General features: G+C 39.4%; 2 protein-coding genes across 3 annotated transcripts; both read left to right on the forward strand.

The window, feature by feature from the left end:
• Window positions 1–21,646: 21,646 nt before the first annotated feature.
• On the forward strand, window positions 21,647–44,532 carry LOC145786744 (MRG/MORF4L-binding protein-like). Its single transcript, XM_082598472.1, has 4 exons — window positions 21,647–21,805; window positions 36,691–36,812; window positions 41,033–41,147; window positions 43,261–44,532. The coding sequence occupies exons 1-4, from the start codon at window positions 21,715–21,717 to the stop codon at window positions 43,347–43,349; spliced, it is 417 nt and encodes a 138-aa protein (XP_082454598.1). The 5' UTR covers window positions 21,647–21,714; the 3' UTR covers window positions 43,350–44,532.
• Window positions 44,533–49,242: 4,710 nt separating this feature from the next.
• Window positions 49,243–50,912, forward strand: LOC145786961 (uncharacterized). 2 transcript variants are annotated; one of them, XM_082598711.1, is made up of 4 exons: window positions 49,243–49,402; window positions 49,992–50,175; window positions 50,408–50,526; window positions 50,802–50,912. In XM_082598711.1, the coding sequence occupies exons 1-3, from the start codon at window positions 49,373–49,375 to the stop codon at window positions 50,518–50,520; spliced, it is 327 nt and encodes a 108-aa protein (XP_082454837.1). In that variant the 5' UTR covers window positions 49,243–49,372; the 3' UTR covers window positions 50,521–50,526; window positions 50,802–50,912. The 2 variants fall into 2 exon arrangements, with proteins under 2 accessions (XP_082454837.1, XP_082454836.1); XM_082598710.1 differs by lacking the exon at window positions 49,243–49,402 and having other exon boundaries at window positions 49,747–50,175.
• The last annotated feature ends 21,177 nt before the right edge of the window (window positions 50,913–72,089 follow it).

Genomic DNA, 72,089 nt, shown 5'->3' on the forward strand with positions numbered 1-72,089 from the left:
AGCATTTTCAGGGGTTGTCAAGCATTGTAGAGTAGCTACTTTCAAGCATTGTTGATAATTTCCAGGCATTGTCTAGGATTTCCAGGCATTGTCGATCAATATCAGTGGTTGACAGGTTTGGTAGTCATTATGGAACATTTTCAGGCATTGTCGAACATTTTCAGGGATTGTTGAGCATTTTCAAGGGTTGTCAGGCATTGTCGATAATTTCCAGGCATTGTCTAGGATTTCCAGACATTGTCGATCATTATCAGTGGTTGACAGGCTTATTAGGCATTATAGAACATTTTCAGGCATTGTCGAACATTTTCAAGGGTTGTCAGGCATTGTAGAGTAGCTACTTTCAGGCATTGTTGGGCATTTCCATGCATTGTCTAGAATTTCCAGGCATTGTTGATCATTATTAGTAGTTGAGGGGTTTGTCAGGCATTGTCGAACATTTTCAGGGGTTGTCGAGCATTTTCAGGGGTAGTCAGGCATTCTAACAAACCTATCAACCACTGAATATGTTCGACAATGCCTGGAAATCCTAAACAATGCCTGAAGATGTCCGACAATGCCTGCCAGAAAGAATCTAAAGTATTTTACAATGCCTGACAACCCCTGACACCTGAAAACGCTCGACCACCCCTGAATATGTTCGACAATGCCTGACAAACCCCTCAACCACTAATAATGATCAACAATGCCTGGAAATCCTAGACAATGCATGGAAATGCCCAACAATGCCTGAAAGTATAGCTACTCTACAATGCCTGACAACCCCTGAAAATGCTCGACAACCCCTGAATATGTTCGACAATGCTTGAAAATTTCCGACAATGCCTAACAAGCCTGCCAACCATTGATAATGATCAACAATGCCTGGAAATCCTAGACAATGCCTTGAAATTATAGACAATGCCTGAAAGTAGCTACCCAGTAAACATTTTTCCTTGGCCCAACGTTGGCTGACGGTTGTTCGGGTTGGCTGAGGGTAATGTAGTTTTGCCAACTTTTGAAATATTTTAATTGAAGATACCTTCGAAGAATTGTTTAAGTTTGCTTCATGGTATTCCCTTTACAATTGTAATGGGACCATAAAAATGCAAAAAAACTTAGAATTAGGAAGTCGTTCTTTCCAATGTTGGTGTGCAGTTGTACAAAACGTTGGACCAACGTCATTATTTGCGGGCGAACTACGGTAACCCCTCAATTTTTTTACGTTATTGCCATAAGTAAAACAAAAAAATTTGAAATGTTTTTATAAATCATGCATCATTATGAGGATCACTAATTCTGAAAAAAAACACTTATTCGCAAATTTAGCTGCAGTTTTTCAAGTTTGTTAGCAGCAGCTAGTTTTTTTAGTGTTCTACTATGGCTCTATATAACTATACTCTGCCTTCTTAAAATTGATCAGGGCTGTAGTTTCATCTCGCAATTTTTACGTGCTCCGTTCATTTAATACTCTACAATGCCTGACAAACCCTGAAAATGCTCGACAACCCCTGAAAATTTTCGACAATGCTTGAAAATGTTCTTTAATGCCTAACAAACCCGTCAACCACTGATCATGATCGACAACGCCTGGAAATCGTAGACAATGCTTGGAAATTCTAGACAATGCCTGAAAGTAGCTACTCTGCAATGCCTGGCAACCCCTGAAAATGCTCGACAACCCCTAGAAATGCTCCACAACCCCTAGAAATGCTCCACAACCCCCCAAAAAACCGACAATGCCTGACATTGCCCGACAGTGCCTGACAATGCCTGACAATGCCCGACAATGCCTACAATGCCTGACAATGGGTATTTAGAGGTACCGCCTGAGATGGTGGGCCCGGGGGCCAGGCTCCCCTTAACACAGCACTGTATGGCATCATAGTTAGTGCATTGCCATTTGTTGCCTTTAAGAGGCAGCATGGATGCAACAGATATTACGTCACATGCTGGGAAAATAGAGATGTCCGGATTTAAATCATCCGGGACATTTTGTATATTTCAAACATGTGCTATGTTCCTGTTACTGACAAATAAACCATTGATGGATTAACATTTGTAAATTTGCCTCCGGTTCTGAACACCCCCACACTAGCCTGTATAATATACATGTTTAAATAAGTTTCCACATTCTCTAATGCATATGATATATCTGAATTATATCTGCATCCTAGGCAAAGGCTAATTCTTCATTACACTTCCTTACCTTTTCCATGACTAGATCAAAACGGATATAATAAAAGCATGCCCGCTCTTGCGCAATGGTAAAATTGCTCAAATGCGCGATATTTACTATCGCCGTATAGTGGTTGCTGTTTTGAACTTTTATTTGCCACATGGCGCTAGAGTATTATTTTCCGATTTTATTGATGTTTCAATCAGGGTTGCCAGATGGCCTTTTTTTAGGCCAAATTCCAGAAAACTGGCCTTTTTAAATTGCAGTTGGCCTAAAAAAATTGATGCACATAAGGCCAGAAAATCTGGCCTTATTTGGCCTTTTATGGCTGCAAATTTTGACCGATTTAGAAAGTATTATTTTAAGGAAATTCAATTTCAATTGTAATATAAAAGTATCACTTATCATCACTTGGAGCCTGACCTATTGTTTGTTTGTTTGGTTTATCTTTATCCTGCATTGCGGGAAAGCGGACTTGAGCGCTATGCATCGGTGTACGCCTTCCGACGTACACCTGACCCACGCTGCAGCCGACGGCAATGTCTGTTTCCGGTTGTCTACTCTACTTATGACTTAAATTTGGTACTACCCATTACTCGAAATCGAGTAATGGGTAGTATATTCGTTTTAATTTTAATTAGTGAGTAGAGACATAGGTAGAGAGTAGAGAATGTGTTAGCGGTGGACAGGGCGGTTCTATTAAGTTGCACCTGCCGTAAACCGTAAAAGTATACACTTGCCTTGTTTGTTAATGTGATGTGTTTGCATTCCATTTGTGCAATCTTTTGCTGCTAAATAATTTCAAAACCGAGTATTAGTTTTAGTTCTTATGACATCTTAAACGTAATGATTTCGTACTGGGTTGGTCTGTGAATAAGTTTATTATAACGACAACACATTTCACTGATTGTTGAACACTCCACGTTTACTTATGATTCGGTTTGCAATACGCAAAATGCTACAAAACGACAGGGAATCTTTGCATTTGTTTATTTTTGATTTTTTAGATTTGTGGTTTTAAACTTCTATACATCAAATAAGTTTTCATGTGAGTGTAGGCTATATTTTATATTGTTATTGCGAAATTGAATTTTATACATTCTTTAGTTGATACAAACAGTGTTTTATTTTAATAAATCTTCTGTTGTCATGTATAGCACTGAAAAGAGTTTCCAATCCTGTAGTTGTAGACATCCCTAGTAAATATACTCAATAAGACAAATTCATGCTGATTGCTTAGTTAGATGTTCCGAATAGCACTGTTCATGAATTGAAGTAATAATGGTTTCTAGTTTATCTGCTACTACAGTAATTTTTCATTAATCAAATTATGCAAACAAACCGGTCATTATGCTCTGACAGTGCTAAATTATTATCTGTAATATTTGATCGTAAAATGGCATTTTTCAAAAAATTATTTCAACTAAGTTGTTAGCGTTTATTTAGCCTTGGATGTAAATAAAAAATTTGGCCTTTTTTGGCCTTATTTTATAATGGATTTGGCCTTACTATAGCTTGAGTATCTGGCAACCCTGGTTTCAATGGCAATTCTAGGTTCACCCACAGACATCTTATTATAATAAGATGTCTATGGGTTCACCAGAAGAGATTTAACAGCAAAGTTAGTGCAGACGGTCAGAAAGTTTTCAATTTCATTAGGGACAGAGTGTTGGGCCTAGGTGAAATATTTGCTGATTGCTGAAATCTGAAAAGCGGTTTTGGTCTAATTTTTAGTGCAGAAATAGGATAGCAATCTTCTTACCTACGTGCCATTTCAGTTTTTGAGTTTAAACAAACATTAGCCTGTTTTATTTGAAATTTGTGTTTCGGGTTATTTTTAAGGATGTGCCGATTAGTCGGAATCGGCAATTTTTGGAGAATCGGCATCGGAAAAAATTGCCGATTCTTTATCAAAGTTTCCTAATCAAAAGTAGCGCGAGCGCGTGGAAATACCGATCAAAGTATGGCTTCTTTGAACAACCGCATCAACTAGCATTCGGAGAGCGGTAGTCTAAATTATGACGATTGTCCGCCATTTTGTAAACTCTTGTTTAGTAGGCACGAGATCAAAATACTTTCTTTCTTTGAAATGACGAAAAACGTTCAAAGAGAAAATCAGACCAGAATCAGATATAAAAGTTGAATGATTACACAACGGTTAGAAGTTAAAGAAGAAATGGATTATTACGTAAGTTATTAGCTTGCAGTATGCGAGGCGCTAAAAGCAAGAAGAGAAAAAGCGAGGGAGTATAAACTGCAAAGAAAATGAGAGCAACTGTCTGAAAGATTCAAAACGCTTTTAGAAAAAAACAAAGGGCATCAATGGAAAACAACGTGTGAAGTTGCAAGTTATGTCTTTTCAGACGCTGAATTGCAGTGAATTAATCTTGTCACTTAGTAAACACGTGAAAAAAGATTACCTCGTTTGCGCAATAATTACTCGATTGTTTGTTCAACCCATGAAGCGGACTATGTTACAGCCAAATGCTGTCCCAGCTCTAGTCGGCAAAATTAGGGAGTTTTCTTTGATCCGTAGAATATACCTTAATGCAGACATTTTTAGTTGATGTTATTGCATTTTAATTTACGTGCCTTAAATTTTGAATATTAAAAAGCGGAAATGTTCTTTGTAATTATTGTTTAATGCTTTTGGAATAACGAGTCGGCGGAATTTTTTTATTTTTTATTCTGAATATATCACTCATAATGCTGCTTCATTCAATGTATTTGTTATGTCCACTGAGAATTGCATTTTGCAAGAATAATTACGAAACAAAATTACTATGCTCACACTAATTCTTTATTTTTCAAAATGAACATCTTGAAACTAAAAGACATACATAACATTGAAGTAAAAAAACATATGTACAAAGTTCATATGAATCAGTATCCGTCTACGTATTGTGATTTATTTACAAATGCTTCATCCATTCATCAGCATAACACAAGATATCAAACAAGCAACAACTATTTTATAAATAGATCAAACACAGAATTTGGCAAAAAGTCGTGCAGGTATTGGGACCAATGGTCTGGTCAGAGGTTCCAAGTAGGCTAAAAAACTTATCATTTCATTGTTTCAAAAAAGAGATCAAAACGTTAATTTTACAAAGCTACAGTGCATCGTAAGTGATATGTTATGGAAGCCAACTTGTCAGTTTCATTATTATGCAATACAATGTTCAGTCGGAAACTTGATTAATCTCTGCTTGCTTCTTGGAATTTTTTGTTTAGGCCTACGTTATCTTAAATATGTTTATTTTTTTTTTGGTGCGTATGTTGAAGCGCGGGAACGTTTTATTTTTCTCTTGTAAGCTTAGTTTAAATGGCAAAATCGTCATTTCCGTAGGGTGGCAATTGACTTGTAGACCGTATGGTTGTTTCGTTGTCTCCCTGTCGCTATGGGAACTTGTGTAACTTTGCATTGTGTACATTAATTGCATATTTCAAACATGTACCTATGTTCCTGTTACTGACAAATAAAACATTGATTGATTGATTTATAATGGCACGCAATTATATTGTTTAGGCTATGTCGAAAATTCGAAATTTTTTTTTTTTTTTCAAAAACTGAATCACTTTATTGTTACACTACCGTATGTAAATCAAATCTTTTTTTTTTTATATTGGTAAGTATGAAGTGTGAGTATATTTAATAAATCGTTCAGGTTGATTAGTTTTTTAAATATTTCTAATTTTGTCACGAAAATCGGGATGGGGTAAAGTGTGCAATGCTAGTTGAAGTATCTTAGAGCAGTTGCTCAACTTACCCAAAAGAAATAGCCTTAGCTTATTTAATGTTTGAACTGTTGAATTTGTGTCTTTTTTGGTCGAATTGGATAAAAAAAATCAGTGTTGTGTTGTAAAGCATAATGCCACGCAATTATACAAACCAACTTACAGGGGAATGCTTCAACTTATTATAATCGAATTGCTCAACTTACCCCAGGTCATTGCTCAATTTATCCCATACAATTTATGCCAGGGTAAGTTGAGCAACACGCAAATAAGTATCAATATAAAAAAAATATATAAATCGCAAGGTACCGTAATAAAACTCAATCTAAAATGTAGCTGATTCACTAGTGCTTTAAGTTCACCCTATTAAAATATTCCAAAACAAACCGTTCTTTTGCAAAAGCGACTTAAGCAAAAAGGTACCCCACCCTCCCCTATATCGCGTTCTGGCCTTCAATTCAACAGACAGTAACGGTATAATTTTTGGTGCAGATGAGCTGTTATTTTGGTACGATTGGAAGACCATACTTGGTCTTGTACTCTGCGAAAGACTGGCAATCATTACAAACGACGTTGAGCCAAGACATGACGACCATATCTGGATACCTTCATCAATGGAAACTGAAGCTCAGCGAAAGTAAAACTATGACGGCAGCCTTCCATCTCAACAACAGGGAGGCAAAACGTGACCTGAAAGTAACCGTTAAGGCAAAATTCTGCCGCCCTGCCCAGAACCAACATACCTTGGGGTTACACTTGACAGGTCACTCACATACCGTCACCATTTACAGTCACTACACAAAAAAGCTGACATCTCGCGTCGCCCTTGTCATATTCTGTCTGTTTACTGGTGTATTATATACAGAAATAACATGCACTTCTACTTTGATTAATTACTGACAACCGAATGTCCTTCCGGGATACTTGCCAGGGTTGCCAAAAGATAATCTGGTAACCGGTCATAAGCATAACATAATAATCACATTTCAATACACTACATCCCTTCCTTCTCGGTTTAAAACGTAGTTTTCAAAGGCATTACTTCTTTCGATAAAAACCTATTTTACATTAAATGATCATAACAGGTGATGAAAACCATGAGCACTTGAACCAAACGACGCATCATCATTAGATTTCGTTTACGTAAGCATCATTCATGCAATCTATGGTATACACAGATTAACTTTAAGTACGGTACCAACATTTACTGTCAAAAGCAATATAGCCATACTCCAAAGATCATGATTAGCCTAATACGTTTGCTTCTACTTTTCACACTTTGATCTTGAAATTGTAGTGGCGAACAATTAAATAGATTACCACTCAATTGACATGACGTTTAAACAAATAGACATGCGTTCCAGAGCTAGTCTTTATAACGAAAGAACAAAAGGAATCATAGGCATACAAGTCTGCATTCTAGTCACTTCAAGTTACATAATCGTTAAAGCGAGCAGGTTTACTGACATTACGTGTCGGACGAGTACGTACACTCGTACAGGTATTGAGGACTCATTCAAATCAGCGTTCACGGTCATGTCAGCAGGAGGTGAGTTTACATTTTCATCACTGGTGTTCAATTTCTTAAAAAACGACGAATTTTGTGTCAATTGAACCCCTTCATTGTTTTGTACTGTCACTTCCCCCCTTTCCTTCCTAACTACCTGTTGGGTAGCGCTATCAAAATTTGCAGAAAGTTTATTTGATTTTTGACTTTTAACCAAAACTTCATCTCCAACCCGAATATCTGAGTCGACAGCACGTCGCTTAAAGTCAGTATATAGTTTACCGTCTATTTTACCCTTCCAGTCTCTGTCTCGAATCCCTTCATCAAAGATCTGAGGTTCTCGGCACAGTTCAGGTAATTTAGACTTCATTTCTCTGCGAAACATCATATAATAAGGAGTAGAACCTGTAGAAACTTGCGGAGTTGAACGATATGCCATTAGAAATTTGTTGATCTCATACCGCCAATCTTTCTTTTCAACTTGAGCAACTTTGATTGCCTTCAACAATGTTCGATTTTGTCGTTCCACCTCACCGTTTGCTTGAGGCCATAATGGTGTTGTTTTGCGGTGTATTACTCCATATTCTTCAAGAAAATTCTCAAAATCATTCGATACAAATTGTGGACCATTATCAGTTCGCAATGAGTATTGAGTAAGGTACTCCAAACCTTGAAAACATGGGCAGAATCGCTTGAATCAATTTTTCGCTTGTGATTGATTTCACGATTGCAATTTCGTAAAAACGACTAAAGTAATCTACCACTACTAAAATGTTCTCACCACTTGGTAATGGACCAAGAATATCTGCCGCACAATCTTGCCAAGGCCCACTTGGTGGCAATACCCGAGCAATTGGTTCTGGTCTGCAAAAGTCGCTGGTGACTTGACATCCGTGACAAAGTTTACACATTTTTTCTGCATCAGCATCGATCTTTGGCCACCACACCTTTGTGCGTAATCGATTCTTTGTCTTGACAATGCCTTGGTGACCCTCGTGTGCCAAATTGAGCACCTTTTCACGCAACGTAGCAGGTATAACGAGTCTTGTCCCTCTGAGCAACAAGTTTCCATATGTACACAGTTCATTTTTTACATGCAAAAAGCTTGTGTCTGTACACTTGGACCAATTTCCTGAATGAATATAGTCCCTAATTTCTGACAACTGTGGATCAGCAGCTGATTCTTGTTCAAGTTCTTTTGTAGATAAAGCGACTGGCATACTTTGCAGAACAATAGATCTCACATAATCATAAGGTTCTGTCAAATCTTTGCTTTCTTCATAGGGCTCTTTATTTAGCCTTGACAATGCATCAGCAATGTTAGTTTTCCCTGGACGATAGATAACACTAAAATCAAACGATTGTAAACGCAATACCCAGCGTTCTATTCTTGCTGATGGTCTTGATTTCTTCGTGTAAATGTATTGCAGGGGCTTATGATCTGTTTCAAGTTCAAAATGTCTTCCAAATACATACAAATTGAATCTTTCACAAGAAGCTTAGAGCTTCTTTTTCCGTTTGGCTGTACTTCTTTTCCACATCTGACAAACTTCGAGATGCATAAGAAATGACTCTCCACACTCCATCTTGTAACTGTGTCAACACAGCACCTAGACCAACTGGAGATGCATCTGTCACAATTCTTGTCTTACAGTCATTCCGATAATATGCCAATGTATCAGCCTTTGTGATCGCTGCTTTTAATTTCAAAAATGCATCTTGGTGTGCTTTATGCCATTCAAACTTTGCAGTCTTTTTGGTCAAGTCTAGTATAGGCCTTGCAATGGTTGCTAAATTTGGGATAAACTTAGCTGAAAACTGAACAAGACCCATGAATGATCTGACTTCACTAGCTGAAGTTGGAGGTTGTGCTTTTTGAATAGCTGCAATTTTCTCTGCACTGGGACTTACCCCTTGTTGGTGCAAGTCATGTCCAAAAAATGTAAGCTTTGACATTCTAAACTGACATTTTGTTTTATTCAAAGTCAATCCAGATTTAACAACTTTTCCAGTACCACACGTAATCGACTGTCATGTTCTGTCCTGTCTTTTCCATAAATGACAATGTCATCTGCAATGTTAGCAACACCATTGCAGTTCTTCAATAAATCCCAAATAATTTTCTGATATTTTTCAGGAGCAGAACTCAGTCCAAACATTAGCCTTTTATATCTGTATAGACCTCGATGTGTAACAAATGTTGTAATATGGCGGCTCGTTTCATCCAACATTATCTGATGAAAGCCCCATTTTAAATCCAACTTACTGAAAACAGTACTACCATTGAGTTGATACAACAGTTCTTCAACAGTGGGAATTGGATGTCTCTCTCTAACTATAGCCTGATTGGCTTGTCGCATATCAACACAAATGCGAATGTCACCATCACTCTTAGGCATGACTACCAATGGAGAGATCCAACTTGATGGTCCTTCTGGGACTTCTTCTATAATATCAGCATCAAGCAGTTCATTTAACTTTACATCTACCTTTTCTCTCATCGGAAATGGTATTCTTCGAACAGGTTGAGCTACTGGCTTAAGAGAATCATCAATATGCAATTTTAACTCATAATCTTTTAACAAGCCAACACCAGTAAATAAACCATCATATTTAGACACAATGTCATTATCAACTTGAGGTTCAAGATTATTAGCACCAGATTTAACACCATTTACATGTATTGGACCAACATGCAACAAACCTAAAGTCTCTGCACTGTCTTTGCCCAATAGTCTGTGTCCATCGGTATCTGCTACAACAAAGTCAGCAACACATACTTTTTGTGTAACTTTTGATTCAACTTTTGCCGTAAATGTTCCTAATGTTGGAATTGGCTTCTTACTTCCATACGCGTACAATGTTTTAGCAGATTTCCTTGTTGTTGCATTAATATTACATGTCTTCAGCCATTCCCAAGTTTGCTTGTTCACAATGTTGCATGATGCACTGGAATCAACTAACATGTCTCCCACAGACACACCACCAATGTTTAAACTTACACTGCACAGCCCATGTGTTGAACTTTTCATTGAAAAGACATTAGTTGATGCTCCAAATTCATTTTCACCCAATCCTGAATTATCTATTTGATTGGCATTAGATTTTAAAAAGGTTTTAGATTTTGCATTTCTTTGTTGATAAAACTGTGTTGTATTCCTTACTTTTGATCTGCATTTCTTTTGAAAATGTCCCAGATTTCCACATTTGTGGCACTTCTTCCCTCTTGCAGGGCACTGCCTGTCAAGTTTGAAATGACCAAATAATCCACATGCAAAACACTCTTGTGTGTCTTTTCCCTGTTTTGACTTAATGTTACTCTTTCTTTGTATAGGAACTGAATTTACTTCATGCTGCATGCTTGGTTCTAATGATTTTCTTTCCATCATCTTAACCTGTGAATTAACTGCTTCATGTGCTCTAGCAATAGCTAATATATCATTTAACTGCACATCTCCTTTTTCCAAAAACTTTCGTCGTAATTGATTGGAATGACATTTATCAATTACTTGATCACGAAGTTGGGTATCCAATGAATCACCAAATTCACACATAGCTGCCTGTTGTCGCAGTCTGCAAACAAATTTGTTCACCGGCTCATCATGTTTTTGCATCAATTGCCTAAAAACATGGCGTTCAAAAGGTACATTAGCCTTAGGAAGAAAATGATCATCCAACAATGTTAAAGTCTCTTGAAGAGTTTTACCTTCATTGTCTGGAACCAAAGAAAAATAAATTTCTTGCACATCTAAACCAGCAGTATGCAGAAGCAGAGCCTGTTTTTGTTCATCACTGGTGACACCTTTTCCAGTGATATACAATGAAAATGCCCGTTTCCATCGCTTCCAACGTTGTCCCTGGCTTTGTGCATCACCACTGACATCAAAGGGTAATACAGCTGACACCTCACAGGTAACTGCAGCTCCATTCATGATGCTCACTAGTAGTTTGGACAACACGATAAGAACAATTCACTGTCTGCTTGGACCTCTTGAACTAATAGGCTACAGATTTAAATATTTTCCTCGTCGCCAAATGTCATATTCTGTCTGTTTACTGGTGTATTATATACAGAAATAACATGCACTTCTACTTTGATTAATTACTGACAACCGAATGTCCTTCCGGGATACTTGCCAGGGTTGCCAAAAGATAATCTGGTAACCGTCATAAGCATAACATAATAATCACATTTCAATACACTACAGCCCTGCTGAGACGTCTGGCAGGCACAACTTGGGGTGCAGGTGCTGACACCTTGCGCACTGCAACCCTGGCTCTGGTTCACTCCACTGCTGAATACTGCGCCCCTGCCTGCTGCCGCAGTGCCCACACCCACCTCATCTACAGCCCAATCAACGACGCATTGCGAACTGTGACTGGATGCCTGCGCCCAACTCCAACAGAGTATTTACCAATCCTTGCAGGCATCCAACCTGCTGAGCTCCGCCGAAAGGAAGCCATGATACACCTGGCTCGCTGGGCGGGGGATCCTAACCACTTGCTTCATTCAAAACTCAACATCCCACCTCAGGAACCCCCCCGGTAACTAAAGTCGAGACACCCCTTTGTGCCAGCTGCTGTTGAATTACTACATCCATTCAGCAATCATGCCATCAGCGCAGCACACTTCATGGAAGATTCTTGGAATGCAGCGTGGTGCGCCACCGACACCAAACTACATGGTTTTATACCCCACCCGGTGGCGCGCCCCCCTGGTATGGACCTGCCTCGGCCGACTTGGGTCAAGCTCAACAGAATCCGAACCGGAGTCGGTCGCTTCCATTCCAACATGCACAAGTGGGGTCTGGCTCCCTCATCGGCCTGCGAATGCGGCGCGGAGGAACAAACTGCTGACCATGTCGTTCTCGAATGTCCCAACTACAAGGCACCAAATGGAACGCATGGTATAGCAACGCTGGACGAAGCTACACTCACCTGGCTCTCCACCACCTGCCCTGAAATTTGATCTAGTCTCAAACGAAAGAAGAAGAAGAATATGATCAAAATCATCATTATTAATATCGATAAACTTGAGCAGTGCTGTTCACATATTGGTGATACAATCTATGATCGAAACCAAGTCAATAGGTATTTTTTCAAACATTTTGAAACAATTTCAAACAAACCTTGGTTGACAAAACACAAAAATAAGTTCATAAAAATGTTTCTTCTGTTTTGGAAGATTGTCAATGTGAAAGGGTTAGGAGCTAATTTGCGCTTTAAGGATCCAGTCAGAGATGTTGTAAGATCTGACAATGACATTCAGCTGAAGATTTTAACACACTTGGCTAATTCAGTTGAATGTATGGGTAGAGTTCAAAGAAAACAAATACAACAGTTGTCCAGTTTAACATTAAACAAGCTCAGCTTTTCATCATACCTGCTTAGGTCTAGTTGATCTTGTTCGAAGCCTTTTATCAGCAGATCATGAGTTTGTTATGTTCATTAAGTTTTCAACAGATCCTCTTGAGAAGTTATTTGGCAAGGTTGTGGGTGAAGATATTTTATAAATGTTCAGCAGGTCTCCGAAAAACTGTCAATAAGCAAGACCAAGCTTGCTTTGCATCAGGGAATTGACATTTCTTCTGTATGTGCACCAGCAGGGCATGTTTGCAATCTATGCTCATACAGAATGGTTTTATCAGAAGTGGAAGTGTTTAAGGGATTGCCAAGTATAGAAAAGAATTTATCATTTGATGAATTGCAAGCCATTGTTTACTTAGTTGGATAATGGATATGTTACAATGAAAGAGGAAATTTGTAGTGACGACACTTTCTTTTACTATGAAAAATTTGGCTCTTATACCCAGTACTTGAATCGGGGAGGATTAAATGTATCAAACGATGCAACATGTCAGATTATCAGTAGTGTGATTTTTGCTATAGCTTATTTTTGGTTGTAAAATTAAATGTTTGCCAAAAGTCACTTAGCACAATTTTTCAGTATATATGTAAGTGATTTTTATGAATATGACTTCATTACATTGTACTACTTTGTGCAATATTTTGCTCAATAAGTTATGCAAAGCAATGACTCCATTGTCATGCAAAGAACCATCTCAGAAACTGTTAAAGTTACAGTAGCCTAATCATAATTTACAGTACGCTACTAACAAACTGTTCATTCTGAAAACTTGTGATTCTAAAAACACATAACTTCTAATTAGGGGTGTTCAATTTCGATTATTTGAATATTCGAAATTCAATTTATTTTCGATTTCCGAATTTCGATTTCGAATATCACAACTATTCACCAAACTGCAAAATGTGATTTTATTGAAAGAAACCACATGAAAATTCGCTAGAAAACACAAAAAAAAGCCATGAAAATTTGCGAAAAAAGAACACAAAATAACGTCTACAGCTCCAGGCCCATGTTGGTGTTTATGAACACAAGCTGATCGACATGGTCACTAGGGATGGGCAATTCAGAATAATTCACTATTCCAGAATTATTCCGGAATACTAAATCGAATCCAGAATCGAATCCAGTGTAGCGATCCATTATTTCATCGTATAAGTTTTCCTGCCTTTTACTAAAGTTTCTGTAATTTTCAATGTAAACTGCTCCCGAAGTAAGTAGAAAAAAGGGAACAGAAAATAAAAGGGTTTGTTCGCCCTTTGACGAGGGCTCACACGAAACCAGCTCACATCAAACCAGCTCAGTTAGACCAGTTCAGCTCTCAGAAAAACATTAAATTGATTGTTTAATTAAAATGTAATAACTCGTGATAATGTTTCACTATCCTGTAATTTCATTATTCTGTACTGTTTAAATTCAAATTGTGTTATAGACCTACAACATTATACGAACACCTTCTGATAACTTAAAATTATAATTCGAATAACAATTGTGTGGAAATTATTTCATGGAGTCAGATAGCCAAACTAGATAAATTAGATAGATAGAAATTTCATCAAGCAGTTAGACAGCCTTCATCTTAATTCAACTTATAAACAAACCATTCTCATACTTAAACTCATACTTAAATAACCTAAATAAAATGTTACCACACCAGAATACCGAATCCTATTAACTTCTAAGCTCCAGCAACGCAAAAAATAAAAAATTTCATGCAATGTTTATTTGCAAATTTAGACACAAAAGCAACACAATCAAAGTAGATGTTTATTGTAGTGCAACACATCAAGGGCTATGGTATGGCATTCCAAATGACTGCCAGACAAACGAGAGCCGTGTTGCCATATGCTGGAAGCTGCTTGACACCAAAAAGTAACTAAAATTTTACCAGCTATTTAAAACACCCTAAATAAATCGATTTCACCTAAAATACACATAGTCTTTAAGACATAAGACACTGCCACCACGCATACGCAAACCTCTTGCAAAACGTTTTCTATACGAGCAGGGATTATTCGTTAAAAAGTTAAAAAAATTGAAACAATTTTTTTGCAAAAATTGAGTGGGGAAAATTTCACCAAAAAGTTGTCTGGTTCCAAGGTCAATAAGCTTGGCACCAAAGACCTCTAAATTTCACCAAAATTTTTTAATTTGGTATCCTACTTTCCCATCTGGCAACGCTGAACGGGAGCGCAGCTTAGTTGCCGTCAAGCCCGCACTGGAAAAAGCATCGCTCGGAAGAAGCTGATTGGCAAGTATGCTGAGATATTTTGGAGCCACCTCTTTTAGCAGGGACATCTGCTCAATGTTGTTACGCCAACAGTCAAACTATCGCAGAGTCACATATGCACGTGAATTGAGAAAAAGCATTGCACAATTGTGCATGTGTACAAAGCGTGAAGAAAATTGCGCGCTTAGTTTCTTTGATTGCTCATGCGGGCGAGTGACGTAGGGATGCATGCGCCGTGCGCGCACAACCACGTGAAAAACGTTTTTGAAAGTGCGAATGGTGTCAGTGCAAAGAAAAAAGAGAGTAAACCACACTTTTTTCAGTTCACTGTCTCAAGCTGACAGCTTGCACAAGACTTATGCATATCTTTAAAACCGAATCTTATTACCCGGTTTTATTGCCATTTTGGATTCGGATAGTTTAGGATCCGAATCCTTCTGGATTCGGTATTCTGAATTGCCCATCCCTAATGGTCACCCGTCAGTCTGGATCTCAGCTTTGTGACGGTCAGGCCTGCTTTTGAAAACGATCGCTTCGCTGGAGCCGAGGTCGCTGGGATCCCAAACACTTCAAGTTCATTTTCACAGCGAGCGATTCACTGCCGCGACATTTCACTGCAGAGTGCAGAGGTTTCGACTCGAAAGCGACATCGAGTATGTTTGCAAGCGCATAAAGCTAAACGCACGCTCCGTCTACGTAAGCAAATTATGTTGTTTTTGGGTGCATTCAACATCTGATGACATTGAATCGACACAAAATGGTAAATTTTTGCTATGTCCCAGGAAGCAAAATTAGTTATTTTTACATTGATTCAACGTTTGCAGACATTAAATTAATGTAAAAATGACAGATTTTGTTGTCTGGTGTTGGATTGTAGCATCGCAAGTCGCAACTTGTTCTAGTGATTATTTATCGCGAAGCTGTTGCGGTTTGCATTCAAAAAGTGTTTTCCTGCTGCCGATCGCTAGTTCATCTATTGTTTCATGTATCAATACAGCATAAAAAGTTGCGCCCACACAGAAATATGCGCAGGCCCGTAGTCAACCGGTGGCCAGGGGGGCCTCGCCCCCCTGAAAAAAATTTCCCCCCACCTTGGCAAAATCTCAACATTCTCGGGCAACAGCTACAATTATAATGATTTTGCCCATTTAAATTTTTTTGGCCCCCCTAAAAAAAGTTGCCCCCCTTGCTCTGCGGTCTGGCTACGGCCCTGCCCCCACGGCTTAGGCGCCTATGGATTCAGTAAAAAATGGGTAAAACTGCTACAAAGCTCAGCCTACACTTTCTGCTATTGCACAACCTAGCTATCTTCATTTGTGAGAGAAATTTGTGAAATTTGGCATTAAAAATGCCAACCTGGCATCCTTGGTGCAGGACTGGCTGTTGGACCCGCGAGAGTGTGTGATAGTCATGTGATCGACGATGCGCAATGGTCGAAGTCTTTTTTCGCTTGCAAAATGCGACAAAACAGATTTCGCGCCACTCGTGTTACTTTCAACCGCGTTCAGCCGAAAGGGCGGCTATAATTTCGAATTTAGTCAAGTGGGGTAAAAAAAAATAGTGGGGTTATTAGGGTAAAAAAAAACACTTACCATCTCACATCTAAAATGAGTAGATATTCACTCAACTTTTTTAGTGTCTGTTTAAGTGGTCTTTGGAGATTACTTTGAGGGGTAGAGGAAAAAGATTGGATTTGACAAAGAAGAGCTATGTTAAATAGAGTAAATATGGCCAGCGAAGGGTGCAAAAAAAGGTTCGGAGAAGTTTATTAAAGGTTTTTGCTAAATTTTAGTGATAGGTAGTATGAATGTTTTAATGTTATATTGTGAGTACTATGTTGTGAGGCTACTAGATGCAACAAAGACTGGGGCCTCCAAATGTTTGTGTAAATTATTATTGAGGTGTTTTTTTTACCCCAATAAAATTCGTTGATTTGGGGTAAAAAAAAACAGTGCATTTTATGGAATGTTTTGGCTTTGTATTGGTGTTATGTCAACTGCCAAGCAGTATATCACCAAAAAATACAAAAACAAACTTCTGGATGCATCAGTGCCAATGTATGCATGTGTTATGCACAATCAATTGATGTTTTCTGGAGTTGGGGGTCCAAGCTTAAGGTTAGTGTTGCGGGTTAGTCGATCAATAGCGCAGATTGAGAGTACAGAGTGATCCATTGATTGATAGTGCACAACACATACAATCATACATACACAAACTGTTGTTTTATTTCCTGTCTGTTGTTTTTTAGTTGTATGTTCATTCACAAACTGCTGGTTGATTTTTTAGGATTCACGATCCGCGAAATTTAATCGCCCACTTGCATGTTCAAACCAGAGCTGCAGATAAAATTCAGGATGGCGTGCATAAGTATACTAGACACAATTTTTTGTCTTGCTGCTGTTTTTATTACAGTAATGAGACTTTGCGATTTCACAATGTGTATTTTAATAAAAAGTGCATACAAAAATTGTGGGCAAAATTGTTTACATCATCATCATGACCCATCCGGTCAGTTTCGAGTATGGGTTCAGCATCTCTCACAGTCCTTGATATATGAGTTACACAAAGCTTCTTTCCTCTGGTGAAGAATCATTTACATTACATATGAAATCAATAGCAAAACATATGAAGTCAATATTATAATAATAAAGAAGAAGAAGCTGCTATACTAACAGGTGTTTTTTTTACCCCATGAAAATTTTTTTTTACCCCAAAGCTGGGGTAAAAAAAAATTCAGGTATTTTGGGCATAATTTCCAAACCAGTTAATGGATTTAAAAAATTTCATTGGGGGATGATAGGCATACATGGTCTGCATATTGTGACCAACTTTAGTGGTCATACTTGATAAGCTAAAAAATCTAGGACAACCTTTCTGAAAAAAAATTTTTTTTACCCCACTTGACTATATCGTTGACGTAAAACCAAATGGTGTTATGTCCAAAATCATCAAACTGAGATAAACGCAAAAAACCATTTATTTTTTTGAATATTTTTGATATCTCAAATGGATCAAACACCAGTGCCACATACTTACAACCATACCATGCTCTCCGTGGTTTGCACACAACTAGAGGTTTTTCAAAATTGTGTGCCACCCCCCATTTTTTACACCCCTTTTTTGGACATAGCCCAGTGAGGTTCTCAAAGTAACAACCGGTTTGTAAAACAAAAACTGGACATAGCCCATTACACTGCCAGGATTGGATTTGATGTGGTGCTTTTGAAAGAGCATGGCATTGTTTGCAATCATGTAGTCATCTGCAAATAGAGTTTTGTAGCCTATTTCAACAATTTGTGTTTGTGGTGAAGAGCTGGTGCCTTCAAACACAAATTGTTGTATGGTAGCATATCACTTCGTAAGTGTAATCCTCGGCAGATTGCAATAATTATGCTTTGTTTTGCATTGGATAAATGATATAGTGATATTACTTTTACAGTGTTTAAATTACACTGACCAACAAAATTTTTTTTTGTCAAGTGCCGAAGATATTTTAACGGTTTCTGGGCAATTTTTGCCTCTGAATTTAAAATTAACATCTGTTTCTTTCAATTGGCTCCAGTTTTTGAGATAACAATATTTTCAAATTTTGGCTAGAGAAAATTAGCTAAGTTTAACGTTTGCTAAGTTTTAAAGTTAAACTTGGTGACCAAGATAGGCCGTGGGCACCTCATATTGTCTGCAAAGCATGTGTAGAAAGCCTGAGGAAGTGGACTAAAGGTACACTTAAAAATTTTAATTTTGGTGTATGAATACCAATGGTTCGGAGAGAACCAAAAAGCCATTTCAATGACTGCTATGGTACTTCTGTTTGGTAGACATACAGGGGTTTAATCGTCACAAGAAAAGCAGTTCGAATGACCTAGATTTAGAATCTGCTCAATGACCTGTTCCTCACTGTGAGGAAGTGCATGGCCATGGAGTATCATGAGTTTCATGAGGAGGTAGAAAGTTCTGCAAGTAACAGCGGTGGAAGTGTGTTTGAAAGTAGTTCAGCTATTCCAGAGACATTCAGACAGGGAGGAGCTGAGTGATCTCATCAGGGATCTTAGCCTATCCAAAGAAGCAGCAGAAATGTCGGCATGTCGACTTAAAGACAAAAACTGTCTTGGAATCGGAGCTTCCATAACATTTTACCACGCTAGAGAAAAAGAATTGCTTCCATATTTTTGCCAACAAGATGAATTTGTTTACTGCAAAGACATCAAAGGGCTTCTGCTGAAAATGGAAGTACCACAATATAGAGCTCAAGAGTGGCGCTTGTTCATAGACAGTAAGACACTTCGAAAAAAAGTGTCAACTGCTAGCTTCTACTGTAGCTAGCTTCTGTAGGCCTACTAGCTTCTTATCAAGGAGAAACGCAGCTTCTATCAATACCTAAATTGCCATCTGGGACAAGTGAAGTTTTTAGTGTCAATACCATTTCACAATTAACAAAGAAAAAACTGTTTGATAAGTTATATTAAATGTCGCTTTGTATCAGCTAAGGTCTTAATGTAGCAATAGGTTTTCTGTCACTCTACCACAAGTGTGACTTGAGCAAGAAGCGAACCATGAGCGCAGGAATATCAGTATAGTGACTGTCAACCAGACTGGTCATTAACCACCTGATCAGAAAAGGAAGGATTAACAATAACATGAATGCACGATGATACACCAGTTATCCTACCATATTAATTCAGGTGCACTGCACAAGTTATTTTCACACGAATGTTGTTTGGCAATTCAAATATGTTACAATTCTATAGAAAGGACTGAATCTTTTGCATTTATTTTTTAATTTGCATCATGACCTGAATGGAAAATTGAATATAGATCCTTGGCACGATTCCATAATAAGGGGGTTATGTCCATAATTTATGGTAGCATTAGGCATAGACCTATTTATACTATCAAGCTAGAAAAGGGCTATGTCCACAGAATTGCACATAGCCCAGTTTTGCTTTCAAAGTATGCGAGATATTTGGGAGTATGTCCATAGCTTCACCTTGAATTTGATTACATACAAGGCTGAAACCCGGAGTGCTGGAAAGAGCTATGTTCAAAAACCGAGAAACTACAATAAAACAAAAAAACCTAAAAGTGGACATAACCCGGTTTGGTTTTACGTCAACGATATGTTCGATACGAAAAACGAATTTCGAATATCACCTTAATCGAAATTGAACACCCCTACTTCTAATGTTGACCTCATATTTTGTAACACAGCAACCCCCTAATATGTGTGGACCCAATTGAATGCATATCATAAGTCGTTGCTCAATCACACCCAACAAGGCCAACATGTATAAACATTAAACAATATTGTCACAACTTAACTGTATTTAAGTGATTCCCTTGAGAATTGTATGTCAAATGTACAAGTTTGGTCTAAAAAGGCAGAAGCTGCATATCAAGTATGTATGTGTCAATAAGCATTAAGCATTGTTATATGTGGGTGTTTGAGGTACGAAGTTTGTTGCATTAATTAATAGGTGCTTGTGTATTGAAAAATTTGGTTGTTCCTGTTCTATGTGGAATGCAATAAGCTGAGTTACAGTAGTTTCAAGGTTTTGTGTTATTCAAGACAAATGTAATTAACATTTGTCTTGAATTTATAATTATTTGGCAGTGCATCCTATGGATCCGTAATTGGGCCTCTCTCTTGCATCAGCTTGCTGGGCGTGCAGTTGTTCTCTTGCGTTATATTGCCTTTTTCATTATTTTTGCATTTTGTGTTATTCTCTGTTTTTCTTGTGCTGCCAACAAGCAAGGCAGCTCATTTACAAGGTATATATTATATAAATGCATCAATTTTAAAAACAAAATGTTATAATCTTCTATGATGTCATAAACAACCTGCATCACCCCCAAATAGTTGCTATTGACCCATGGTAAGCAGAAAATATCTTGACTTCAAAAATATGTAGTTTTATTGAGGAAATGTGTATTTATACCATCCGGCATCCGCCTCCAGTTTTTGACTGGGGGCGCGTGGTGTCCAGGCCTGTTATAGAGATCGTCTTGCATTTTGACTTTTGAGCTGATTTTTTTCAACACCATCATTTACTGTTTGCCTACGTTAGCTGATTTTGTTCCTATGCTCCTGTTGGTTGTTAAGGCATAAAGCAAGATAACTGACAACAGCAAATATAGCCTACATGTCAAAACATAACAAATGTTTGCTTATGCCATCAAAACATTTAAAACTAGTATGTTCAATATGTTGGGTCGATAAACAAAATGCAACCGATCTTAGATTACAGTAGGCTATGTCGTATATAGGCTACCTACTATAGTAAAAGCTCAGGTGAAGATGCTGATAAAGCTTTTGTTAAGGTACATTAAGTTTGTGTAGGTATGCAATTTTGCATGCAACTTTTTACCGCAACTTTCCTTAAAATATTAATAAATGCATTGTTTTTTACATTTTCCTTTAACATAAACTTGTTCTATTTATGATGCAGAGGAATACTTGCTTCTTACTAACTGTTCTTTATGCAATAGATTAAGTTTGTTTTGCCTGGTGCATGTGAAGATGTTCTGATTTACGTCCTGTTTTGTCCATCTTTTTTCCCTCATTTCGGGGTAAGATCAAGTCTGGCAATGCACATCCCCAGCTGTTTTTATGAATTATTTTTAGAAGCATCGTATTGTTTCTACAGATGTCAATCCGTTAAAATTTAAACAATAGTTAAAGTGTGAAAAATAGGACCAGACATTGTTTTTAGTTTGCAATGGAGGCCATCTGTGAATCGTCTATGATCAACTGGACACCAGAAACAGAAGTTGGCTTGTTTTATGCCATGAGAGGACAAAAACCAACTGGTATGTGGATGTTGGTGGTTACTGGTTAATGTTTTCTACTTTATGGTAATAATGTAATAATAAGATCATAGCTGTCACCCCCTTTTGTATCCTTGCAATTTCAAAAATTAAATTGAAAGATGAATAACATCAACACATGAGGCACTAGTGTTTTTGCGCTCAATCAAGGCACAAATCAACACCAATAGTTTGTGGTAAAAGAATTAAGAACTAAATCTGCAATGCAAGAAAATATGAACCCATAAAATACAAAACTAAAATATGTGAATTACAATACATAATTGCCGTTGTCCGCTAGGGTGCACACAATGCCGTCATATCAATCGATTTTTATGTAGATTGGTGAAAATGTTCTATTTGATGGGAAAACAGCTTCTGTGAAGTTTGGTGATGATCGGACTACGTCTATGTGGGCAACCGATGACATGGAAATTAGGTCGATATTGCCATGACACCATGTTGAATTTAGGGTTGCCATTTGCAATAAGTGAAAAAAAGTCTCGACTTGACAGTAGCTCCAGTGAGGACAATCAGTCGTTAGCCTCATATATACCAGACTCTAAGCCAAATAAAAGATCTCATAAAAGAGTGGTGAAGTCCGGAACAGAAGCCTTCATTCCTCATGATATACTACTTACTTCCTCGAGACTGGTGTCATTAGCTACACGACTGAAAATGACACCTGCACAGCAAGCCGCCTTTAGTGAGGCATTTGTAGAGGAAGCTGGGGGGGATGCTTCAAAAGTCTCTACATCATATTCACAATCGGCTAAGGTCAGATGTGTAGTGAACAAAAAAATAGCTGGTAAAATTAAGAAATCCTGGATCCCACCGACCTTTGCCTCTATTCACTGGGATGGGAAGAGCTTACCCACTCTTCAAAACAAATACGAAAAAGAAGAGAAATTGGCCATCGCCATTGGCAAGTTCTCTGATGAACTGAAGTTACTGCGAACACCTGCTTATCAATCTGGTATGGAAGAGCAAGCTGGCGAAATCATATCAAGACTGACCTTAGAGTTACTCCAAGAATGGCAATGCTCTGAAAAAGTTGTGAGTATGGTATTTGACACAACCTCATCGAACACTGGACACTTGACTGCTATCCAAATTCAGGCACGTCTTGAACGTGCACTATTCTGGGCAGGTTGTTCTCATCATGTCGGTGAGTTGATAGTGGGACATGTATTTGAGGACTTGAAGATAGATGTCAGCAAGTCACCAGAAGTAACTTTATTTACTAGAATTCGTAAAAAATGGAATTATATTTCACATGACATCAATCAACCACTCAACTACTTTGACATTTCCAAGCTCCCAAAAGAAGCACACAAGTATGTTTTGAAATGGAAAGATAAACTGATTTGTTTATCAGAGCAGAAAGCCAAGTTCTTGAGGGATGACTATAAAGAGATGATGAATTTGTGTGTGTCATACTTAACTCCAGCCACACAGGTAAAATTCCTATGTCCTGGAGCTGTGCATAAGGCCAGGTGGATGGCCAAGTTGATTTATGCATTAAAACTTGTTCTACTGGAGGATCAAATTGCAGCTCTGCCGAAGGGAACTGTCATGACAACTTCTCAGGCCACCAAGATTAGAGCTTTTGTGAACCTTGTCTCACTTGTGTACTGTACCTGGTGGTTTAGATGCAGTGTAGCCACTGATGCACCTTTGAATAGCTTACAGTTATATATAGACATTCTGAAGTACAAAGCCATCAACAGCATCATATCAGACAGTGCTGCACGATGTCTCAAACGACATTTGTGGTACTTGTCCAGTGAATTTGTTCCTATATCTTCATTCAGTTCTAAAGTGAGCAATGCAGATAAGCGTCAAATAGCTGACAGACTTCTCAATTTAAAACCGACAGAACTACTTGCTGCTCCAACTAGACGTTTCGGCACCAGGTACGGAAAACCTACATTTCCGGACTCCATTAAGCTAGACTCCAAACTTTCAGACTTTGTTGATGTGGACTCATGGTTTTTTTCTCATTAAGAATTAAAGATGGATTCCTTGTTTTACCAGTCAAAGATTGGGAGTTGTGCAAGGCCTATCAAGAAGCTAAATGCAATGTTAGAGCTATAAATGTTAAGTTACCTATGATATTGCTGAGAGAGGCGTGAAACTCACTACTGATTTTTTAAATAGTGCAAGAATTGAAGAAAATTACCAAAACACACTCCAAGTAGTGGAGAATGCGAGAAAAATGACACCTAATTTGTGAGAGATAAAAAAGAACTTTTCAAACAATGAAAATGTATCATTGTGTATCAATTATTGTGTACTGTACCTTAATGTGTATTTTTCTTGTATCTATAGTTATGTGTACCGTAAAACAGCACAAGTTTGCCCAAAATTTGTGAGTTAAAGTTTGAGCACAAGATGGTCTTAATATTTTATTGGATTTGTCTAATGGATAATATTTAACAGTATTATTCATTAGACAAATCCTATAAAACATGAAGACCATATTGTAGTCACACTTTAACTCACAAATTTTGGGTAAAGTTGTGCTATTTTACGGTATCTATAAGAATGCTCAATACTAAGAGCAATATCAATACATTTCATTAGAAACATAAAGTCCTCTTTGTAGATATAGATACATAATAGGGTGTATCAGAATGTGTATATATCTTAACTTTAGTAACTTGTCCAAAATATTAGAAATAGTCAAAATAATTACATGAATACACACTGGCGCCGACTTACGGGGTGGCCACGCCACCCCGTATCCGCTGTGGCGGGGTGGCAGCCACCCTGTTTAGGTTACATTACTTACTGCAAATAAATGTAATTTGAACGGACGTTTAAATATTTTTTTGATCATTGGTTTTCGCTTCAAGTCAACGTAAAGCAAGAGGTGGACCAATACAGGATTGCGAAGAAAATGATTGTTTTTGTCACAAGCATGATACTCGCATAACATCAAGCAAGCTACGTGAAGATTACACAACACGTGGCTACGAGTGTTTTCCTTGTTGTTGCGATCGTTTTATTTGTTACTTGTCATAAGTCATTGTTACATTTGTTAGGTTTACAATGGGATTTAATAATCAATAAAATACGATCTTTCCATTGCCTCCCTCAAAAATCTTTTTTGAAAATTTTTAAACTGCTTGTAATATCGCTATAAACTATGACAGCTATAAAATTATCTCGATGATTGATAGCTCCACCTCCTAAATGAATATCTATTTTCAAATTTCAATGATGATTAAAAAATTGCAATTTTTGACACTTTTTGAGTTTTATTTAAAAAGTGCACTTAGTAAAGTAGCAGTTTTAACGTTCTGCAAATTTACATGATTCTATTCAAGGAAAGCTACACCCCTGCCAATCCCAATAATAAAAGCAACCTTTTTCAATTACTCAAGATTTTGCACTTTGAATTATTTTCCGATTTCACTTGGAGTGTACTGTCATCTACTTCATGCTTTAATTTCTACTTTGTTATCTACAGTACTTCATGCAGTAATATTGCGTGTCAATGCGTGACAAACTGTGAGGCAGGAATTTATTGGTCTGACATAGGAGTTGCTTGTTACATCATAGAAAAAATTACGAAAAGTTGTCCAGTAAAAGTTTTTCGCCGACATTCCAGTTTTATTCAGCTTAAAGATGCCACCGAAAAAGCGTTCAAAATTGCAGCCTTCCATTGAGTCATTTTTTGTTGCGTCTAATCCGGATTCAGCCAGCATGAAAGTTACCAAACGCCTGAACGAAACAAAAGTGTACCACTGCCAAAAGGCATTAGCACGATCAGGGAGGTGGAAGAACCGAGCACGAGCAGGATAGTCGCTGTTGAAGAGAGAAGCGATCAAAAATTGTGGGAGAGCGAATTCCCGTGGCTAGAATAAGATAGATGCAAAGATAAAGCATTCTGTCCAATTTGCAAACGGGCAATTTCGCACAACAAAATAAATGTGGCGTCGTTAACTCCATTAAGTCAGAACTCTGTAAAAGTTTGGACAGAAACCGGGTATGGCAACTGGAAGAAAGGAAAACAAGGTATCAAAAAACATAGGGATAGTGGTATTCACAAGTGGTATTCAAAAATACTTTTGCCAAATGTTAAGTGTCAGAGCAGCAACGTAACAATAAAATTCACGACATGCCTCCTGTGCTTTGTTTAAAGTTGCTTTGTAAATTATCAAGCTACAAATCAGGTGTGAAAAGACAATTGCATCTACGAAACACGCTTAGTAAAAATCAAACAAAAACATGCAGTTTGAAAGTTTTTAGGTTGCCATATTGTGCTTTCCGCCACCCTGTGCAAAAATAAAAGTCGGCGCCTATGTGAATACATGTATTTTGTATGAGGTTATATACAGTAATTGTACAATTTTTGTTACTTTTTCGGAAATTATGAGATTTTTTGATAGTGGTGTTGCCCACATAGAAATTCACCAATCTCACTAATATTTGGCCCAGCATAGTTACTCATCTAATCGAACAAACAGGGGAATCTACAAATGAATCGGGTGAAAAAATTCAAAAAAGTCGGCATTGTGTGCACCCTATTGTCCGCCTTAAGAAGGCAAGTGGTTAAGTGTGTAAATACGTGAACAAAGCTATATAACATAGCCTAATTAATAAACTATGGTTTCACTGGGTGTACATTTGGGCATCACACTTCAATCATGGCTTTTCATTTAGCGGAACCTAGTGAATGTAATATTACAAGCAGTAACGTTTCAACAAATAGAAAAATTTTACTTTAATAACAATTCCAGTTGGTAGTAGCAACAGCAGGTAAGGTATTGTGGTGTTTGGTTTGGTTTTGAATCTTTATCCTTGGACTGACAAAGCCTTGATTATTGATAGGTTATTCCTGGTAGTTTCGCATAGGCTACTTGTAAAGGCTTTTTACGCAGGGATGCTTATCAAGATTGATAGAGTGAAGTTTTTTGATCATTGAAGTGTTGTTGCCGGGGAATTACAGGCCTTAAAACTCGTGTTTTTTTCCGGCAGCCATCGTGGCCTACCGAGAGCTCCTTCTCGGCGGCCAAATCTGCGTGCTTGGAGGCCAAAATACAATAATGATAGCACAAGTAAATAGCATTAAACTTGCAACAATGTTAAAATGATCACTTAGCGTTGTTGAAGTCTGGGTGACGTCCTGCAATAGAATTGTTGTACCACGCATTAAATGCTTTATCGGGATTGTAATCCGGTATTGCGGGACCATCTAACGACCCTAAATTGTTTTAACTGCTCGCAGCTCAGTAAATTGTTTCAACCATAGGCGCCGACTTTTATTTTTGCACGGGATGGCGGATAGCACAATATGGCAACCTAAAAACTTCCAAACTGCATGTTTTTGTTTGATTTTTACTAAGCGTGTTTCGTAGATGCTATTGTCTTTTCACACCTGATTTGTAGCTCGATAATTTACAAAGCAACTTTCAAACAAAGCACAGGAAGTATGTCGTGAATTTTATTGTTACGTTGCTGCTCTGACACTTAATATTTGGCAAAAGTATTTTTGCGAACAGCAGCTCTGTCAATCCAACTGTTAATAAACTGGTCAAGTTGTAACCGTGAAGCTTCAGCTTGATAAACATTTAAACTTAGGACGTGGTTCAATCGCTGTTGCGTCATGGTAGATCGCAAGTAGGTTTTTATGCGCCTGAGTGCACTAAACGATCGCTCTACCTCGCAGGTGATGGAAGGCAACGATAAGTATATTTTCACAATGCAGACCACGTTTGGAAGCATTAATGAAAAATTTGTTTCATTGCTTGCAAATAGATCAAGCAGTTGTGACATAATTGAAACAAAAATCTGTTTTTGCTGTTGAAAACTTTCCAGCTGTTGCAATTCCAGACACAGAAGTGTTGGGTTTATGTCATCTTTATATGTGGCAGCGACATTTTCAAAAGCAGCTCTGTTCTCTTCCGATGCTTGATCCTTGGAAAGCAGAACTGTTTCCATGTCATTATCGTTTTCATGTCCTGCTGTGAATAATGTGACAAAAGTGAAGAAGAACACTGTTTAAATACGTCTGAATAAATGCTTTGGGAGTAAGCATCTACGGTAGAAAAAAAAAACGGTTGCTGTTGCTGGCTGGGTTTTTTTTTTCGCTGATACTTTTCGGTCATTTGTCCGAAATGACTTGAAAAAATTCGGTCATTTTTTATTTATTTCGGTCATTTTTTCTGAGGAAAATATTTCCTTTCAAGTAGTTGATACAAACCAAAATTTGCACTTCCGGACTAGCCACAACATAGGCGCCAACTTTTTATGCTGTATTGATACATAAAACAATAGATGAACTAGCGATCGGCAGCAGGACAACATTTTTTGAATGCAAACCGCAACAGCTTCGCGATAAATGATCACTAGAACGAGTAGGATACTACAATTTCACACCAGACAAAATCTGTAATTTTTACATTGATTTAACGTCTGCAAACGTTGAATCAATGTAAAAATGACTGATTTTGCTGCCTGCGACATAGCAAAAATCTACCATTTTGTATCGATTCAATGTCATAGATGTTGAATGCACTCAAAAACAACATAATTTGCTACGTAGACGGAGCGTGCGTTTAGCTTTATGCGCTTGCAAACAGACTCGATGTTGCTTTCGAAAGTCGAAACCTCTGCAGTGAATTGTCGCGGCAGCGAACCGCTCGCTGTGAAAATGAACTTGAAGTCTTGGCACGACGTAAACACCAACCAACGCAACAAGGGCTGGTACAAACCGCATTGCGCACATGCGGAATAATCAACGCAACAACGGACTAGCGCAAACTGCATGGCGCACACACGACCGTTGCCATAGAAACCTGATCAAAGGCGGGAATATGCGCATCTTTTGTTTCATCTGCAACACGAAACAGGTCAGTCATAAAGTTGAAAGCAGGTCAGTCATAAGTTGCGATATTGTAGTGAAAAGGGAGCTATAATCAAACGTCTCTCCGTAACTATTTTTCAAGAGTTGTTTACGGATGTCAGCAACTTCTAAATTTATTCAAGGTGACGTGCTGTTGAATTGATGTAAACGTGAATGATTTTACTTTCAACAGGTACATTTTCAAGCGTATAATCAAGTTAGTATTTGCATTCCATTTTCAAGACATTGTCATTCCATTTACAGTATACCTTTTACTTTTTAGTAAACCTTTTCGTCTCTTGTTTCATGGTAATAAATCTAATTCGTTGCTAAACTTTATGTTGTGCTTAGCTTAAAGAGTCACAGTCCGTCAACCGCTAGTTTACGCAGACGCATGGCATGTGTTTGCTTAACCGAAGTGGTCGAGTTTTATTATAATAATTAACGGTAGGTCGAACGTAGCGATAACTCCGAGTGTGGCAATAAAAGCAATCCTAGTGTGACGACATAATTATGTCATCCATCTGCGTGACATTTTGCTGAGTTTACGTTGCTGCTAATGAAACACGCTTTCGCCCCCACGGCCAAAAAAATAGTTAGGCGCCTATGAGCTACAACATTAAGTTTCGCTGAGAAACGTTGTCGTGTTTTATCTGAGAAAACTTTCTTCAACGTTCATCAGCGAAACTCAACCTTGCAACACCCGAATTGACTATATATTTTTCGGACATTTTGACCGAATTGACTATATTTTTTTCGGACATTTTGCTAAAAAATTGGTCAATGACCGATAAATGACCGAAAAAAAAAAACCCAGGTTGCTGGTCATCGAAAGATCTTGCAGTACGGTACGTCTACCATGGCCACGCGGCAAAGATGGCAACTGCAAACCCATATCAACAGCTGATTTTTTACATGCTTCGAACAACGCACATGCCTCACTTTATGTTGCTGCATTCCAAGAAACCGTTGATGATACTGCTTCCAGTATTTCACGTACCTTTCCGACAGTGATCCCACGTTTCTGAATAGCGATATGTACAGGGCTTAAAATAAGCAAAAGCTTTTGCAGGACACGCAAGGAAAAGTAAACGTCGAAATTCTCCATGGATAAAACATGGCTAGTGGCATTGTTTCGAGTGACAGCATCCATGCCATCTTCTTTCGATGCCGTGTCAAGCCAATCTAGTATGACCTCATACTGGTCAAGAAAAGCATTTACGCTGGGAGCTGCTTTTCAAAAATTTTCGAAAATTGCATTTTTTTAATGAAATTTGAAAATGGATAATTGGATATTCATTTAGGGGGTGGAATTATCAATCATCGAGATAATTTTATTTCCAAGTATTTTATAGCTGGCATAATTTATAGCGATATTATGAGCAGTTTAAAAATTTTCAAAAAAGATTTTTAAGGGAGGCAATGGAAAGATTGTATATATTTTATTGATTAATAAATCCCATTGTAAACCTAACAAATGTAACAATGACTTATGACAGCGTGGTCCAACTATTTTTGACTTACGGGCCACTTTACAAAAACGTGACAACTTGCGGGCCATTTCCAATAAAATGATAGTGAGTGCGTAATCGAAATTGCTAAACAATACCAAATAGAAATTTATTGCAAATCTCTATCAGTGAGATGCCTAGGTCGAGGTTTCTCTGATACTATCGTTTCTACATCAATTTCAATGTTAGTGGTAGCAAGTCGGAGACTATCTTCCAGTGTTTCGTCTATCATTCGATTTTTGTTTTTAGACTTGATTTGCTTCATTTTAGAAAATGTACTCTCACAAATGTATGTGCTTCCAAACATTGAGTGCATTTTTAATGCAAAATTTTTCAGTTTGGGAAATCTATCCTTGCTGATTAATTTTCAGAAGCACTCTGAGGTTTCATTTTTCCTTGACAGCAAGAATTGGTTGCACTGAAGCTCGCAGAGTTCAAGCTGAAGTTCTGGTAGCTATGTTTCCACATTAACATCCATAGGATTGTTATACAAATGGAGATTAGGTTTTAATCTGTCAAAATCTTTAAATCTATTCTCAAATTCACAAGATAAATCCTTAATATCTTTCACAAAACGGGAGCATTCCACTTCATAATCATCTACCACAAGTGCTTGCAAAGAATCAAAGTGTGAAAGATCGTTATTTTTCAAGCATAGGCCCTAGCAAAAAGGCGCAGTTTCCGCTGGAAAGCTTCAATGTGTCCAACTAAATGTGAAACAGTTTGCTTTCGCCCCTGCAAATTTAGGTTTAACACATTCAAGTGCATTGTCATGTCTGTAAAGAAAGCAAAATTGCACAGGAAGTTTTTGTCGCATAACTGAGTTTGGTACATTTGTGTTTCGCCCAATTGTTCTGTTTGAAGAAATGATAGTATTTCCTTCCGAAGACCAAATAAATGTTGCAGTACCGGTACTTTTCCAGCACTAAGCCATCTGACATTTGTATAAAGTGGAAAATCACTGAATTCTACGTCCGGAACACTATAGGTACATATCAGCCTTTAAGAAGTCCAGTTGTACTGACGAGACCTAATAGGTTGAAACAGTATAGGCTCTGCTGTCTACAACTTTGAATTAAATTTTTGAGACTTTTTATCCACATGCTATACTTGTTCTAATAGAAATTACTTTCTGTAACAGAAATACAAATTAAATCAAAACTGTGAAAGTTCGCGGGTCGCAAAAATTCCATCCGCGGGCCGCATGCGGCCCGCGGGCCTGTAGTTGGACCACGCTGACTTATGACAAGTAACAAATAAAACGATCTCAACAACAAGAAGGAAAAAACTCGTAGCCACGTGTTGCGTAATCTTCACGTAGCTTGCTTGATGTTACGCGAGTATCATGCTTGCGACAAAACAATCATTTTCTTCGCAATACTGTATTGGTTCACCTCTTGCTTTACGTTGACTTGAAGCAAAAACCAATGATCAAACAAAGATTTAAACGTTCGTTCAAATTACAGTCATTCCATGCCAAACGTCCTGAAAATCATAAAGATCCCAGTTTGATCCTCTTCGATTTTGCTCAAACTTTGTCAAAATGTTATTTGGCAAGATTTAGCCATACATTACAAATTTTAGCTCAAAATCTATTGTAGTTTTGGAAATATGATGCTTTAAAGTTTTAGGTACCCCCTAAACTTTTCCGCATTCGTTTTTTTGGACCATTTTCAATTAACCAAATTATTTTCTCCGAAGGTTATATAAAGTTTATTTTTGGTAAAATGATTCACTTTTAGCTACTTTACATGATTGCATTGTCAAAATGCAATTAATGTGCAGCATAGTCGAGTAATCAAGCCTCAAAGTAGCTCTTTTCTTCATCAAAAACAAATTTTGTGCCATATTTGGAAGTCTGTAACTTTTTTATGAAAAGTAGGATGGTTATTATATTTATAATGTACATATGCTCTTTCTCTACCAGGCAACAACTTCACCAAGTTTGATAAGTAACATTATATTTATTAGAAAGTTACAATGCATCAAAATATGCACCCCAAGCAAAAAAGCCAAAATAACGCCATCTTGTGGTATAAAAATACCCCTGTAGCAAGGTGTTCACAAAATAATCTTTTTAACCATTTGAAGAACATTACCTAAGGAACTTGTGTACAAAGTTTTGACTTTGTCACTCAACTATTAAGAGGTAAGTTGGGTGCCAATTTTTAACTCCCCATAATAAAAAATTGGCTTATTTGCAGAGGAGTCATTCCATGCTTAATTTAGGGAAAAAAATATTAGTACACCCATGGTTCCAGAATTTTATGATATATTGTGTTCAGATAGAGCTCATTGAGACAACTCTTTTAAAAAAAAATTAGCATTCTATGGCCTTCGGTTCTCGAGATATTGAGGATTGCAATTTGGCCACACGAGGGGCAAATCCTGGTTACGCATGAGTGATTTTTAAGTATATTTCTTATATAGATGGTAGAGGAGTGGGGAAAATTGCTATTTGGGGGTTTTCAGGGGCACTGAATTCAATAAAAACAGTTCCAAATGGCTCAGATCAATAGTTTTGTCTCTACAGTTATTTTTTGCTCTTTCACTTCAACCGCTTAAATGGTTGAGTGACAAAGTCAAAACTTTGTACTCAAGTTCCTTAGGTAATGTTCTTCAAATGGTTAAAAAGATTATTTTGTAAACACCTTGCTACGGGGGTATTTTTATACCACAAGATGGCGTTATTTTTGCTTTTTTGCTTGGGGTGTCTATTTTGATGCATTGTAACTTTCTAATAAATATAATGTTACTTATCAAACTTGGTGAAGTTGTTGCCTGGTAGGGAAAGAGCATACATTATAAATATAATAACCATCCTACTTTTCATAAAAAAGTTACAGACTTCCAAATATGGCACAAAATTTGTTTTTGATGAAGAAAAGAGCTACTTTGAGGCTTGATTACTCCATTATGCTGCAAATTAATTGCATTTTGACAATGCAATCATGTAATATAGCTGAAAGTGAATCATTTTACCAAAAATAAACTTTATACAACCTTCGGAGAAAAAGATATGGTTAATTGAAAATGGTCCAAAAAAACGAATGCGGAAAAGTTTAGGGGTACTTAAAACTTTAAAGCATTATATTTCCAAAACTATAATAGATACTGAGCTAAAATTTGTAATGCATGGCTAAATCATGCCAAATAACATTTTGACCAAGTTTGAGCAAAATCGAAGAGGGTCAAACTGATAGGTCTAGGACGCTTGGCATGGAATGACCCAGTTTAAGTAATGTAGCCTAAACGGGGTGGCTGCCACCCCGCCACAGCGGTTACGGGGTGGCGTGGCCACCCCGTAAGTTGGCGCCAGTGGTTTCAACTGCATACCGCTTTTCATAAAACCTGACCATTTATTCCGTTATGATGTCACCATTAAGAGTGTGAAGTCACTAACCCACAGCGTTCTCAACTATGAAGACACGTGTTTTACCCACGGATGTCAACTAACCTAGTTCTCCTTTTTAACAACGATTCAATGTCCGACAACATTGAATCGATATAAAAACGACAATATTGCTAGCTGATGTAAATTAGCACTTCGGATTAACACTTTGTTAAAATAAACATCGGGAATTGCAAACAAGACTTACAGCGCTGGTGATCGCAGCTGGATATATTCAATACAACAGTAGTGACGGGTCTGCTACTATTCGGCGAGTCCGATTCGGCTAATCCGATTCGGCGAGTTCCCTATTCGGCGAGAGCCTTTTTCGGCGAGTGCCCTATTCGACGAGTTTTTGAAATTTTATTGTTGAAAGGGAATTATCGGGTACCGTAGCCTAATTATAATTGCCATTTGCTAATAACGGCAATTATAATTAACGGCAATAATAATTACAATTGCTAATAAACGTTGAAATCGTGCAGAAAGGAATAAAAATAAAATGTTTGAACTATTAAATTAAAATTCGTTATGTCAGTTCAGTTGAGTTGTTTTTATTTCTGACCATCATATGATAAACAATACACGTCAACATAGCAAAGGTAGAAGCGACAAAACGCGAACGTTAAAACGTGCTTAAATTCGTCATGTCAGTTCAGTTGTTTTTATTTTTAATTATGATATCAAAAACAATTCACGTCAACATAGCAAAGGTGTAGAAAAAGATAGAAGCGACAAAACGCAAACGTTAAAACGTGTTTGTGACCGAAGTAAGTTATTGAGTTGAAAGAAATTTGGCACGGTCGCAACACCTTCAGAAAAATTTAAGAAATGAAGGGAAAATAAAAAAAAGAAAATGTTACAAAAAAAATCATGTTTAATGTCTATAAGTTAGTACTTTTGAATAGTTAAAATGATTAGTTTAGATCAACAAATGTGTGGCCTACAGCTTGGATTGAAAGGAAATTATCGGGTACCGTAGCCTAGTTATCCCGACCAGCAGAAATTGCCGTTTTTACATCGTTTTAACGTCGCTAAACGTTGAAATCGTGTAGAAAAGAGAACTTTGCTGACTAGGATACGTTGAAACTGGAAAACATTCACAGAAGCCCTTCGATTTGTTTCAAGAACCCATTTAGCCTAACAGTTCATTTGTACATTGATTCAACGTCTGAATACATTATCTTCAAAATGCATAATCTTAAAAATGCAACGTATCGAGGGGCTTCTGTGAATGTTTCTCAGTTTCAACGCAGGCCTTAAAACTCGTGTTTTTTTCCGGCAGCCATCGTGGCCTACCAAGAGCTCCTTCTCGGCGGCCAAATCTGCGTGCTTGGAGGCCAAAATACAATAACGATAGCACAAGCTAATAGCATTAAACTTGCAACAATGTTAAAATGATCACTTAGCGTTGTTGAAGTCTGGGCGACGTCCTGCAATAGAATCGTTGTACCACGCATTAAATGCTTTATCAGGATTGTAATCCGGTATTGCGGGACCATCTAACGACCCTAAATTGTTTTAACTGCTCGCAGCTCAGTAAATTGTTTCAACTGCATACCGCCTTTCATAAAACCTGACCATTTATTCCGTTATGATGTCACCATTGAGGGTGTGAAGTCACTAACCCACAGCGTTCTCAACTATGAAGACACGTGTTTTACCCACGGATGTCAACTAACCTAGTTCTCCTTTTTAACAACGATTCAATATCTGACAACATTGAATCGATATAAAAACGACAATATTGCCAGGCGATGTAAATTAGCACTTCGGATTAACACTTCGTTAAAATAAACATCGGGAATTGCAAACAAGGCTTACAGCGCTGGTGATCGCAGCTGGATATATTCAATACAACAGTGGTGACTATGATGCGCTGATCTAATTCTGCGTCACTTTTTGATACTACATATTTTCGACATTTAATCCACGATCATTCTATTGCGAAATTAAATAATTGGCTAGAAGAAACCAGCGGCCAAACGTGGCCGACGGAGGAGGTAGCACAGGCGGTCATTTAAGCACTACTTAGCGGCGATGGCCGCCGGCTGCTTTAAGGCTTGCAACGTATCCTAGTCATCAAATTTCTCTTTTCTACACGATTTCAACGTTTAGCGACGTTAAAATCGTGTAGAAACATAGGCCACACATTTGGTTAGTCTTTTCATTCTGTTACTACAATGTAAAAATGAACTGTTAGGCTAACTGGGTTCTTGGAACAAATTTTTGCTGGTAGGGATAACTAGGCTACGGTACCCGATAATTTCCTTTCAATCCAAGCTGTAGGCCACACATTTGTTGATCCAAACTAATCATTTTAACTATTCAAAAGTACTAACTTATAGATATAAACATGATTTTTTTTGTAACATTTTCTTTTTTTTATTTTCCCCTCACATCTTAAATTTTTCTGAAGGTGTTGCGACCGTGCCAAATTTCTTTCAACTCAATAACTTACTTCGGTCACAAACACGTTTTAACGTTCGCGTTTTGTCGCTTCTACCTTAAAAACAACTGAACTGACATGACGAATTCAAGCACGTTCAGCGACGTTAAAACGATGTGAAAACAGTTAGGCTGCGGTACCCGATAATTCCCTTTCAAAAATAAAATTTCAAAAACTCGCCGAATAGGGCACTTGCCGAAAAAGGCTCTCGCCGAATAGGGAACTCGCCGAATCGGACTAGCCGAATCGGATTAGCCAAATCGGACTCGCCGAAACGGGCCATTCCGGTAGTGACTATGATGCGCTGACCTAATTCTGCGTCACTCTTTGATACTACATATTTTCGACATTTAATCCACGATCATTCTATTGCGAAATTAAATAATTGGCTAGAAGAAACCGGCGGCCAAACTTGGCCGACGGAGCAGGTAGCACAGCCGGTCATTCAAGCACTACTGAGCGGCCATGGCCGCCGGCTGCTTTAAGGCTTGGATTATTTCATCCATTAGGTGCCGCTGAATGGAGAGAAGTCCTTAGAATGCATTGCTCAAGCACACACCCCTAGAGTCAAATTGTTGCCGCTTGATCTTGAAGCTTCTTCGTTTATGAAGTCATGCGCTAACAAACTGAACTATCAGGGTAGTTGTTTGATGTGGAATGACCCAATTTTGAATTGATTTTTAGGAATGAACAAGCATTTTCATATGATTTGCATTCACAAAAACTTCTGCGAATCACTGGGACAGATGATACCTACTGACCAGATCTGGGACAGGCTCAATACAATGTACAATATGAAAGCATTGGTAAGTGCATGATCTTTCAGAAGACTAGAGGCTTGCACAAACCAACCAGGTGTCAGCATACAGCAGGTGGTTTTTAACTGTCCTCTTTTCCCACCTTAGAGTATCTGGAGTAACTCCACTTCCTAGAAATTATCAAATGCAAATTCATTGATTAACATCAAGCATGGCACTTTGTCCCACTTTGTGTTTAGTAGATACATAAATATTTTTTGTAACCGCACTTCAACAGCGTCACTCTCAATGACTGAGTGTGATATTATTTTGCTTCGTTTTTCCACTGTCCTTTCATTTTACGAGGCTGACTTTCAATCATTATTATCCTACGTGTTCTTTGTTTTTGTTCTTTCACCGGCGTGCTTTATCCTCTAGCTGCGCTTACGTATTTTTATTCTCGATCTGTGTTTATTGTGGAGTTTACTGCACTTGTTTAATAAACACGGCCACAGTTTTTAGTTGGTTTAGCTTTTAAAGACAACTAGGCCTACGATGATTAGCTCAAAATATTTTCATTGCTTGCAATTTTGCCTTGTGTAGATGCTTTTCCACTGCAAGGATGAACATTTCCTCAATTACATGAAAACATATAATGAGAGATTGAGATTTGTTTGAAGGCATTGTGTCAGAAATGTAAAACAACGAATGATAACCGACATTGGTTCCAGTCCATGACATTATGACGCAATCCGAATGCCACAAATCTAATTGTAGCAAGACTTAAATGCCATGCGATCGTAATGATGCGAGACCCGAATGACACCAACAGTCCAACACCCGAATGACACCAACAGTCCAACACCATATATATTATACTTGGTTATTTCTTTTTGTTATGCTGTTCAGAGGTTTTGCTGACATTGTTGGGACAGCAAATTTCAATCTCTATGTGTCGTGCGTCGCTATTCTGTGTCATGGATCACAATTTGTAACATTTTTTCTCTACTACTTTTGTTGGTGGCGGTTTGGATTTCAACCGAAATGAAACTGACATGAAGCAATTGTTCGTGATGTGAACATGCCGCAGTGAATGAGATTTGCCGTGGTACTTTGATCATTGTAAACTGGTGGAGTGGTAAGGTAGTGCAGGCCTCGAAACTGAAGGCGGCCATCGCGGCCATGGCCGCGTTTAACCTACAAAAACCCAGATTTTGTCCGCCGGGTCTCGCCCTTCCGTCGGCCGTATTTGTCCGCCATGAAGTTCCGAGAAAATTTTGCGCAAGCGGCCTTGTGAATAAAGTACTTTGCCACTTATAATTACAAAGGATTAGAAAGCAGTCAAAGCACCCGATAAATCACAATACACACTGTCTATGCTTGAATTGTTAACATTATTGATTGACCAAGCAGCTGATGTCTGACATAAGCAGGATGCAAGTGACATCACAATACCCTTTATTGATGCGATATATTCAGTCTTCGAAATTAGCGTCGGCAATAAAAATGCCGAGGCCACACGAGCGCTTGTAAGGTTAGAGTTAGACATTCCTCCCATCAGTCGTTATGGCACAGCCATAGATTTGTTCCTTAGTCAACACCCTGATGGAGCTCTACGAAAAAGAAAGAGGCGTGTGGATTAGTATCAAAGCACGAAAGCCGCAAAACGTGGACGCTTCATTGCGAACGGCGAAGACGCTGTAGATTTACAGCCAAGCGATGAGCCTCTTGATGTGTCTTATTCCAGTGACGACGCGACAACCTCGTGCTCTGATACAGCATCTGATGATTCCGATTCTGACAGCTAGCTCTTATCAAACATACTTTGTGTTGTTCGCAGTATCCCAATTGTGCCGAAATTATATTAGTGTATACGTAAATCGAGGCAATTTTCTCGCAGAGAGCTATTAATTTGTTACGGTACCTGGTTGAGCAATTAACGTTATTTTATGATCATTCAACGTTGTTAGATGTCGAATTAATGTAAAACAAACGTAAATTTCTTATTGGGCATTGTTGTTACGCAATATAACCCGCGGGAAAATTAAATCGATTTGTGCTGACTCGAACGTTGAATCAACCCAAAATTAACTTACTTTTCTCCCCGTGAGTTATTTAACGTGAATTACTGTAACAGCGTGCGACGACAGCGTGTGGCCGTGCTAACTACTGATATATAGGCTAGCCTACTACATAAATTTTCATTCAGGCACGTTTTAAACCTTCCAAGGTTTTGCCACCTTTTCCCGTTCATTAACGAGCTGGTAGGTCTATAACCTATGGATTTTTGTAGTTGTATCTTTTTCGTCCCGGACGCGTTAATGACGAAAAATAAAATGATTGATTGATTGATATCTTGTTGCTCGCTTTATCGCTACTTTTGGTATTATTACATCACAACAAATCAAACAGTGCGGTCGTGATGAACTACTCTAATATATTTTTCGCTTCTCATTTTGCATGTTTAGGTACAATTGTTTTGTAATAAACGTTCACAGTAATTGCCGAGGCAATTTCAACTTTTGTCGTTTGGCCTCGGCAACGTTTCTGCCGAAGTAAAAATGTGCTAATTTTGAAGACTGTATGTTGATGCGTGTCGGAGTTCCGATGGCCGCCATGTGCTTGTGATTGGCCGCCGAACAGCTTGCTTCAGTTGGACACGTTTGGCCGCCGGAAAAAAAAAGTTGTTTCGAGGCCTGTAGTGCGTAAGAGAAGTTGTGAAGTCATAATAAACTGGACTGGAATATTGGTTGGTTCATGAAACGTAATGGTACGATGACGTGCCACCCCTCACTGAAACAATCGTAAGACAAAGATTACAGCTGGCAGGTCACTGCTTTAGAAGTCAACAGGAAATTAGTAATTCTTCTTTGGAAACCAAACTATGGTATTAAGAAGAGGAGTCGATAGCAAAACCTTTCTTCATCAGTTTGAACAGGACACTGGATTACAGAAGCGTCAGCTATCGACTTTGATAATGGGCAGGGAGGTTTGGGTAAACTATGTTGATGGTCTCCGGGTTTGACCGAATGAATGATGAAAGGTTACAGTGTCACACTTTCATCTTTTTTGTGGTGCGTTATGTGCTTACAGAATTTTTCCAGCCGCAACATCACTAGCCTGCAGTCAGCAGCGCAACTAGAAAAAATCATAGGGGGTTGGCAACGAGAGAGAAAACTAACAATTATTTGTAGAAGCAGATATATCACAGTTAGATTGTTAGAATATTAGCCTAGTGTAAATTGACAGCGCAATGATCCAATTCTGTGACGTGTGAAGTGACCTTTTTCGCTCTGTCTGCGCTTGCTACTCTCAAAAGAAGTTTCCCGCGCTTTCGAAAGTAGGCAGCAAATTGTTTGCTCTCCAGGCCCACATTTTAAAAAGTAGTTTACACAAGCTTAGGGTCTGGATACACGTCAAGTTTGACAAGATTGTAAAGAAAATTTAATTGCCGTCTTTTTGATACCAAAATTATAAAATTGGTTTAAGAATGTGTGAAGTTGCGACCATACGAAGATTACAAATCAGACTAGCCTAAAGCCAGCTGCACTTTCGTTTTGTGGGTTAATAAGGTTGCATCTTAAGTTAGCCAATTTACCAAATTTTAAAAAACAAATTTTAAAAAACAAATTCAAAGAAAGCAAAAGAAATCCTTTTAGTTTCTCCACCCTCATTCTCGTAATCCCAATCAAGACAAAGGATTAGCTATTCTAGCCTGGCCTTGATTGCCTTATCTGTACCCGGACGAAATCATTCATTTAAAGCGATCGATACAAATTCAAGAAGAAAATTCTAATGTTTACAATCTCTAATATTATTTCTAATGTTTACTGTATGTTTCGTCTATTTGTTATAATCTTTTAATGTTTGTTTGTGTAATTTATAGGCCTAACTAAATTAGTTTTTTTTTAAAGATGCCTGGTATGCATAGAACGTAGCTTGAACTGACACACGTTAAGTAGTAGGTAAGTTTCAGTCTAGTTACTAGTCGTTCCTTTTCTTGAAGTTGCAAATCTTAAAGGGGGCTGTCATGCCGACTAAACAGCCCCCCTAGTTGCGCCCCTGCCTGCAGTCACCAGAAGAACGCAAGAAATTATATAATTAAAGGTTCGTCAGACCACTCGGCATGCGACAACCCGGCAAGTTTCTGAAATGTTGCTAGCTCAATTATCGCTTGCTTAACTGTCATTTGCTCAGTTCACAACTGCTTTGTGGGAGACTCAATTATAATGCTTGCTTGGCGAACAGTCTCATGCTGTATCTAACTTGTCTGTATTTTGGGTGCGCAGGACGAAGCGGAAATCAATCGAATTAAAAATGTCAAGCAAGAATTTAAGCTTCCTGCAGACATAATCAACTACAGGAGAGACCACTCTAACGTTGTTGAAGACCCTGGAGCAGAAAGTATGATGAATCATATGCTATTGTGCAGGGAGCAAGTCTTTTAGGCGCTGACAGTTAGGCGCTGGTCTAATAGGCGCGCACACTGTGGCGTCTGGATATTTAGGTGCGGAGCAATGTGGCGCCCGGTCATTTAAGTGCTATTCCTAGTAAAGTCTGCAGATTGTATTAGCTTGGCAGAAAATTATATCATGGCTGCCGTGTGTGAAGCTGCTTAAACCGGCAATGCTTTTCACACAAAATGTTATATTGAACAGAAAAATATATTGTTGTTTTATTGATTTATTATTGTTTTGTTTGTTGTTAGTCCAAGTTTGCGTTGGTGAAAGCTTTATCAATAAATTATTCAAGCTTCCGAACATTATTGAGTTCATTTTTAGTTAACTTTTTCGCGACCACGGACGTATACACACGTCTTGGGATTTTTGCCATGATGACCAAGGAAGTATCTCTACGTCCAAGGTTAAAAGGTAGCCTATTTCAAGCAAAAAAATGTAAATAATGGCAGATCCATAGTCTTTGCCTGTCCTTTTTTGGCTAATTAAAAAAAAATCTTTTGGTGGTGCAGTTATCAGATGAGGACTTCTTAAAGATGGGGACGCAGTGGATTTTTTTTCTTTCACTCATTGGAATTGGCAGTCAAAACTGACTAGGCAACCCCTTACTTTGGAATTTCTCGATGAAAAAGACTGTAGGCTAAATTACGTAAACTTTTTGCTTAAAATTATAATATAACGTTTTGTGTAAAAAAGCATTGCCGGTGTAAGCAGCTTCACTCACTGAAGCCATGACTAACAACGCACACGCATTAACAAAACAATATATTTTCCTGTTCAACATAATATTTTGTGTGAAAAGCATTGCCCTACGCCCCTCCCTGCCAAGCTGATACAATCTACAGACTTCACTAGGAATAGCACTTAAATGACCGGGCGCCACAGTGCTCCGCACCTAAATATCCAGACGCCACAGTGTGCGCGCCTATTACACCAGCGCCTAACTGTCAGCGCCTAAAAGACGTGGACCCATTGTGCATTCCTGTGGAAATGAACGAGTATCTTTCTTTATCTGTCTGGTTGGTGGAAGATCACAAAACTGTGTGAAAGGTGGAGAATGCTATATGTATGAATGGTAGATGATGACATTTGTATGAATGGTGGGGGATAATATCTGTTTGATTGGTGGAAGATGATACCTGTCTCACTGTCTGAATGGTAGAGGATAGCATCTGTGTGAATGGTGGAAGATGGTATCTGTGTGAATGGTAGAGGATAACATTTGTGTGGTTGGTGGAAGATGACATAGGTGTGAATGGTGGAGGATGAGACATCTGTGTGTTAAGTGGAGGATAACATCTGTGTGGTTGGTGGAGGATGACATATGTGTGAATGGTGGAGGATGACATATGTGTGAATGGTGGAGGATGACATCTGTGTGGTTGGTGGAGGATGACATATGTGTGAATGGTGGAGGATGACATATGTGTGAATGGTGGAGGATGACATTTGTGTGGTTGGTGGAGGATAACATCTGTGTGGTTGGTGGAGGATGACATATGTGTGAATGGTGGAGGATGACATATGTGTGAATGGTGGAAGATGACATAGTCTGTGTGGTTGGTGGAGGATGACATATGTGTGAATGGTGGAGGATGACATTTGTGTGGTTGGTGGAGGATGACATTGACATATGTGTGAATGGCAGACGATGTCATCTGTGTGAATGGTGGAGGATGATACCTGTCTCACTGTCTGAATAGTAGAGGATAGCATCTGTGTGGTTGGTGGTAGATGATACCTGTCTCACTGTCTGAATGGTAGAGGATAGCATCTGTGTGAATGGTGGAAGATGACATCTGTGTGAATGGTGGAGGATGACATCTGTGTGGTTGGTGGAAGATGACATATGTGTGAATGGCAGACGATGTCATCTGTGTGAATGGTGGAGGATGACATCTGTGTGGTTGGTGGAGGATGACATATGTGTGTTAGGTGGAGGATGACATCTGTGTGGGTGATGGAAGATGACATTTGTATGGTTGGTAGAGGATGGCATCAGATTTATTTAAAATTTAAATGTTCATTTAAAATGACCATCACTGGCTTCATCTGTTCAGGTTTGCTCAAGTCTCCACTTACCATGAAGTTGAATCGGAAACGTATCCGCAACAGCCCCGCTCCTGTTGCCAATAAACGACGGCGTTGATTGACTTCAACTGTCAATGACGTTTCCACCAATGAAAACAGCTGTTCACCAACTTTAGCCACGCCCTTGGAAAATTCGATTCCGTAGTGAGTGGGGTTGCGTGGATGGTTACGGCCATGTCCCGTTGAATGATTTTAAATTAAAGACTGTTATTTGAAAACTGTGCAGCAAAAGAAGTTGGCCAACGACGATTGGATTGCATCCCACTGGGATTGATTGTAGATTTGAGTTCGCGTTTTGTCGCGTCATATCTGTTTAAAAAGTCTTCGTTAAAAGCAAATTTGCTTTGGACAATGTTCAATTGTTCATTCATAGCTTGTCATGCCAGTGTGAGAGCCAGATGAGAACGCTGTCTGTAATGTATTCTTAGATAATGTTAATGTGTTCCAAGTTGTGGTGTTTTTCACCACTTTATTGCAATAATGATTCAAGGATTCATTACATCTCTTGTCAAGTTTTGCTCCGACATCATTTATGGCCATGAAGATTTGCATACGGAATTTGCAACGCAATTCATTCATTGCTTCGTCCTTTACGCTAGCAGTTAACAGTTATTGTTTTTGCATCTAGGTGTTTTTTTTGTCGTACTACTTTTGTAGGGCATGATATTTTTTGATATTTGAATAAAACCACAAGAATTCACTTGACTATCACAGCAGTTAACAACTTTTTGTTTTCATTTTTACGGAACAGATTGTGTCTTGTTTCAACGTAATGCCGATGTTTGACATTTGTCACATTGAAAACAAGGAAGCAGCAGCTGACTCGATGCTTATAAGGGAACGTTCAAATATTACGTAACGCTTTTTTTCCGAATTTTTGACCCCCCCTCCCCATGTAACGCCAACGTAACGCTTTTTTCAATCCCCCCCCTCCCCCATGTAACGCTTTTTCACTACGAATTCAGCACAAAAAACTACCATTCCGTACTCGAAAGCGTTACGTAACGTTTTGCTTGAACCCCCTCCCCCCCGATGTGACGCTAACGTAACGTTTTGCATAACCCCCCCTCCCCCTCGAAGGCGTTACGTAATATTTGAACGTTCCCTAATATATTCTTTCGTTGCTTCCTGTCTGTTGTGGAATGTAGATGATGCTTTTTTATTCGCATTTATATTTATACCGTATCGGTCTAGCCTACTATTTTCGTAACAGACAAAATAAAAGGTTTCTCTCTCTCTCTTTCTCTCTTTGAATCACTGACGCCGCCCGGTCACCGATATTGACAGAGTGAAGTTTCTGATCGTTGAAGTCTTTTTGCCAGGGAATTATTCCATCCATTCGTCGTCGTCGGCTCCAGCTCGTGTCCGAGCATTGGTTTCGTCTTCAAATTGAATTTGGTTTTGGATGGTGATGTCGTATGTGGCTTTGGAGGCCCAGTCTATGATGGAAAAGACGTGGGCAAAAGTCACATTGTATGGAGGGTGGGGGACGTGGTGCTTTGTTTGGTCCTGGTCCAAATTTGAGACAAAGGCCATTCGCTTGTGTGCTTGTTTAAGGTGGTCGTGACTACGCGTGGGCTACGCACACACTCTTGGCCAGCTCCATGTCCACTGCGGTCCAATAAGATCGGAACGTGCAGATTCAGGGGAACCGGTTGCAACGGGCTGTTCATTGAGGCCCGCCTTACAGGATGCCTACCCGTCAGACACTGCCCTCTTCAGCCAAAAAGAGATTGCCGTTGGGGACTTTTACGTGTGTCTATTAGCCCAAGGAGTTGCTAGGAATGAGGCTAGTGTTCAGCATGGGTTCACCTCTACACCACGTTGAGGCATCTCCATAAGATGGGAGCTGAACAAAGTCAGCTTCCTAAACACTCCGATTTCGTATAGGCCAACATTCCATCCATTAGATGGCGCTGAATGGAGAGCAGTCCTCAATGTGCGTTGCTCAAGCACACACCCCGAGAGTCGAACCAGCGCTGCTTGATCTTGAAGCTTCTTCGTTCCAGAAGACGCACTAACCAACTGAGCTATCCTTGTAATGAGCTTATCTCAGCTCGCTAAATGCATTACGGTATTTAGCCTACTTCCTGCAGACGGTGAACCTAAAACTCCGCACATATTGCAATGCAAAATTTTCCAAAATTGTCGATTTTACATTCAAAGAAAAATGTTAATGCTCTTCATATACAAGATGCAACACTATACTTTGTAATTACTTTCAACTCTTCCAACGCTCATTGTAAACTTATGTTAATTTGTAACAGTAGGCTAAGTTAGATATTTGGTGAGCTCTTAAAATGACGACATCTAAAGAGGCTCACTGTGACCTTTGTGCATTTGCAGTTTGTGTATGATTTCGTTGTTTTGGATATGGACAGCTTTGTCTGACGCAAAGAAATAATAATAATATAAATGAACATAAGCTTATACAAAGTTAGCCTACCTAACTGGTAGATTGTTGAAAACTCATGGTAAGAAGTGATTTGTCCAAATAGGGAGACATTTTTGCCCAAATGGTTTATACAAATAACTACATCAGTAGGATATTGAGAAAAAACAAAAGAACTTTATCAAATTACCAGTAGCCTACCCAGCAGGCTTTCGAATCTTACTCGTGAAGAAATGCAGCCTAGGCTACTTGTTAGTCAATATCAGTAGCGCAATAAACTTACTTTTTGTAGTTGTGGAATCGAAACTTACCATTCTGCCCAGATTGCAACACAATCGTGCAAAAGTTTCCAAAATCGATAATATGTTATACATTCGTTGGAAAATATTAATGTATCTCATGATTTCCCTTGCTCGTCGCGCGCTGGACCCCGACCACCTCCTCCACAGTACACTCCAGCGCCTACCTGGAGGACAGCAGCGACTGAAATCAAGACGCCCATTTGTGCCCGCCGCACGACAGCTTCTGAACAACGTTGAAGATCTCGGATAAGTGCGGCACACTGGACGAACTACTCATGGAACATGGAGTGGCAAAACAACACCTCCTGACTCCATGATTTCCTACCCGACGTCGATCCCCACCCTCCGGGAATGTCCCTCGCAAGACTTGCGTGGGTCCGGCTTAACCGCCTACGAACCGGCGTCGGTCGCTTTCCAGCAGACATGTGCAGATGGGGCCTGGCTCCCTCACCGGGATGCGAGTGTAGCGCCACAGACCAGACTATAGACCATGTCATCCATGACTGCCCAATCCATCAACCACCACATGGAACGCTTGAACTGAAGGCCCTGGATGACAAGACTGTCGAGTGGCTGATGACATCATGCCCAAACATAGTCCGGAAGAACAGCTCATACGACGAAGAAGAATGTATCTCATAAATTATAATAATTATGTAACGTTCCTAAACTGGCAAGATGTCGAAACATCATGGAAACATTGATTTGCTCAAATACCTTGACATTTTTGTCTAAATTTACGACGTTTTATTTTTCAGCAGGGAGTGACCACTGACCACCCCCATCTCCTACGGTTATGAACTAACCAGAATAAAAAGTAATTTCATTAATGTAGTGCAGCATAGATTGATTAGTTTCTGGTTTAGAGGCTGTTAGGTTTTAGTTCTGGTGTTTTCTGTTCAATGTTCTAGTTTTTGTATTCCGTTACTAGCTTATGCCTACCGGTAGGCTACTGTGTTAGGCTACATCTTCGTTCCCATACCTGGATTTAGAATAAATGTAACGCCAAAGACCACCGTGTCTTGATGACCTCTCGCCTCCACCGTGAGCAGAGGTGTTGTCGTCCTAACGACGACGGCTGAGATACATGTCTCATAGTTAAAGCTGATAACTTAAATTTATTGCAAACCAAACTTAATGCTGAATTAGCTGCTGTAGAAGGTTGGATTAATGCCAACAAATTGACCATTAATGCCTCTAAATCCAATCCAGGGATATCTATAACTACGGGATTGGAAACTCTGTGGAACTCAAAACCATTTTATACACCAGTAGGGTCACTTTTCTTTGGGCACTGCTTTGATAAATAATCACATAAATTGACCTCAAAGGGCAGCAAGTAGTAGGCTAAACAAACCACCAAAAGTGTAACAATCAATTCACCTGCTGTAAATTGTAAGGACTACGCTTGCCTGCCCAGCAAACATTGATTGCTGGGCCAGCGTTGGCTATATGCTGGGTATGTTGGCACAAGGCTGGCAATTTTGTCCAACATGTTGCCAACATTGCCAACATTACGCCAACAATTTCAATACTTCTTTTTATGCGTTTAAAAAGGTCTTAAAGATTTTATTTCAGGTTTATTTGTTTTAAACTTTAAAAATACTAACACAAACCTCTTTTCATGTGGTGTTGCTTCAAAACACAGTTGTGTGGTTGGCTAACATCGGTCAAAAGCATTGCCCGCGTTGTGCCAATTCATAACAATTTCGGTGTTTTCTTTAAAATTATGCAAATGTATACCATCATTTTGCTACAATTTTGCATTTTTATAATAGGCTATCAATGCTGTTATTATTTTCTGATACCGTACAAGTATACTATGAATACTTAAGACCAGCGTTGGTTAGAAGGGTAGCCAACAGTTTGCCAACAAAGTAGTTTCATTTTAGTTTGTTTATGCCAAACGAAGCAGGGGTCTAGAAAAAGGCAGGAGCAACAAAACGCGAACGCGATGACGTGCTTGATACCCAAACAGTTTAAACTTTCCATTAGCCCGACACGTTTCTACAAAATAAACAATTGCAACGTTGGCTACTTCATTTCAGTTTCACTTGATTTATTCTTTGAAAATATTAATAGCCAACAATAAAATGACTCTTTAACTAAATGACTCATGTGGTTTAGCGGAGAAACACAGTTTCTTTAGCATATCGTATTCTTGTAGCAACAACGCCATGATAAAATCGTTTGTTCATATTCAATTGCTTCAGATAATTTAGTGCAATAAATGTCTTGTGATTCGGAGGGCACTTCCAGAAAGTTTAGGCTTTGGCGCCTCCAATACCCAACTAGCATAATCCGTTCTTTTTACATTGATTCAACGTCTGCAGACGTTGGTAAGGTAACTAACAAGCGATAAACTTAAAAACGTGGTTGCTAATTCAAGTTACCAGGTCTTCATTTTTTTCTTGTGTTCAACAAAAGCTTTTTTAATTTTCAAGTTTAACTATACTAAAATGTGTTGTAATAAGTTAGTTTTGAAAACATTTTTTCAGGACTAACCTCAAAATTTGCGTGCAGTTTAAGAAAATTTAAAACAACTTGTAAGCTTAATCGAATTCACTTGTTGATGTTTGGTAGCGCTCGACACAGCAGCATGATTGTGGTGATCATGTGATCATTGAGTTGCGGCTGCACTGCCGCCGCGCTGCTGACCTGTCTGCAGACGCTGAATCAATGTAAAAAAAAATCGATTGATGCGCTATCACTTATCGATTGTGTTCTGAGAGCAGTCTCGCTCACTGTCTGATTTTGACCACGTGGATTAGATTCTCGTGTCGCCAACAAAGGGGCGTCTTTACTTTAAATGTAGCAAAGCTTGCACAATAGGCCAGCTTCAGGAGCAGTCATGTTGCGTCGAAATCTCTCCTCAATTTCTCGAAGCGAGATTTCACAAAACGATCGCTACTTTTACTTTCAACGATTCGGCGAATCGTTTTTTCTTCCGCGGTGCATAGAACAATGCTGCAGGCACAATAATTGTTGTGAAAACTCCATTATGACGTCACTACTTAAACTTTGACTGGGCAATATGACGCGTTGAAGTGGAATAGGCAACAAAGCTTCAGAATGCGGCGATGTGTTATATCAACGTGAGGAGATGCAATTTAGCAGAAGAACTTGGTTTTTTTTGATGAAGGAAGACAAAGGCCATGACTTAATCCTTTGCTAAAGGGATTATGACGTCACTCGATTCACTTCGACTGTTCAAACATGGCGGTTGTGCGCAATACACAATTACGTGGAGAGCCGAAAGCACAATGCTTATGTGAACAGCGCTAAGAGGAATTTTCGCTTCTTGCATCGAAAATATAAAAAATCGAATTCAATTGCGATATTACGGCCGAAAGAAGTTTTAGAAATGATCAAAATGAAACTATAGGAATGACTTACGACAATGTTTATGAAAACCTGGTAAGTGAATGTCTTATTCATTAAACCTGAAATAATTGTGTAAAGTCGTTTTTGTCACTAGGCTACGTTTACACAATTTAAAGAAAGTTATAAAACTCATCGACCAATGGAAAACTTTCATATGAAATATTTTCGTGACAAATTTAGTGCCAGTGCTCATAGATGAGTGCTAAGAAGATATCAGCAAAGTAGCAGAGCTTGTGATGTCCCACAAAATGTGTAGGGTTTTACTCAATCTTTGATTTTGCTGCTCCGGCAGTGTTTGCCTGACTGCTTGAAGTGTTTGTATTTTTATGTCGTGTGGATTGGTCTGTGATGGTTGTAGAGTATTTGCAAATGTAGCTTTCATTGCCGTCAACTGAATAATAATAATAATAACATGTTTTATTTTGCGCCCATTGCGACAACATAGCCTACAGTAGCCTACACTGCGACCTACATACGCAACACAACAGACGACTGGAATCCCAAAATAAACTTTAAACGTTGGCTGTCATTTGTAACAGTCGAAAATTTCTGTAACAAGTGCTGAAGCTTTTTAATATGATGGATGAAACCCCTGTCATTACATTCGATTTACATTTTGCAGGTGGCAAATTTAAGTCAAGTTGTTGGCAAAAATGCAAGCGATTGTATCAGTGGACTTATTCCAACTATTATTATCGAACACAACACAGTTCAAGTCATGTCGAGAACAAAGAAAGAAAAAAACATCGTGAAGTCTAAGCACTCGTTTGATTGTTTAAAAAAGAATCTGAAAAATGTTGTTCTTGGTGAGTACGGATAAATGTTTCTACTATGACTAAATGATTATGTCATAACTATGCCATTTTGCTCTTTTGATTAATGTATGATGTAATTGTGAAGTATATTGAGTAATGTATGAAAATGTTTTAGTGGTGTACTCGCATTGATGTGAACAACGAACATGGTGGTTAGTAGGCTATGTCGATGGTCGGCATTTATATACTGATTTAACACTTCTTTTTTTACTTTCATGATTAGACATGGTGATGGCGCACGACAAAGCTGCTGCCGTGCAGCAAATTGGGGAAGAGTTTCAGAGTGATTTCGAAATGGGAAGGACAGGCAAGGTGGCCGAAAACGGCAAAAACTAACTTTTGGTGAGCTTGTTATATGTTTGAAAGACAACAGCGAATGTTTTGCTTTAGTTGTTGAATAACTACTGTACACACAGAATGTATTGGAACTTGATTATCGCTCTGCGTGGCGCAGAATCGAATGATAAGTTTTTTGTCACGCACGTTGGAGAAAGGGATATTACATTGATATTGCAGATTGTCAATTAACTGCGTATTATCCTGGACGACAACTGATCAAAATCCTACACTGTTGCCAAACAGCCCTCTTGAATTAGATATTTTTGTTTCATTCGCAGGAATTCAGAATGATAAAGATACATAAGAAAAAGCTGATGATGTGCAATGAATCTCCATCTATCAATACGATTTGATGTGGCTTGTTTCTAATAAATGTGAAAATATACGAAGCTCGACTGTTACTTTGCTTTGTCACAAAGGGAGTAGTGTTGCTTATAAATCCATGTTGCTGCTGTTCTTTCGCCCAAGGATTAGCTAGGTTCAACAATAAACTTTTGGTGATCAGCGAGGTTTAGGTACAGAGACGTTTGGCAAATGTAGATGCCAATGCTATTCAAATGTTTTATGCACCAGCTTGCTTCGCATGGCCAACCTTGGTCAAAGCGCGGGCATCACAATAGTCAATGGGTCAGATGAAGCAGCGTCATGGTGCGTAAACGTCAACCAGAATTTAGGCGCCGGATGAAGCAAATGGTGCACAAGCCATCTTGCCAACGTTGGTCAGATACAGATGCCAACGTTGGCTAGATGCAGAAGTCGACGTTGGCCAGATGCATCCAAATGGTGCATAAAACATTTTGCCAACGTTGGCAAGATGCAGAAGCCAATATTGGCAAGATGCAGAAGCCATCGTTGGCAAGATGCAGAAGCCAGCGTTGGCAAGATGCAGACGCCAACGCTGGCCAGATGCATCCAAATGGTGCATAAAACATTTTGCCAACGTTGGCAAGATGCAGAAGCCAGCATTGGCAAGATGCATAATCCAATGTTGGCAAGATGCAGAAGCCAACGGTGGCAAGATGCAGACGCCAATGCTGGCCAGATGCATCCAAATGGTGCATAAAACATTTTGCCAACGTTGGAAAGATGCAGAAGCCAACGTTGGCAAGATGTAGAAGCCAGCGTTGGCAAGATGCATAATCCAATGTTGGCAAGATGCAGAAGCCAACGGTGGCAAGATGCAGAGGCCAATGCTGGTCAGATGCATCCAAATGGTGCATAAAACATCTTGCCAACGTTGGCGTCTGCATCTTGCCAATGTTGCGGCCAACTTCTTGCCAATGTTGCCCCAACAATCAATGTTTACTGGGTGGTTTGTTTATTTGTTTGTATTCCATTAGTGCAGTCATGTTGTATTTTGTTTGGTGCTTAAAAAATTTCCAGAATGACTATTGGTTTAAGTTCTGATGACATCGTAAACGGATTGGTTTCGTACTAGATTGGTCTGTGAACAAGTTGATGATACAACAGCATGTTTCACTGATTGCTGAACACTCTTCATTTACTTCTGATCCGATTTGCAGTAGCCAAAATGCTAAAGAACAACAGTACGGTAGGCGGTTTTTGGACTCGTTGCATTCATTCATTTTTTGGATTCATCGTTTTTTTTTTCTAGCAGCGTAAATGTACTTTTATAATCAATTAAGTTTTAATGTGAGTGTACATTTTGTATTATTATTGTAAAATCGAATTTTGTATATCTTTTAGTCGGTATTTTATTTTGTTAATCTTTCTGTAGTCGTAGTAATGTGATGACCCTACTGATGTATAGTACTGGATACAGTTTCCAATCCCGTAGTTATAGATATCCCTGATCCAATCTATTAGTAATTCCTCCTAAAAAAGGTTACAACAAATTTGATGAATTCCATGTTCTCTATAGGGCTGTTGAGCTAGAAACCGTCGACCACGCTAAGTATCTTGGAATAATAATTGATAAACAGCTCTCATTCGAACCTCACATTGATGCTCTTAGATCTAAACTTGCTAGATCTGTTGGTATTTTGTCGAAATTTAAACACTTTCTACCTTTCAATGCTAGACTGCAGTTGTATTATTCGCTCATGCACCCACATATTATGAATGGAATAGCCATTTGGGGCTCTACATACAAAGCGTATATCGAGAAACTACAAAAGTTGCAAAACAAAGCAATAAAAATAGTTGCTGGAGGGTTGTGGTCAGAACACGTTACGCCATACTTCAAGCAGGTAAAAGTTCTAAAAATAAAAGACATTTACAAACTAGAGATTGCTAAACTAATGTTTAAATATAACCATAGCCTAATGCTTTACCCTGTACTTTTTCGAATTACTTCAAAAAAAACATCAAACGTTCTTAAAGGCATACTAAAGGAAAATTTCAAACCGGAATTAAGCATTAAAATGAGTAAACTGAACATTCAAGAATACATTTCAAAAACAATTACCGAAAAAAATTTGTTTTCAATGGCGCTGGCAAGGCCCAAAGTCCAGAGTTTCATTTATTTTCATTTTTTTCAAAATGACCAAAACGTGCAAACACTGCTCGAGAATACGTCATAAAGGCCAGCAATAACAAAAGCCACGTTACCAATCTGATGTTTTGAGCAAACTGTCTGCTGTTTTGATGTTAAAATGTGCTGTTTTGATGTAAATACATACATAGCCTACAGTCAAATCGCCCGCAGTAACAATTATTGCGTGATCGGTTGATTGCTAGCCTTTATGACGTAGACTGCACAGTCGCACGCTTCGTTGCTCAGGCTCAAACTCATTTTGAAAGCTCTAACAAAAGCACGCCCACAATGGTGGTCAGACCGCAATGGGGCAAAATTTTATTGAAAATCGTTTTATGGTAGCATGTTAAACACAAAGAACGTGGAAAATCGCCAAGTCAGGTTTTTCCTTTAGTACCCCTTTAATCACTCAACTAGATGTTCAATCAAAAATGATAATTACTTCGTACCTTTGTATGCTACTACAAAACTTCAACGAAGCATCAAGTATAGTGGAGTAAAAATATGGAACTCAATCCCACTAGATATTAAAAAAAAATCTTTTGACTTATTTAAAAAACTTTACAAAAACTATCTAATTGCAAAATATTAAAGTTGAATGCAGTGTAATTTACTAATGTGGACCGATACTCTTTAAGCTTTTAATCGTTATGACTATCAGCACCTAATATTGGAACTTGACATTTTGACATATTATGGATGCAAGTTTGTTTCTGTCTTGACTCTTTGTTGCAAGTGTAGATAATTTAGTGTAATGTTTATTAGATGTTTATCATCGACTTGGCTGAGGGTGGCTGCTTGACTCGAAGACCGTCATGGTCACTTCGCAGCTTCCCGTTGTGATTTACTTCAAAGATGCAGTCTACATTTGTTATTTTTCTTTGTTTCAATTGTGTTCGTTAAGCGTGCTGCATCATTTAATGATTTTGCTGTTATAATATTGCACAACAAAATAAACCAATCAATCAATCAATCAATGTGTATGAGCGGGCGTCTCATCATGCAGTAGTCACGTCTGCTACCTGCTCCAACTTTGGATTAGATTAGCCACGAGCAGGGGACTCATTTATTTTTTAACTGTTATCCATTAACAGCTTAGACACAGATGGTAAAGACCTTCGACTTCTCAAAAATCTCTACTGGGATCAATCAGCAGCAGTCCGGATAGATGGCGAGCTGAGCAAGTGGACACAAATTCGGAAAGGCGTTAGACAGGGGTGTGTAGTCTCACCTGATCTTTACGGCGAAATGATCTTGCGACATCTAGATGAAGAAGAAGGCGTCTCTGTAGGCGGACAACACTTCAACAACTGAAGATGCGCAGACGACACAGTAGCCTACTAATCGCCACATCAAACTTCAGTTTACAAAATTTACTCGCTATGGTCATTAAGCAAAGTGAGAACCTTGGACTTAGGCTAATTTGAATGCAACGAAAACCTTCTGCATGACCATCTCATCAAAGGAAATAACTCCAGTATGCACAATCAAAATAGCCTACAGAATACAACAGTTTCACAAGTAAATAGTTTCCACTATGTGGGTTCTATAATCACTTCGAATGGTCGATGCTGGAGCAACATAAAATCAAGAATTGCACAATCCAAACAAGCTTTCATCAAAATACTGAAATCTAACTCAATCTCTCTAGACACAAGAATAAGAATTTTACATGTGTCTTAGGCCTACATTTGGTCAGTTCTGCTATATGGCTGTGAATCCTGGACTGTATTCCCGCAGATAGAGAAGAAGATCAACAGTGCTGAAATTTGGTTCATTCGAAGAATGATGGGAACTAACTGGATGGATAAGATCACTATCAAAGAAGTGTGGAGACGCTCTGGGTGCACCCCTGGCGTCCTCATCACAACCATCAAAAAAAGGCAAATGACATTTATCGGGCATGTCTACCGCAAACGCGGAATTGAACACTCGGCAATGATGGGGCGACTGCCTGGTCGGAGGCACCGGGGGCGTCCACGTTTGGAAATCTTCAAAAATCTTTTAACATTGACAAACCAAAATTTTGAAAACCTAATAAGAAATATGGACAATCGATCGTTGTGGAGACTCATGGTAGCCGACGCCTTATTCAGGCATGGCCGATGATGATGATGATCTCTATTCTATAACATTAATTTAATAAACAATGATCTGAGTTGCAGATTCTCGTAAAAGTCATAACATATATCACATAACAGTTAAAAAATAAACATCAAAAGTTGACATGAAATCGGGCGCAACAACTGAAGCTTGCCAAGGCAAAATAACCTTGCGCTGGCCCTGCATGAGCCGTTGAATAGAAAAATGTTTTTGGACTGCATTGGGAAAAAAGGAAATATAGGTTTGCACAGGGGAAGGCTATTATTGTAAGCAGGGCCTCCAAGAGCCCTGCCGGGCCCCCTAGCGCGACATGTTGCGTGATATCTCACTAATCACAAGCAAAATTTGCTATGCGCGTTCTTACAAAGGATAAATTAGGTTAAAGTATTAACACTCCATTATTTCACAAACAATGCACTATTGCAAATATAACTTTAAATTCACAGATACACAGTAGTTATACACAAAGATAAAATGCTGTAAAATGCTAAAACACTACATAGTGTAAATATAGCCTCAATAGCGTTATCAGATATGGAATTCTGCCCTAATTTGAGGAAAAGTTTATAGCTGTTGAAAACAAAAAACTTGTATCTAATGGCTGACATAGCATTGCATATGTGTGCTACTGTGCTTACAGCTTTACATTAACATACAATACCATTTCTGATCTTGAAATCTGCAGAGACTAGGGCAGCAAACTTAGGATGAATGCATTGCTATTGTGCATGACATCATAGACATTAAGAAATACCAACTTCATATAAGAAATACCAACTTCAAAATATAAAAAAAATATTTTATGCAAAATTGACCTTAACACGCAAATTTAAACATTTTATTGGCCCCCTGAACGCAAAAAAATGAAAATTTTGTTGTTCTAAAAAAGGGCATAGGCCTACCCATGAGGGGACCCATTCAAAACACAAAACTAATATTCATATAAAAAATATATGTGATTTGATAATCCAATAAGCCCCTGTCGATGTCAAAACATCGTTCCCGCCCCTGCTTAAATTACCCCTCCACTCTCAGGAAGTGTCCGGAGCCCCTGCCGGTACTTCTACATTAATCACGCGCAACTTAGTTCAAGTCTTATGTCACAATGTCTGGCTTTGATCTCCGAGTAATATTGATAATGCAAGGTTGGTTACAAAGTTAGATTATAAGAGTATAGGCTACTACAGCAAGATGCCGCAAAACTTAAGTTTTGGTATTACAGTAAGAAAGAAGAGGCCCAGGAAAATTTCTGAAAGTGAGAATGAGGGCGATGAACCTACTACTAGGAATTTTAGTGGTGATAGACGCATATATGAAAGGAACAACGAATGTAAGGATTAGCTCTGTCAAAGATCACAACACATCGTTTACCCCAAGCCATCAATTTCCGGTCATCAAGGCCATCGACAATATAAGTGACAAAAAAAAAAATCAAAATTAAGAGGTTGTTTGAAATCGCATATTTTATCGCTAAAGAAGAGCTCGCATTTACGCTTTTCCCTCAACTAGCCGGTCTGGAGAAAAGACACGGAATAGATCTCGGTATCACGTATCTTAACGACAAGCAGTGATCTCGTGGAGATTGGCGCACGTCTTTGAAGATCGATGTTATTGAAGCTCTAATCATGCGCATATGTTTGAATGGCCTTGACTGCGCTGATTATAACTCCGAGCCTGCCGTGGTCTCGTGGAATACTGATACTATTTTGGAGAGGCGACCGCATCACGGAGAGGGGAAAAAATAATTGTACTTTTTCTAATGTTTTGTTTATTCTTTTCGTCACTTTAGCTCACATGACACGCAAAAATAAACCTAAAGAAAAAAGCCTAGTGAAACTTTGCACATCAGAAAATAGTAGCGTTACGCGTTAGTGTAGAAGTTTTCCGACTCGTGCCCAGAGCATTGTGACGCAAGAAGCCACACGACCTCTTTCGGTGGAAGTTAATCAGTTATGCGGCGGATTATTTTTTTATTATTTATTTGCATCAGACACAAAAAGTCCATAGAATTTAAATTTTTAACAATCATCATCATCATATTTAGTAGCTACACGGCGTCAAGCGCACGTCGTTGGTCTGATGAAAGCCTTTCAGAGTGACTTCGCTGAAATTTTAAAAAGCCTAAACCGTAGCTATGGTTCTCAAATGGCGAAGACTTATCAAGATAAAGGGATTAAGTATTAGTGTTACGGCCAATCTCTGTACAGATCAAACGTCATATAAAACCGTTCAAGTCTACTGAATATTACGTCATGGAAGTTGCTAGAAAATGTGCCAAAATTGCACCATCGTTCATAGACTTGTGTCAAACTTGTTTGGACTTGTTTGGGCCTGTTTAAACAGGAAATATTACATCAGCTTTAAACACCTGTTGGAATGACTTCATAATTGTCTTTCATTATTGCGTCACAGTACTGCATACGTGAATTTGAGATATTGCTATCTATTCTGGTCATTCGTAAAATGATTGTTTGAAAGTTGGCCGCACTTTTAACTGTTGGCTTAGTGCTTGCTAGCTGGACAAAGGTTCCGTCTTTTATCCAAGTAATCTGTTGTGTAGTGACAGTTTAAGTGGTGTAGGCGTTGCACCCCCTCGTTTTCGGTAGCCTCGGGCTAATTTTACAGGAATACACTGTTTGAAAAGAAGTTCAAGTGTGTGTTTCTTCGGTCATTATATACAGACGAACGGATTAGGGAACTTTATGTTAAAATTTTCCCAAGAAGAGATTATGGTTTACCGCTGTGACCATAAAAAATAAAAGACGTTTTTGTTAGCTGGTAGGCCAAGAAGCACTTAGAAGCATAAAAAATAAAAGACGAAGTGAGTTAGTTGGTAGGCCAAGAAGCACTTAGAAGCAAAGAAATAATAAAAGAAGATCTTATTGGTTGGTAGTCTAAAGAAGTAAAGAAAAGTAAAGACATTTCTTCTCAGTTTGGTACAGAAGAAAAATAACTTTGACATTTATTGGCAAGAAAGAAGATTAAAGGCAATCCATCTGTGCTTGAAGATTCAAGTGGAAGAATCCAAGCAAGTTTTGTGGACGTTTGGACTTCACATACTCGTACAGCTACGGTATCGTGCATTTAAATTCTTTTTTGTATTTTTACGGTCTTTGCAGTTAAGTTTTTTATAACTACTGTAATTTTGTGTGTTTGTGTAACTTAATTTTTTAATTGTTAAATTTAGCCCTAACATTTAATATGTCTACACTTGGTGGTGACAGGGACTCGACCGCCGTCGACTCGACTGAGTTTAAGCCTGATGATGTTCTTTGCGGTCGGGCAGGCCATTCTGGGGAGGGGCCCATTAACGATGAGGCTAAATCAGTTCGAGAGGCCCGGCATCTTAGACGGGATATTTTGACTCAAATTGGGAAACTTTCTGTAGCCCTAGGTTCTTTGAGTGATAAGCAGGAACTGTTAATTTTTAGATCTAAGTTATCTACTTTAGAAGAGGAATTACGGCATTTCCATGCTCTCTTGAGTAAAATTTTTAACTCTGCAATCTTAGCAGAACTTCGTGATAGGGTAGATCCCGAATTTAACTCGTTAAAAAATAACTTCGAACAAAAAGAAAGTGAGTTCTCAGATATGTTGGATGCTGACATACATTCTGAGGATAGCGCCTCAAATGTAAGCACTAGAATGTCTGAGAGCTCGTCACGAATAGTTGCACAAATTAACCTACAGTTAAGACGAGAGGAGCTCCAGATCCAAGCTGAGGCCGAAGCAAGAGCTGCTGAGGCCATCGCAAGAGCTGAAGCCATACGAGCTGAGGCTGCCGCGAGAGCTGAGGCCGACGCGAGAGCTGCTGAGGCCGAAGCGAGAGCTGCTGAGGCCGCCGCGAAAGCCGAAGCTAGAGCTGCTGAGTTCGCACTCAAAGACGCTCAGTTGAGGGCCGAACAACGTAAAGAGGCAGTTTTAGCTGAATATCGTTCTGAGTTGGGCTCCCGGCGTAGCTCTAGGAAAGGCTCTTCTAGGCATTCCAGAAGTGAACATCAATCGCAGTTTAATTTACCTAACCTTTTCCAGACGCCTGTTCAATCTGTAAGTGGACCTGTACAATCCACATGTTTTCCAGCTGTTTCAGGAGGTCTCAGGGCCGCGGCTAAGGGTCTTCCGAAGGCTGTAGAGCCAAGGTCTGCAAATTACAACCGAACTCCTCCCCCAGAGCGTACAGGTCACGGGGCCGCCATTAGCAGTAATGCTTTGCCCCCTTCAAAGTTTTCTGAGCCGCTAGTTGCTGATCGCCCAGCTACACGTAATTTGGGTGGTTGTGAGAGGCGTATCGTGTCTCCTGATTTTAACGTGTTTGAGGATCGTGATCGGGCTGTGCATGTGACTGAGCCCACTCAGCCCCTTAAGGGATATAGCTTGTCTTCTCCCGCTAAATCGAGTTCTCAACAGCAGGATTGCTTTTTTGAATACCAAAATAGTAGGACGTTCTTCGATAAGGCGGCCTTGATTGGTTACGATGGTAACAATATGCCATTTGTCTTCTTTAAAAATCGTGTTATGGCCTTGATGGCAGCTTCGCCCTTTAAGGGAACTCGTTTGACTTTGTTGCAAGCAGCTTGTGTTAGAACAGCTGCACAAACGATTGCTAATTTGGTTTCCGACACTCCTGGCTTGTCAGAGGAAGACAGGATAGAAATGTCATTAGCTCGCTTGTCCCAACGTTTTGGAGTTCGTGGAGGTCTTTTCGCAGAACCAGAAATTAGAAAGTATCGCTATGGTAGCAAATTGACTTCTATCTCTTCCAGTGATTTGAAAGAGTTTAAAGATGAATTGTCGCAGTGTTTGCTTTACGCGAAAGCTTATGGTCAGCGTGATAAATTAGAAGGACGTTTTGTTTTGGATTTGGCTAAGCGACTTCCGTTTGACGCTAAGCAGCGTTATCTTGACTTTTTAGGTGATCAGTATGGTAGCACTGAGGAACCTACTTTTCAGAGTTTGTTTGATTTTGTAGTACGGGAGGAAACGCGCAAGTCGACTGATTTTAGCATTATGCTAATGGGCGATTCTGGTGAGTCGCAGCATTTTAAAAAGTTTGGCAAAGGAAAATTGCCTTCATGTCCGGTTAGGCAGACGTCTGTAAAACCCCATGATAATGTCATGTCAGGAAGTTCGCAGTACTCGACTGCTGTTGGCGCACCGCGCGGTGGTGAGGCTAGACGAAAAGACCTGCCGGCATGTATTTGTTGTTCGTCACGTGGTCAAGTTGAATATCATTTTTTGTCTAATTGTAAAGAATTTTTGCGCTTGACACCTAAAGATCGGAGAGATGTCATTGTGAAAGCTGGCAAATGCTTGAATTGTTTGCGCCAGCATATGGTTAGGGACTGTAATCATGCAAACAACTGTCGTAAGTGTGGACCTACCAACGATAGGAAACACTATTTTCTTCTGCATGATTTTTATGTGACGTCACGTGATTCTCTGGATTTGGTCGGTAAAGATGATGCTGGTGCCAGAGTTCCTGTCCGTAATGTTAAGATTGGAAATGTTAAAGCAGCCTTTAACCGCGTTACTGCTGCTCGTGTTTTGAATCCAATGACTGGCAAATCGAAGTTGGTGTATTGTCAGCATGATCCTGGTTCGCAGTTGACGTTTGTTTCGAGTGATTTGGTGTGCGAACTTGGTCTTAAACCGTATGATAAAGCGTCGTTTAAAATGGATACTCTGGCTGGTCAGAAACCTACTTGTGCTGAACTTGTTAAACTCAACATTCAGTCGTTAGAGACGAATGAACTGTTTTGTGATATAACTTCGGTGGTTAACCCAGCTTGGGCTGACGATGTTAAGACTTTACCACATAAGCAGGATTTAAGTAGTTTCCGTCATTTTCATGACGTGAATATGTTTCATTTGAATGATTGTAGTACTGTAGATGTACTGATTGGAAACGACAACGCTTATTTGATGTGGGCAAAAGAAGAACGTGTTGGTGAAAATCGCAGTGAACCGCATGCTTTACTCACTCCTCTCGGTTGGTTGGCTTGTGGTGGTAAGTCACCCTTAGTTGAAAGCGTTGCTAAAGTGTGCAGAGTGCAGACGTCTTCAGAGTCGGATGTCATCTCTGGCTTTCAGCGTAAAATTGAGTCTCGTGATATGGAAATAGCAGACCTGAATAAAGTCATTCAGGATTTGACTTTGCAAAATGAAACCTGTGAATTGTCTCGCAATGATATTTTGGCTAGAGAACTTGTCGAACCGAATATTGAGTTGAAAGATGGTCGATTTGAGATACCTGTTCCGTTGAAGGAAGATATTGATCTACCTAACAATTTTGTGTTGGCGTCAGATAGAGCTGCTGCTTTAAGAAAGAAGGCTTTAAAACAACCTGAACTTCGTGATTTCCTTACTGACACCATGAAAGATCTTAAATCTAATGGCTATATTGAGCGTGCTGGTGAAGCAGGAAATGTCAAGGGATTTGAATGGTATTTACCATACTTTGTGACGTCACAATTAAAAAAGCGCATTGTTTACGATGGCAAGTCTGAATTTCGAGGAACTTGTGTTAATGATGTAATGTTTTCGTGTCCTGACTTGTTAAACCCTCTGGTAGATGTCTTGGCTAGATTTCGGCTTGGTAGATTTGGTCTCATGGCTGATGTGACTAAATGCTTCTTTCAAATAATGTTACCTGAGTCGCAAAGGGATTTGTTTCGTATATTGTGGTTTGAAGATGATGACCTTGAAAGTGGAAAGATTGTACCATTTCGTTTTTGTGTACACCCTTGGGGAATAAAGAGTAGCCCATATATCGCTTGCTTGGCTATAAAGAAAATGGTCGAGCAGAACCCCAGCAGTGCTGGTGAACTAACTCTCTGCAATATTGCAGATAATATGTACATGGATGATTTTATATTTTCGGCTGATAGCTTAGAGGAAGCTCAGCAAATCACTCATGAATCAATTGCTTTGTTTGATAGCCGTGGGTTTAAACTTGTTAAGTGGAGTGCTAACAAGGAGGCTATGATTGTCTTGTCAAATTTGGATAATGAGATGCTTTCACCTTTGATTCGTGACATTGACTTTCAGACTGAAAATATGACTTTGCCATCAGCGAAGACATTGGGTTGTGTGTGGCAAACCGAGTCTGACGAGATGCGTATCGCATGTTCCTTAAAGCCCTTAACTAAACACACGCGCCGAAGTATGCTCAGTCAGCTTGGACAAAATTTTGATCCGCTAGGCTTTGGAGCGCCATTTTTTCTAAAAGCACGCCTTATACTTCAGCAATTGGCGATAGACAAGTTTGATTGGGACACCGAGGTCCCTGATAGCTTTGTTAAAGAGTGGGAGTCGTGGCTTCGCTCTTTGGACCTGCTTAAGGATTTTTCGTTACCGAGATGGTATTTTGCAAACTCTGGTGTGTGCAGTCCTGATGATATTGTTTCATATCAATTGCATGGGTTTAGTGATGCTTCGAATCAAGCTTTCTCTTCTGTTGTTTACTTACGTAGACTGGTTAACAGAGTTCCGAGCGTGTCTTTCGTTCTGGGTAAATCTACCATTGTTGTAAAAAATCAGTTTTCTTGGCCGATAGCTAGGAAAGAGCTTGTTGCCGCTTTAAATACAGCAAGACTCGTGAAGCAGGCCTACGAGGCATTGAAGATGCCCGACTGCAGTAAGTATTTTTGGTGTGATTCTCGGACTGTGTTGCAGTGGGTTAAGAACCCTGATTTACGTTTGAATAAGTTTATTACGCGTCGAGTTGAGCATATTTTATTGTTGTCTGGAGCCCAGGATTGGCGTTTTTGCCCTACCGATATGAACCCAGCTGATGTTGGCACAAGGCCAAATCTTATTACAAAGAAAGAGTTTCGAGAGTTGTGGTTAAATGGTTCTAGTCTTCTCTATCAGTGTGAAGAAATTCCATCTGTAGAAAACCCCACTCCAGTACCTGTCCATAGCCTATATCTTCGTGACGAAGAGGGGTCGCTTGACGTTGGACAGGGTGGCCTTCACAGATTGATCGAGGCCGCACCTTCTTTGTATGTTATGAAAAAGAGAATCGCTTATTTGGTTGCTTTTGTTGAATTTTTGTGCTGTAAAACGAAAAAGCGTAGCTTTATGAAGCCAAAACTGGACGCCTCTTATCTTAATAAAGCCTTAGACTTAACTGTGAAGTTTGTTCAGAAAAGCGTGTATGGCGATGTGTTACATTTAATGACCAAACGATCGCCGGATGCACTTGAGGAAGTGATAAAGCGGGGTAGTGTTGGCGCTTCGCAACGTGAGAAGAAACGCTTGAAAGAATTGCGTTCACTTAAAAAGTACAGACCTTGTGTAGATGATGCTGGTGTAATCCGCATTGAAGGGCGCTTAAGTAATTCTCCCGAGATTTCTCTAGAAGCAAAGCATCCGATTGTTTTGCCTTCGAAGCACCCCTTCACTAGGCTTGTTGTACTGTCGCATCATAATCGAAATGCGCACTGTGGAGTACAGCACACTTTGTTGTCTACGCGACAGAAGTTTTGGATCGCTAATGGTAATGCTTCCGTGAAGAGGTATCTTAATGATTGTGGTGTATGTGCGATTGAGAAAGCTCGGCCTATAAGGCAGCTCATGTCTGATTTACCTTTGTCTCGCACAACTGCCCATAGGAAACCCTTTTTTGATTGCGGCTTGGACTATCTTGGACCATTGACCTTTGTTGAAGGTAGGAGTCACAAAAAAGCTTGGGGACTCTTATTCACATGTATGGCATCTCGCGCTATTCATGTTGAGCTGGTTACGTCATTGTCGCTGAGTGATTTTTTACTTGCCTTTACAAGGTTTACAGATTTACGTGGGCAGGTTAATGCTATCTATTCCGATAATGGAAGTACCTTTCAGGCAGCATCTAAGAAGTTACCCGAGTTGATAGAATCAGCTGAATTTCACAACGCCCTGAGACAGAGAGAGATAAACTGGGTATTTATACCTCCATATGCTCCGGCGCAAGGTGGCGCCTGGGAAGCAATGGTAAAACAATTTAAAATTGCATTTTTTCACATTTTGGACTCTTCAATACGTAAGCCCAATTTTATTGAACTGCTTACGTACACCAGTAGTGCCGTTCGGATCGTGAACGAACGCCCTTTGGTACCTTTGAGTGACGACCCTAGGGATTTTACTGTCATCACCCCTGCCTCACTTTTGACCCCATACTTAGACCCATACTGTGCTGTTGGGCAACCACATGATCGTGACCAATTAAGAAGGGATTATCGGTTCAATTTGTCACTTTCTCAGCAGTTTTGGAGTAAATGGATCGATTTTTACTTGCCAGGTCTTCAGGGCCGGAAAAAATGGCTAAAAATGGCCGAGAATTTGGAGCCTGGTCAACTTGTAGTGGTAGGTTCTCTCCAGGACATTGGTAAACGTGGGAAGTATCAACTTGGGAGGGTGCATGAGGTAGTTCCACAAATTAGGAAAGGGAAGCCTGTGGTTCGTAGAGCCAAAGTTGCCGTCTGCAACTATGATGAGAGTACGGGGAAAGTGAAAGTAGACTACGTGTTGAGGGATATTTCGTGCCTCGCCCCCGTAAAGAACACCTAAGTGTTATGGTTTGAGCCTGGTTTTGTCTGCGGTGGCCGATACTTGTCTGAGCCCGGAACAGTCGGTTATTATCGCAACAATTGTATATAGCGTCATTTAGCGTGTACCTATGGTACCAATTTCATGTATCGTCGTGTTTATTCTTATTGCTGTTCATTCTTTGCATGCCCTTTGTATTTGCGTATTAACTTAAACGTGAGTGATTCAAAAAAATTTGTGTATCGTGTGTTTTATTCATTGGCTCACGATTGTCCTTCAATTCTTTTTTAGTTATGCCATGTTAGACTGTCATAACTAGGGGCCGCTATGTTACGGCCAATCTCTGTACAGATCAAACGTCATATAAAACCGTTCAAGTCTACTGAATATTACGTCATGGAAGTTGCTAGAAAATGTGCCAAAATTGCACCATCGTTCATAGACTTGTGTCAAACTTGTTTGGACTTGTTTGGGCCTGTTTAAACAGGAAATATTACATCAGCTTTAAACACCTGTTGGAATGACTTCATAATTGTCTTTCATTATTGCGTCACAGTACTGCATACGTGAATTTGAGATATTGCTATCTATTCTGGTCATTCGTAAAATGATTGTTTGAAAGTTGGCCGCACTTTTAACTGTTGGCTTAGTGCTTGCTAGCTGGACAAAGGTTCCGTCTTTTATCCAAGTAATCTGTTGTGTAGTGACAGTTTAAGTGGTGTAGGCGTTGCACCCCCTCGTTTTCGGTAGCCTCGGGCTAATTTTACAGGAATACACTGTTTGAAAAGAAGTTCAAGTGTGTGTTTCTTCGGTCATTATATACAGACGAACGGATTAGGGAACTTTATGTTAAAATTTTCCCAAGAAGAGATTATGGTTTACCGCTGTGACCAATTAGGGCAGGTCGATTTTAAAATTTGATATGGAATAAAGTACCGGTAGTTGCCAATAAGTGAAGAACATCTTTCGCAAGTAAAAAAAATAAGTAAAGTGCAACGATCGCTTGCGGAAATACGATTAAATTCTTAAAAGTTGCTCCCCGCGTTTCTTTTGAAAATCGCGAATATGTAGCGCCGTTAGCGGAAGTCGTCATAACAGCCGCAAACGCGCGATGACTTTCTCCATACTTTATAGATGATGTAGGCCTACATAATCACAGTAACTTAGCGGAATTTTATAAGAATAGGAGACCTGAACAGTGAAAAAGTTGTTGTTTAGCTCGAATTGAAATTAAGCACTTAATTCAGTGATAGACTGTAGGCCTAGTGCTTGTTATAAGCCTGACGTGTCTCTATGTACTTATAGGCTATTCATTAGATTGAGTAGCCTAATCAGCTTATCATTACAGCATTGGAGATGTGCTTCTTATGAATATAATAGATCGTTTTGAGCAATGATTCGACAAGCCAATGATATCATTTGATCTAAATAAAGTTTTTTTTAAGTCTTATTTAATTTCAGCTAGTATGTGATAAACTTTCTTGTTTACAAACTCTTATTGAAACATGCCAAAAGAAAATCCGCGTTTAACACGACAAAGTGAACAGCATCATGGAAGAGGCCCTTGCGAGCTTGCCAAAACGGAACCTAGCACTTATAAACAACTAATTCAATATTATTAGTAGGCTACCACCTTAACAATGCTAAAACTAAATGAAACATTTGGGGTATTGTTTTGCGCATCAGCGAGGATTTAATTAGTAGGCCATCTGGCAGGCAGTAAGCTAAATCATCCTCGCCTACGTTTGATTTCTAACAAAGCCATCAACAGAAAAATTAAAGATTTATTGAAATTGGTTAAGAATATAAACTGCATACACGCAAAAGGCCGAGCAAGAGCTAATCTGGGCATGTATTTGTTCGCTGGAAGTTGTGGCATGCAGGGATACTCGAGTCAACTGCAAGCTCTTGGATTGCAAGGAAGAGCACATTCTCTGTGTATTCGCTGCAAATGCCCAAATTCCATTGGAAGAAAGAGCTTATCTGATGGATCAAACGCTAAAAATTGGTCCTAAAGGTATCTTTCAAATGTTATTGGTTGATCGATCAGCAGTTTCAAAAGCACAAAATAATGAAAAACGGCTAAGTTACAAAATTTCCCCATGACTTCCACGAGGAGGAAGGCGACATACCTGGACCATCAGAATTACCCGAATGGATAAGTAGCTCAAGCACGTCAAGTTCGGCGTCAGACAAGGTAAGCACGATTTATTTAGTCGATTGAAAGTGATAGGCTACATATGAATTGGTACCACAATGAAAAAATCAACACGTGCATCATATTGATGTTATTTAATAAGCTCAGTGCACAAAGAGTAGGCTATAAGTAAACTAAAAATTTATATACCGAAACTATTTTACCTTTGTTTGCCATAAATCCCTGATGTTTGAATGTTTACAATTTAGGCCAGTAACATTTGATTTGTATCACAGTGTTCCGGCGGGTCGATTGCCCTCTTGATTAGAATTGAAATTGTGATGAAATTTGTAACTTGGTTGGTTGAATTAAGCAACGTTGAATTTGCGTTCTTTCACTGTTATACGTTACGTGGCGCGCCTTCTGACCAAGACGTTTAATTTCTGATTGTCGCATTTGCCGCGTGCCGGGAGCCGTGGTTTCTGGAGAGTATTTGCCTGCCTTTGTGTTGAGTTTCTTTTCATTATCGAAAAAAGCAAGCTAGAGAAATGAATGTGTACCACGGATTTAAGTTGTCGTGTTAAAGCCATTGTAAGTTTATACAAAATCAAGTTTTTATCCCAACTCGCGCTCAATAAATCAAAAAACAACAAGAAACAATTGCAAGTATGATTCAGGCAGACCGAGGAGGGATTGTAGGTAGGCAGTGAGCACCTACTCATGTAACCAAAAATAAAAACTTGATTACCTTTCGACAACTGAAGTAAAGAAGTTATAAAGTATCTAAATAACGAAAATTGACAGAATTAAAAGAACAAGAACTAACTTAAAGACTAACAAATTTAAACTTCAATCAAGGAAGACTTCAGAAGGGGTGGTCAGCACTTCCCTGCAACGAAAGGACTTTAATAAACTTTGATTGTGCTGTAAACTGGAACTCTACTGTAGCCTAATTGTGTATAATAACTTGTGTAAAATACTGTATTGTTTGTCAAAAGGCTTGCTCCACCGTAACTCAGAGAGCGGTAAGTTACTAATTAATGTTGGTTACGCTGTCCATTACGTTACGTGTGTCGATATTACTGTGTGTAGGCTGTAGTATACAGTAGTGTAATTTCTTAAATTGATAAATGGAAGGTGACGGTGGCCATCCGGTGTCTCGTACGCTTCCCGTTGGCAGTGGGACAGGGGGCGCTGCGTCTGGGGGTGGTGCGGCGGAACACCCGGGCGTTGGGCAGGTGTATCCTCAGGGGGTTCATGGCAGCCTTACCCATGCTGATTCCAGTACAGAAGCTGTGCTCAGGGACGTCAGACACAAAAAAAGAGAGGTGCTGCAGGGGGTTGGAGAATTAAGGAGAGGTCTCCCCATGGTACATGATGAAGCGTTGCTAGAGCGGGCCTTGGTTGATATGGCGGAGTTAGAGGGCAACTTTGGAGAACTGTTAGAACTTGCGAATAAACTAAAGGATAGCACTATAATATCTGAAGCTACAGAACAGGTCAGGTCAGAGATTGAGGAATTGAGACGTACTATAAAACAGAAGCAAATCTCCAAGGTAGATACAAAATTAGGTACAATAAAAGGAAAATCAACCACCAGTGCCTCGAGTAGTCGCTCGCGCCGTTCAAAAGAAGAAGAGATTGAAATCCGGCTCGAAATGGAAAAGTTGCGGTGGAAAAAACAGATGCGGGTGAACAAAGCCAAAGCAGAGGAAGCCGAAGCCAGAGCCGAAATTGAAATGCAAATCAAGGCAGCCGAACTGAGAGCAAGGCAAAGTAAGCTTGACTTGTTTTCACAATGTGGATCGGACCAAGGGTCGGAGCGCGGGCAACGACGGCCTACGGCCAGTAGTCTCGGAGTCACCGACTACATCCCTACAGCGATAGAAAAGGTCCAGAGGTGGGACGCTGACATTATCAATCCGCCTGGGAGATCCCATGACATTCATGGGGCCGCTAGCATAGATGCCCAACCTAAACAGAGCCAGGCTAAACAGGAGAATTTAATGGAACCGCCACATAGAGAAACTTCCCTAAGAAAGCTCTTTCCAGGAAACGCCCTCACAAACAAGTATAGAACGTGGACTAAAGATAATTTTTTGGCAAAACCGCCCGGGGGGACCCATGGGGCCGCTGAAAGAGAACCTCATTATGATTATCAACGTGATTTTTATAGAGAGAAGGTTGTGAAACCGTCACAAACATGCCCCTTAACTGTAAGGAAAGATCTTAAAGGTGAGAGATGTAATTCACCACTAGTTAAAGATGATGGCCGTGAAACTAGACATGTTATGACATCCCCGCCAGGGCTTAATGCAAACAGAGGTGCTGAGGATCAACAAAACTGGTTCTATAAATATCATAATTGTCGCACTTTCTATGACAGGGCCGCATTGATCAACTATGACGGCAACAACATGCCATTTATATTTTTTAAAAACCGTATCGAATCACTAATGGAGAGTTGCCCATTTGAGGGAAATCGGCTGACTTTGCTACAGGCAGCCTGCGTACGTAGCGCCGCGCAAACCATTTCAAACTTAACATCGGATACTTCTGGTTGGAGCGAGAAGGAAAGGATCGATATGTCGCTGGATCGCTTGTCGCAGCGCTTTGGCGTTAGAGGCGGATTTCTCGCGGAGCCGGAGATTCGGCGGATACGGCATGGCAATAAATTATCTGGGATGTCATCATCCTCAATAAAGGAATTCAAAGACGAGCTAGCTCAGTGTACCCTCTTCGCTAGAGCGTATAACCAGCGTCATCAGCTAGAAGGACGTTTTGTACTAGACTTGGCAGGTCGATTACCTGGATATGCGAAGAAAGACTTTTTGTACTATCTGAAAGAGCAATATGGTAGCACCGAGGAACCAAGCTTCCAAAGCCTAATGGATTTCGTAAATTGCGAAGAGACGTGTCGCTCTACGGACTTCGCCATACGCTTAATGGAGGAAGTCGTTGCTAGAAAAGATACAAAACGGTCGGCAAGTGATAATCACATTATGCGTATTCGTCAAACCTCAGCACAGCCTGTCAGAAATGTCACCCAAGGTAGCAGTCGCGGGTCTGGCTTTGTTCTGGGAGCCGAGAAGAAACGTTTGGTAGCCGCTCTTTTGAGGGTACGAGGAAGGACATACTTTGTATCTATTGTGAGAGTAGGAATAAGCAAGAGCGTCACAGACTACCCAATTGTCCTGAGTTCCTAAACTTGACGCCGTCGCGACGCCGAGATGTCATCGCCACGACTGGTCGTTGTCTAAACTGCCTACGTCTAGGACACGAAGCAAAAAACTGCACCCAATCATGTAATTGTAGGAGCTGCGGCGAACATTTCCGATTTAAGCACTATTATCTACTGCACGACGCTCATGTGAGTCCTCAAGGAACATCGGGCAATGGCAATGGTCTTAGAACGGCACCTGCCGTCACTAATCGTAGTGTAAGCATCGCTCATAAGAGGGCAGTGTTTAATCGTGTCACGGCTGTGCGGGTCATAAACCCATCTAATGGAGAGACCACTCTGGTTTACTGTCAACACGACCCAGGCTCGCAGCTCACATTTGTTTCAAGCCGATTGGTTAAAGAATTGTATCTAAAAGCCGCGGATAATGTCTCTATCCGCATGGACACTCTAGCAGGCAAACAAGAGATACACTCTGATCTGGTTAAATTTAATATCCAATCCTTAGTTACTGACGAACTGTATGGTGATGTGGAAGCAGTGGTAAACGCACCTTGGAGTGACCATGTCGAAACATTGCCGCAGCATCAAGACTTAAATAGGTTTTCACATTTCGATAATGTTGAATTGATTTCGTTACCTAACAAAATGTCGGTCGATATTCTAATCGGGAATGACCATGCTTACTTGATGCGAGTATTAGAAGAACGTGTTGGCATGACTCGGGAAGAGCCCCATGCTATTTTAACCCCACTGGGCTGGCTGGCTAGTGGAGGTCGAGGTTCTATGATCTCTGGTGATTCTAAAGTACGTCGTGTTGCCATTAATGGTAACGTCGCTGAGGAGTCACTTAGTCTTGACAGTTTTGATGCGCAGGAGATTGAAGTCAGTCGCTTAAAACAGGTAATAAAGGATTTAACCTTAACAGATGAAACGATAGAACTCTCCCGCAATGATGTCATAGCACAAAAATTTGTTGAGACTCAAATGAAAGTTGAAGATGGGAGATTTGAAATGCCCGTACCGTTAAAAACCGACTTTGAATTACCGGATAACCACTCTTTGGCTCTTGACCGTGTTCTGAGCTTACGACGAAAGGCTTTAAAGCAATCTGATGTTCGATTATTCTTAGTAGACACGATGACTGAAATGCAGTCCAGTGAGTACATTGAGCCGGTAAAAGACGACGACTCATCGGCATGTGTGTGGTACTTACCATATTTTGTGACATCCCAAGCAAAAAAGCGAGTGGTATATGACGGCAAATCTGAGTTTAAGGGTAGGTGTGTTAATGATGTGATTTTGTCGGGCCCAGACATATTAAACCCTTTAACACAAGTTCTGGCTCGCTTTAGATTGGGAAAGTTTGGCCTAATGGCAGACCTAACCAAGTGCTTCTTCCAGATTCAATTACCAATGGAACAACGCGACTTGTTCCGTTTGCTATGGTTTGAGAATAATGATATCGAAAAGGGCAAAGTAATTCCGTTTAGATTCTGTGTACACCCTTGGGGAATTAAAAGCAGTCCATACATCGCCTGCTTAGCTATTCAAAAAATGATTGAACAAAACCCCACTGGAGCCAGTGACCTGACCCTGAGTACCATTCGAAAAAATATGTATATGGACGATCTGATATTCTCTGGAAATAGCCTTGATGAGGTCACTGAGATTGCAAAAGAAGCCATTGACTTGTTCGATAGCCGAGGCTTTAGTTTGGTGAAATGGAGTGCCAACAAAAGGGCGTTGGATGTTTTGTCCAACTTCAAAAAGGAGATGTTAGCTTCTTCCTTTCGCGATATCGACCTCAAAAAAGACGACACAGACTTACCAGTAGCAAAAACTCTAGGTTGTGTGTGGCAAACCGAGTCAGATTCATTCTTCATTAAGTGCTCTCTCCGACCCTTAGAGAAGTACACACGTCGCTCAATGTTAAGCCAACTTGGCCAAAACTTCGATCCACTAGGGTTCGGCGCTCCATTCTTCCTAAAAGCTAGGTTAATTCTGCAGCGTTTAGCTATTGAAGGTCTTGATTGGGACACCGAAGTGCCACCCGACTACATAAAAGAATGGAAGTCGTGGCTTCATTCTTTAGATTTGCTGAAAGAATTTTCCAT

The sequence above is a fragment of the Aplidium turbinatum genome, chromosome 17, assembly GCF_918807975.1.
Source record: "Aplidium turbinatum chromosome 17, kaAplTurb1.1, whole genome shotgun sequence".
Taxonomy (NCBI): Eukaryota; Metazoa; Chordata; class Ascidiacea; order Aplousobranchia; family Polyclinidae; genus Aplidium; species Aplidium turbinatum.

What these genes read in the sequence shown, in the direction of transcription:
- LOC145786744 (XM_082598472.1), top strand. Translation starts at nt 21,715, where the DNA reads ATGGAGGCCATCTGTGAATCGTCTATGATCAACTGGACACCAGAAACA. An exon ending in TGTACAATATGAAAGCATTG is followed by an intron (nt 36,813 to 41,032) that starts GTAAGTGCATGA and finishes TTGGGTGCGCAG; the next exon opens with GACGAAGCGGAAATCAATCG. An exon ending in TGAAGACCCTGGAGCAGAAA is followed by an intron (nt 41,148 to 43,260) that starts GTATGATGAATC and finishes TCATCTGTTCAG; the next exon opens with GTTTGCTCAAGTCTCCACTT.
- LOC145786961 (XM_082598710.1), top strand. Translation starts at nt 49,953, where the DNA reads ATGAAACCCCTGTCATTACATTCGATTTACATTTTGCAGGTGGCAAAT. An exon ending in TCTGAAAAATGTTGTTCTTG is followed by an intron (nt 50,176 to 50,407) that starts GTGAGTACGGAT and finishes TTTCATGATTAG; the next exon opens with ACATGGTGATGGCGCACGAC.